This window comes from Solanum stenotomum, chromosome 4, assembly GCF_019186545.1.
Source record: "Solanum stenotomum isolate F172 chromosome 4, ASM1918654v1, whole genome shotgun sequence".
In the NCBI taxonomy this organism is placed as follows: domain Eukaryota; kingdom Viridiplantae; phylum Streptophyta; class Magnoliopsida; order Solanales; family Solanaceae; genus Solanum; species Solanum stenotomum.
The window spans coordinates 25583088-25655176 of NC_064285.1; the positions used below are offsets into that span (position 1 = coordinate 25583088).

The following is a 72089-nucleotide window of genomic DNA, read 5'->3' on the forward strand; positions in this document are numbered from 1 at the left end:
CTAAAGGCAAACTTCAACACTCCTCCTTTGCTTTAAATACTGCAATTTTAAAAAGTTGCTCCTCCTCGATTTTTGCTTCTACAACTTGTTCTTGAAGATTGTTCTTCAGCTTGCATACTTTTGTAACATGACCGGCTTTGCAATTTCCACATATTGCATCACGTCTCCACCAACAAAAATTTTCCAAGTGTGTTTTTGTTTTGCAGTATTTGCAAAGCGGATAATTACCTTTTTGTTTTTTGTTTTGTGCATAAAAGGCACCCTCAATAACATTATCTTGCCTAAAGGCTCTTCTCTGCTCATGTGCTTGAAGAACACTTATTAGTTCTTCAATAAAAATAGTAGAGATCTTTTGACTCTTCCAAAGATGAAATTTTAGATTTGAATCTCTCTAGAATTGTCACAAGAATTTTTTCTACTATTCCGTCATCTTTGAAATCCTCGCCAAGCAACCTGATTTTATTAACAATAAAAGAAATCTTGTCACAATACTTAACTATAGTTTCATCCTCTTGCATCCTAAGAGATTCAAAATGTCTTTCCAAATTCAAAACTTGCATTTGCCTAACTCGAACACTTCCTTGATATTTTTTTTGTAATTTTTCCCAAGCTTCTTTTGCCGTCTCACAAGCAATGATTTTAGAAAAGATCAAATCCACAACTGAATTTTGAATTATAGTTTTGGCTTTGGATTTTTTTATTTTGTCATCCGAATGAGATTTAATTTGAGCAAGGGTAGGATTTGCAGGTTGTAAGGGTACATCTTCCATTACAACTTCCCACAGATCATAGGCTTTAAGATATGATTTCATTTTCACTGACCAAATCTGATAGTTTTCCCCAGTGAAAATTTTTGAGGCATTCAAAGAGAGATTGTTGCTTGCCATTATTTTGGTTTAAAAAATGATTTAGAAAAGCATGTGCATTGAAAAAAGCACTGGTTGAAAAGGTAGCCTTGATAGGTTAAAATACGTAGCCCTGATGGGTTAAAAAGGTAGCCCTTACGGGTTAAAAATGTATGGTAGTTCTTTGGAAGATTTCACAGATCCCTTAAGATTAATGAAGATCTTGATACCACTGTTGGTGTTTTTTAAAAATGGGGCAGCACAAAAAGATTGAAAATTTCGCTCAATGGATTGAAATGACTTTCAATAGCATTCATGTCACGACTCGAGCCTACACCCTAGACTTGGCCGGCACTTGAAGACCATTGTTGGTCCCCAAGTGAACCCTCATCCTTGTTGACTACAAGCGGAAGACTAACTCAAGCATGCAAAAGCTTAAAAATTGAATAAAATTCATGAAACTGAAATACAAAACTTTAACTCAAATGAAAAACTCTGAATATAAAAATAATATTCAACTCGCCATAAAATAGGCAACTTAAGCCTTTAAAACATTTAATAAAATAAATGAATAATACAGACTTCTCAACTATACTGACTATCTATGAAGCCTCTAACTGATAAAGATGGAAGTCGGGACAAGACCCACGACATCCTGACTTAACTGAGAAGTAAATGAAATCCTCTAAAAACAAGGAGGCTCACCATAGCTAACTCGAACTTCCGGATGTATCAGCGAAGCTCCTGTTGATGATCCTGAGTACCTGTGTCTGCATCATGAGAAGATGCAGGCCAAATGGATTAGTACGTGGAATGTATGAGCATGTAAGAGGAATTCTAAAGCATAAACATAAGCTTGAAACTTGATAAAAAGGAAACATACTTACCTCTTCTCAAACTTACTCAACTCAAGGGATACTTAAGGATATTCAAAACTACTCAAACTTATTCAACTCAAAAGTACTCAAGGATAAGATACTCGACTTCAAAGATATGATCCTTGACTCAAAGATTAGATACTCAACTTCAAAGATATGATACTCGACTTGAAATACTCAACTCTGGATACTTAACTCATTTCATTATAAAGCAGTTTAAAACAAGTGCAATATAAAGAAAAGGAAAACTGTCCAAAACATGATGTTAACTCATAATCATAATATCATAAAAACATACCATGCTCCCTCTCAAAGTCTACTTGTGCAATGCATGAATGAAGTCCCATACCCCCATTCATACTAAGTAGAACCCCTTGAAGAACCATGCAATTACTATTGTGGGAGTTTCTCTAACCGACAACCATCACTTAAGAACTATAGTGATGATACAACGTTATTAGCCCCACGCTACTCGGGACATCCTATACCTTGTCGTGGTATAGGACCTGAACTACTAAGTGGATCCACTAGTCTATGTGAAAAGGATTCATCTAAAAAGTATGACCCTTTTCTACCCATTATGGCTACATGGTTTTCATGGAGACTTGAGTTAATATGAAACTCGCATCCCCACATCGGTGCTCAATAATACTCCCAAAATATACATTATATTAGCTCTTTATGTTTAAAAACATACTTCTTCTGTGATTTGAGATTAGTGTTCAAAAACTTAGCTCAAAGGCTATCTTGGAAAAATTAACGTTCCCTCTCTTGCTTAATTGTGAAAGCGTTTACTCTTTTCTAAAAACTAGCTCAAAGACTCTTTGGAAATCAAGGTTTCCTTTTCTTGTTAAAATGTGAAAACATTGTCTCTTTGGGAATACTTAGTTCCCATATAATCTTTTGAAGAAACTGAACTTCACTTTTACTCTTACTCAACTCATTGCTCAAGTCTTAAAACAAAGTTAAAACATTTGTAAGGGACTTCTTAAAGTATGGTTCATGTCAAATTATGGACATGAACGACTCAATGCAAGGTTTTCAATAACCATAGATAGAACTCAAATACTTGAAACTCAAGAACTTCAATGATACTACTCATTTCAAGAATGCTCAACTCAAAGTTCATGCGGAATTATGAGCATGAACTACTCAAACTCAAGGACTCAAAGATACTTCTCATCTCAAGATTGTTCGACTTATAATGTTCATGCGGAATTATGGGCATGAACAACTCAACTCATGGACTTCATGGGTAATAGGTAATAGTCCCATGATTAGGATTATAATCTCGGAAGGGTTAGGAACTTGATACTCAAGACTTAGAACTTGAAGATATAGTCCTTTCAAAGATACTAAACTGATGGAGTTCATGCGGAAGTTATGGGCATGAACGACTTGACTCAAGGGTCAAAATATCAATAAGGAACTCACGTATACGACTCTTCTCATTCTCATACTTACTTCTCAAAACTTAACTCAAATTGATGGTGGATCTCAAAGGATTCACAATTCAACTCAAAGACTTTCTTGAACTCTACTCTTAACCCTCTCTTGAATGTGAATTATGAATTCAAGTGTTATGGTTCATGATACGAAAGATCTCATGATGACAAAATAGACTCATGAATACATTCTCCATTGTTGCCGGCGGCCACACCCCTTGGCTAGAAAAATCTCCAAAAGTTTTACCATTTCTTCCTTTCACCCTCCTCTACACAAATCCGTAAACCATTCATCCTTATCCATATCCAAACTTCGTAGATCTAAGAAAAACCAAACACAAATCTTCACTTTTTTCTTTAGATTTATGAAGTTTCGGTCATCCCCATTCTATACCATTTACATAAATGTGTAGAGCTCTTCAAGGTCTATCCTTTGATATAAATTTTATGTCCAAAATCCGTCAAAATAAATTTCGGCGAAGTTTTTCGGCGACCCCCATTCACCCAAAAATTTATGTCAATCTTTCCCCCCCCCCCCTCTCATCCTCGATCCAAATCCGTCATTATCACATTTTTTTAACCATATTAGTTGTTTTGGTGCTGGATTTGTATTGTTTTGTTAGTGTTCTTTAAGTTATATCATGTTGAAAGTTTTGTTTGAATTTTATTTTTTGAATTTTGTTTTGTTTTTTTATTTTTATTTTCTGCCTTATTTGTTGTGTTTGATCTTCAAAATAGTTTAGATGTTTGGATTTTGTGTTAGTAAACTGATTTTCTTTTAACTTTTGGGTCTTGATCAAATGGGTCTACATTTTGGGCCTATTTTAAATTTTCAGATGACCCATTTAGCTATTATTCAATTAATGAATAAAAGAAATGGGTCATCTAAAAGGCTTTTTAATTAGTCTTAAAAAGAAAAAAGAAAAAAAAAATTTATTGGCCATCTTGGGTGGCACATTGAGAAGGCAAAGAGTCCAATGCATGCATTGACTCTTAAGTTTTCAAGAAGATTGAATGTTAATATTCACCATCTTTCATTTCAAAGGAAGGACAACCAAAAAAGAAAAAAAAGGGGGAAGAGAAGAGGGAAAATTAGAAGAAGAAAAAATCATAAGAATAGAGAGTAGAAAGTCTTCTTCTAAAAAAAAAATTATCATTGTGTAAGTTTGTAGTTCAACTAATTTGCTTCCACTATTTGCTTGTCATCACATTTAGGTATTTCTTTTTACATTTCACAATGTAATCTTAAATTAATGTTTCATGTTCTTTTTATATTTTGATTAAGTTGTTTATAGTAAGTTTGTTTTGATTTAGTTAAGTCTATTGTGAATTTTATACGATTATGTTTTATTATTATGTACATATATGTTTATTACTAATGTGGTGTTTAGTTTAATTTTACCTCATCGTAGGATTGATAAGTAAGTTCATGCTTTGCTAAAGAAAAAAATAACAATCTCAAAGTCATTTTTTTTTTAGTTTCTGGTCACTAAAGGAAAAAAAAATGCTGTTTTTGCAAAAACAAAACACAAAATTGGTCATTTTTGCAAAAAAAATATAAATTTGGTCATTTTGAAATCCTATTTTAAAAAAAGAATATATAGAAAATTTTTTCTCTCTTAAATAAATATATGAAATGAGTTATTGAAACAAAAAATGCAAAATCGGCTACTTTTGGTTAGTAATTTAACTATTATATAAAACTGGCTATAATTGCAATATGTGCCAATTTTGTGCAAAACTGAAAATTTCACTAAAATGGTTATTTCTGAAATTGTATCAATAGAAACAAAAATTAGTATATCACTACATGCTTTAAAGGGGGCATAGTCATTATTCTATTATTTTTTTTAAAATATACTTTTTTTCTTTTGTTGTTATTGTCAAGTAGTGATACTTAATATATATATTTGTTTTATTTATTTTTTAGAAAAAAATGTTAAGTAGCAATTTGCAAAAAATAAATAAAAATAAAGATGATTTTCATTTCTATATGTTGCAACAAGTTCATTTATTCATTAATTTTTTTATTATTAAATAAAATTTGAGTCATTAATTATCAATCTTTTCTTTAAAAAAATAAAAATAAAATATCACCATGTGTTCGATTACGATCCTTGGTGTGTATTTTTTCTAAAAAAGGAGGTCTTGTGTGCGGTTACGCTCCTAGGCCAATTATTTTTTTAAAAAAAAATTAGCAACTAACACGAATTTACTTTTTTATCCAAAAAATTATTTTTTGCCAAACATGAGTTAATAAAGCTACCGTGCTAGAACCACGGGACTCAGGGGGTGCCTCACACCTTCCCCCCGGTCAATAGAATTCCTTACCCTATCTTAGTTTCGTAGACTAAAAAATAAAGAGTTATTTCCTTTTAAATTAGGATTTACCAGGTGACTTGGAACACCTAAAAAACTCAATTCCAAGTAGCGACTCTATAAAAAAAAATCTTTTACTTTATTTTTAAAAAAAAACCCATCACATCCTTAACTATTGAAAAAAAATGAAGTGGTGTGACAACCTGAAAGGACTTCATAAGCCCGATGGGTACACAGAATACCTATTACTACTAAGAATAGGTCATGGTGAGTCCAGAGCCAAAGGGTGCATAGGCCGGACGTCAAACTGCAAATATATCTCCCAAAGAAACCATAGAGGACGTAGCTCAGACGTCGAACCACTGATACGCCTCCAAGTACCCAAGAGCAAGATGATAGATATCAACTCCATAGAGGATAATGAGCCCGAATCACGGACTGCGGCTGAAGATTAGATGTTCAGACCTTGAATTTATAACTAATAGTGGAGCACCATGAAGAGGAACCACGTCTCAAATATAGATACGAGCTAACCTCTTAGTATTGAACGAAGAGTGAACGGGAATGAAGTGTGCTAACTTTGTCAATTGATCCACGATTACCCATAAACTGTCAACACCTCTAGAAGTTCGAGAAAAACTCACAACAAGTTCATGGTGATCTGATCCCACTTCCACTCTGGAATGGTGATCTCTGAAACTTATCACCAGGCCACAAATGCTCGGTCTTCACCTAATAGCAACACATGCAACGGGACACATAGTTTGCAATATATCTATTCATACCGCTCCACCAATAAAGCTTCCTCAAATCACAATACATCTTTATGGTGCCCGAATAGATAGAATATCTGGAGTCATGGGCATCACGAAGGACCAACTAAATCGAATCCACAACTATCATAACACAGATACGACAACCAAATCTCGAAACCCCATTTGAATATAAGGTAGTATGTCTGGCATCACCTCCTAACACTCGATCTCGAAAGGCAACCAAGGCCTCATCCTCGAACTACCAACCCCGAATCCGCTCCAACAAGGAAGACTAAACTCCCACATAGGCTTACACTCTCCTAGAATTTGAAATATCCAACAAAATCATACTATTGGCTAAACACTGAATGTCTAAAGGCAAATATCTCTCCACAGTAGGAAGGCTAGACTACTCATACACACTGCCTTCCAGATTAAGATGTCCGCTATTAGATTTGTGTTGCTCGGATGGTAGAGAATTGAGAGGTTTTAGTCCTGCAAGAACTTAGTTCAATGATGTTGCCTCGAATTAAGGTTTCTCTGACTCATGATGAGTCTGAGATTTTAGCTCATTTGAGGCCTTTTAAATTTATCAATTAGTGTCCTTAATGCCTTTTTATGTCCATATATAATGATTTATTGTGTTTTGTAGATATAAGGGCTCAAGGTCAAGGCAAGGATGTAATCATGTAAAAAAGGCTATAAACATGGAAAAGGAGCAAAATCGTGATATTGATGCTTGCCAAAAGACACTCGATGACTCGCCAAATGTTCCATACCTCACCAAAACTGACAGAGTCTTTGACTAAAATGCTCAAGACATGTCAACGAGAAGAAAAGTCGATCACCGAACTTACTCAGTGGGATGACATATGTTCGCCGAAAGTGACAGAACATTAGTCTAAATTGAAGATCAAAAATTCGAGATTGGGTGACATCGGTGACTCATTGAATGTGAATGACGAGCTCCATTGAGCTCGCCAACTGTGGTTCAAACACTTGAAGCCAAGAAAATGCAAGAAGAAGAACAAGTCGATGACTCTCTAAATGAGTCGGTGAGCATGACTTACATCTCCGACTGAGAAATTTGATGAAGTTTTTACTAATTTTTGAAAAATTATAAATAGCCAAAAGGAGAAATAAAATGTATATTTTTGCTCAACAATCGGATCTGAATCTTTTTTTTAGCACAGTACAATATAAAACTTCTATTTTGTAGTATGACAAACAAGCTTGTAATCAATAATTTTTGGGGATTTGAAAGTGGGTCTCTTTAATTGTAGTTGCAAATCAATAATCCGATGACCGAGGATGGTTTTGGTATACTTTCTTGTAATTTTTATATGATTGGCTAAAACCCTTATTATAGAGGTGTCCAAATGAAGTTGGATTTTCAGTAAATTGGTGGGATAATGTGTATTGCTCTGCTTCGCTTTATTTTCTATGGATTCAATTTGATTATCATATATTTAATTTATGAATTGAGGTTGCAAGCTTAATTATAGCTTTAGATCTTTGTATATTGATTGAGAGAGAATATATGAAGTGGGTAACTGAGTTGATACTTGCATATTAGTTGGAAATTCTTTATTTGATTGAGAAAGAGATTTGGGGTTTCACCTCTAAATGCTAGTCTTTCTCAAGAGAGAAAAATTATGTTGAACTGTTGAGTTGTTTAGTTGATTACACAGGAGAATGTCTGAGAGGAATTCTTGTAATACACATATTGTAATTGAGAAACTTAATATGTGTTTGAGATTGACTCAACCAATCCATGGGTAATTAAGGTTATTGAGCAATCACATTGACCAACCTTTTGAAATTGATACCCACTTTCGCACACTCCTAGATTACCACTTTGTTTGCTTGTTTTAGTTTGATTGATCGGAATTGGTTACCAAACAATCTTAATTTGATAATCGAAATTATTTTAACCCTTGTTACCATTTACTTGCAATGAATTGGGATACAAATTGACTTTGTAATTGAACTCTTTTACATACCACTCCTTGTGGGATTGGACCCCGACCTCATAGGTTGGGTAATTAGATTGCTAATGACCGCTTACTTATTTAATGGTCTTACAAATAATTTGAGTGTGATCAACTCATAATTTACTGAAGACTCATGTGGTCAGTATAGATCTAACATCGAACTCCATACATGTAGTGCCTCTAGATCTTAGGTGCAAAACCTATTTTTTGCCAACTCCAAGTCATAAGTGGGGTAGTTGTGCTCATGCAACTTACATTGCCTTGATGCATAAGCTATAACCCGACCCCATTGCATCAATACATAACCCAAATCAATGTTGAATGCGTCACATTACACTGCGAAACCCTCAACCTCAACTGGGAGAGAGTCAATACAAGATCGGTGGTAAGTAACTCCTTGAGCCTCCGAAAGGTTAATTCACACTCCTCAAACAACTCAAATGGAACATCAAGGCGAGTAAATCGGGTCAATGGTGTTTTAATGGTAGAGAAACCCTCCATAAACCGTCTATAATAGTCCTCTAGTTCGGTGAAGCTCCAAATCTCAATAATTGAGGTGGGTCAAGACCAATAACGAATAGCCTTAATCTTTACCGAATATACCCTGATGCCATTCATGGACACCACGCTCACCAAATATACCTAGCATTTTTTTGTCTCTACTTGAAATTGAATCTGTGTATTGTATTATTCATCCATTCTATTGATTTCTAGGATGAACCTTAGGTTTAGAATGATGAAAGTGTAGCATTGCTTGAATTCATCTTATAGCTCTAAACTCGACCATTTAATATCATTTCATGTTTTACATTGTAGTGACTCAAAACATTATGCTCTTTACCCTTAAGGAGCAATAGAAGCTTTATTTTTTCCCGGTGTGATAAAGTATCATTAGAAACACTTAGTAAGATCACTTGATTAATAAAAAATTAACTTTTAGTCCTAAATTTCCACCAGTGAGATCATAAATGCACTAATCACAACTAACGATCATATGAATACCTTTATTTTCTTCTATTCCAAAACTGATACTAGTGTTATGTTTAAATGGATGTTATTTCTTATAGGATTTTGTAAAAAGAAATCAAAAAAGCGTGACAGGGAACTATGAGACATTAATGAAAATCTATCAGGAATTTAAACAATGTAGGTTCAACCTTTAAGGTTCGTCGTATTGAATCCATTGAATTTTTGAAATTATTGATCCATACAGACTAGTCATCAAAATTTTAGTAGATATTTACACATACATTCATATTTTGCATCAACTGCACCTGGTGCAAATGAACCCATTGCCACAACACTATACCTGCCTCTTATGGAAACCCACACTTTCTATTAAGACCAAGTCTTCAAACAACCTTGCACATCAACCACCCATCAGTGTTGTCAAAGACACACATGTTTTGCATCAACTGCACCTGGTGCAAATGAACCCATTGCCACAACACTATACCTGCCTCTTACGGAAACCCACACTTTCTATTAAGACCAAGTCTTCAAACAACCTTGCACATCAACCGCCCATCAGTGTTGTCAAAGACACACTTAAGCCCTGAAGCAAGGCTTAAAATGTGATGAGAGCTTCACTTCACTATATGTGCGCTTCAATGTTGTCATCAAGGTTCTAAGACATATTTTTTCTTGTCAATGAGCCTCTTCTAAAGAGGTGACAGTAAACAATTGATATTTCAGTTTATCTGTTAGGAATTTTCTTTTTCAACTGTAGTTAATTTTACTTTTGCTATTTTATATTAGTTAAGACTTAGTCAATTAGTTGTTAGGCATCTATTCTTATTATTTAGGAGTAAGTTAGTGAGTTAGGGATCTGCTAGTCATGGGTTTACTGCTTTCTGTTTTTCATTCCAGTCTTATAAAGTTAATTTGAAGACATAAATAAAAATGTTCTTCTACCGATATTCTTCTTGACTTCTCTGCTCTCTAATAACTCATACTTCTGAAATTTACCAACAATTGCTATCTAGAGCTTTTTTATCTTGCGGGATCGATGGGTATTTCTGTGAGTGATTGTGTCAAGTGACTCAAGCACCACAACCAGAAACAACAAAAGATTAAACATGGAAGAAAGCTCAAGTTTCTCGGCAATGGCACCTACTGTCTTCAATGGTGAAAATTTTCACATGTGGGCAATGAGGATGGAAGCTTATTTCGAAGCTTTAGATCTTTGGAAGTCAATCGAAGAAGACTATGAAATTCTTCCACCCCGGAAACCCAATAATGGCTCAACTCAAATATCACAAGGATAAGAAAACTAGAAAATCTAAGCAAAGGCATGTCTTTTTTCAGCAGTCTCTTCAACAATTTTCACTCGTATCATGTCTCTAAAACCAACAAAAGCCATCTGGGATTATCTCATGTTAGAATATGAAGGAGATGATCGTATCAAAGGTATGCAAGTGTTGAATCTCATTAGAGACTTTGAGTTACAGAAGATGAAAGAATCGAAAACCATCAAGAATACTCTGACAAGCTTATGAGCATAGCAAACAGAGTAAGATTACTTGGTTCTGAGTTTAAAGATTCGCGTACTGTTGAAAAGATTTTGCTTACTGTACCTGAAAGATTTGAAGCCACCATTACCACTTTGGAGAACACCAAGGATCTGTCAAAAATCACTTTGACGGAATTATTGAATTCCTTGCAGGCTCAAGAACAAAGAAGGTTTATGAGAGAAGATGGAATTAGAGAGGGAGTATTGACGGCCAAACATGAAGAGAGTGGAAGATACAAAAAGAAAAACAATAAGAAGAACCAACCAACAAATGGAGAAGGAGCAGCTCGCTACAACAACAAAAGGAAAGCAGGTAGTATCAAAGGAAACTATCCTCCTTGTAAGCATTGTGGAAAGAATGGGCACACGTTGTATAAGTGTTGGAAATAGCCGAATGCTAAATGCATTAAGTGCAACCAACTCGGGCATGAAGCAATTATTTGCAAGAATAAATTGCAGCAGCAAGACGCAGACGCCCATGTTGTTAATGAACAGGAAGAGGATTAACTCGTTGTGGCATCGTGTTTTGCAAGCAATGTTTCAACTGATGCTTGGCTGATTGATAGAGGACGCACAAACCATATGACTCATGAAAAAGAGATATTTAAAGACTTGAAGCCTACTGGAGTTACAAAAGTCAAAATAGGTCATGGCGGTTATATTCCAGCAAAAGGAATGGGAACTATTAAAGTTGAACACAATCAGGTACTAAAGCAATTTTCGATGTTCTTTATGTACCAGATTTGGATCAGAACTTGTTAAGTGTTGGTCAATTGTTGAAAAAAAGTTTAAAATTGTATTTCGAAGATAAACATTGCTTGATCAAGGAAGCCTCAGGACATGACTTGTTTAAAGTAAAAATGAGAGGCAGAAGTTTCTCATTAAATCCATTAGAGGAAGAAGAAGTGGTGTATTCGGCAAGAGAAAATGCTACCGAGTTATGGCATAAGAGACTCGGACACTATCATTGCTTCTCAAAATGCAAGAATTGGTGATAGTCGAGAACCTTTCTAAACTGGGAGCGAGTTCTAAAAATTGTCTGGCTTGTCAATTTGGAAAACAAAGTAGACTTCCATTCCCAAAGGCAACTTGGAGAGCAACAAGAAAGTTGCAGCTGGTTCACACCAATATTGGAAGACCCCAAAGGACTCCTTAACTTAAAGGTAGTCTTTATTATGTTATTTTTATTGATGATCTGACCTGAATGTGCTGGATTTATTTATTGAAGTACATATCGGAGGTCAAAAGCATTTTTTGGTAGTTGAAAGCAAAGTTGGAAAATGAAAGTTGCTGCAAAATTTAGATTTTACGATCTGACAATGGCAAGGAGTACACTTCTCATCAGTTTGGTCTATTTTGTGAAGAAACAGGGATTGAACGTCAACTTATTTCTCCTTATACTCCAGAACAAAATGGAGTTAGTGAGAGAAGAAATAGATTTATCATGGAGATGGCAAGATGTATGTTGCATGAAAAGAATTTGCCAAAGATGTTTTTGGCAGAGGCAGCAAATAGAGTTGTGTTCCTACAAAATCGACTTCCCTCAAAAGTTGTGAAAGATCAAACTCCTTTTTGAAGCATGGTATGGATACAAGCCTCCGCTGCATGTTCTTAAAGTGTTTGGTTGTCTTTGTTTTACCGATGTACCTCAGGTCAAATGAGATAAACTAGATAAGAAGGCTGCCCCGGGCATTTTTATTGGGTACAGTAATGTTTCAAAAGCGTACAAAATCTTTCAACCCGAAAGTGAGAAGATAGTTATCAGCAGAGATGTCCGATTAACGTTTCAAGGACACTTAATCCAGTTCTAAGTGTCAACGATCGTCAGTCAGTATAATAACCCAACTAAATGAGTTGGGGTCTAATCCCACAGGGAGCGGTACGTGTTTAAAATTCAATAGGAAAGTACGAATATGTTCAAGTCAATCATAGAAATAGACATTTTACGAATAAAAACATAATGTAAATCAGGGGGTGACACGAATGTCAAATAAATAGGGTTTTGGTTTTAACTATCAGTTACAACAACAGCAAATAACACGAAGATGATAGTAATAAGACGGGTTCTTGGGATGTGATTGGACTATAGGCTAAGGTAGATAAATGGGTAATTGCAACTGTTAGTAACTAGCTGTAAATTAGAGAATAAGCTAGACTTTAGAGGGGATAAACTTTCTCTCGAACAATTAACCCTAAATCAAGTCAGTTTCTCTCGAATACCAACAAGTATGTAAATAAGAACAGCATTCGCTTTAGTCCATTTACTCTCTCAAGTTGAACCCATGACAACCCAATACCCACATACCATCAATTCAGTATCTTGATTTTAAAACCTCTCTCTCGAGCAAGCCAAAAACACGAAGGTAGAACTGCATTTGCAACTACAATTCTTTAAATTGAACCATAATTATTGAATGAAATCACTTCTAAACAACATTTAAACTAACAATTAGCAATACCCACAAGTTAAATCAGCCCATAATCACACCCCAAGAATTGGGGTTTTAGCTTGACATCATAAAAAGATAAAAATCGTTACCAAATTGTGTCTCCATCAACTGGGTAAGATTAATTTCGTCTTTACAAAGGTCCAAATTGAAGAATCTCAAAGACCCACTTCCAATTTCTCAAAAATGGAAAACTTCAATTCTTCAAAGCTAAGGAAAACTTACTCTCAATACTCAGAGTTCAAACTCAAAAATTACTCTAATGAATGTTGAGAATAAAATTTGATACTAAACATAATGTTTGAAAATGTATTTATAGTCGCCAAAAATATGTTGCAAAGGGCCATTCGGCGTAGTAAGTCGGGCTTGGCGATCCGCCCTTTAGTCAGTTCTATCGCCTTTTTGCTTTGGCCTTCAGCTTCCTCAAGTTCTGTAACTTTGGGCGATCCAACACTACATCACGGAACCACTCGGCGACACGCCGACTACTCCTTTCTCTCGCCAACTTGATTTTCTCCTTCAGGGCTTGGCACACTGGAACTTTAGGCCAGATGGTGGCTATTCGGCGACTCGCCAAAGGGACTTGGCAATCACCAGGCCTTCAATTCTTTGCTCTTTCAGCTCAGTTCGTTCCTTTTGCAAGTTAGTGTCCATGCATTGTTCCTCAATCAAAATACCTGGAAATCAAGGATTTTACATCAGTTATTAGCACAAACAAAGCATTTTAGGACACATAATCTATCCAAATAAATCCCTAAATGAGTCCAAATCTTGGACTCAACAATGTCCACTTCATAGAGAATGAAGAATGGGACTGGAATGACTCAAGGAATTTCGTCGAGAAAACAAGATCCTGGTTAAATGAAAGGGATGATGATTCACCAGTTGGGGGAACTCGATTGCTCTCTGATATATATGAGAGATGCAATGTTGCGATTCGTGAACCTCTTAACCCTAAAGATGCTCTCAAAGACCCCAAGTGGAGAAATGCGATGGAGGAGGAGTTGTTTATGATCGGAAAAAATGATACGCGACAGCTTGTTGACAAACCAGAAAAGTAATTGGGGTAAAATGGGTGTTCCGAACTAAGCTAAATGATGATGGTTCAATCAACAAGCATAAAGCAAGGCTTGTAGTTAAGGGTTAGTGCATATTTTTGGTGTAGATTATTCAGACACTTTTCTCCAGTTTCTAGGCTCGACGCAATGAGATTGCTTATAACTGTTTATGTACAACGTGGCTGGAAAGTGCATCAGATGGATGTCAAATCAACATTTCTTAATGTCATTCTTGAAGAAGAAATTTATGTTGAGCAACCTGAAGGGTTTGTTATAAATGGAAAGAAAGATAAATTCTATCAACTACATAAAGCTCTTTATTGCTTAAAACAGGCACCAATAGCTTGGTATAGTCGAATAGATGATTATTTGCTTGGTCTCAATTTTGAAAAGAGTCTTTCAAAATTCACATTATATGTTAAACATAATAGTAGTGAGATTCTTGTTGTTTTTCTTTATGTGATTGACGTTTTGATTACAGGGAGCAGTGAAAAGGTAATTGATGAGTTCAAGCAGATATGATGCAAGCTTTTGAAATGTATGATCTTGGTCTTATGACATATTTCCTTGGAATGGACATTACAGAAGGAAAATATGAGTTTTTCGTTTGCTAGAAAAAGTACGCAAAGGAAATTTTCAACAAATTAAAAATGAAAAATTGCAAAGAGATTAGTACTCCTATGAAGCAAAAAGAGAAACTAAGTAAAGATGATGGAGCCGAAAAGGTGGATGAGACATACTTCAGAAGTTTCATTGATTGTTTAATGTATCTTACAACAACAAGACCCGATATATTGTATGATGTAAGTGTTTTATCAAGGTTCATGTATTGTCCTAGTGAAGTACATTTGCAGGTAGCCAAAAGATTTGTGCGATACATCAAAGGAACCATCACCTATGGAGTCGAGTTTTAGAAGAGTCAACCTGTGAAGCTTTGTGTGTATTCCGACAGTGATTGGGGTGGTTCCGAGGATGATGCAAAGAGTACTTCAGGGTACTGTTTTAGTCTTGGTTCTGGAATTTTCTCATGGAGTTGTAAGAAACAATATATTGTAGCTCAATCTACTGTCGAAGCTGAGTTTGTGGTAGTTGCAGCAGCAAATCAAACATTGTGGCTGAAGAAAATTCTGGTTGATTTGCATATGGAACCAATTGGAAGCATCAAAGTGTTCGTGGACAATGAAGCAGCAATAGCTATATCTCACAATCTGTGTTTCATGGAAGAACTAAGCACTTCAAAATCAAGTTCTTTTTCTTGAGAGAAATGCAAAAAGATGGAGATATAGCTCTTGTCTACTGCAAGACGAAAGAATAATTGGCTGATATATTCACTAAGCATTTACCAGTCAGCAAGTTTCAGCTTCTCAGACAGAAAATTGGAGTTTGCAATTTCCTAAGCAAGGAGGAGTGTTAGGAATTTGCTTTTTCAACTGTAGTTAATTTTACTTTTACTGTTTTATATTAGATAAGACTGAGTCAATTAGTTGTTAGCCATCTATTCCTTCTATTTATAAGGAGTAAGTTAGTGAGTTAGGAATCTTCTAGTCGTGGGTTTATTGCTTTCTGTTTTTCATTCCAGTCTTATAAAGTTAATTTGAAGACATCAATAAAAATGTTCTTCTACCGATATTCTTCTCAACTTCTCTTCTTTCTAATAATTCATACTTCTGAAATTTACCAACATTATCTTATTCTTTATTCAATTTCTTTGTTCATATATTTGTTATTAATTTTATAATAATTATTAGTCTTGGACTGAACATATATATAATTGTATTTTTCTCACTTTGCACCTTTTTTCATTAAATCCCATGCTTTAGTTGCGCTTAAAGCCCTTACCGACTTTAAAGCTTTTTTGTGCTTTCACCTTTGATAACATTGCCACCCATTCATCAGCAATTAAAATGTGAGTTTAGACTTCATTGGTTATGCATTTATGATGGCTTGCGGGGGATTGAAAAATGAAAAATAAAAGTTCCTATTTCATTATACATTTGTATTTTTAATTTTATCCTCTATCTTATGACGATTATTAGTAAAAGAGAAAGGAAGTCACAAATAAAGTATTTCTATTTTGTGTATAACATCCCGTAATACAACTTGTCAAGTTGTACCCCACTGGTAATAACTTGTATTAATGTAGAAGCGTTTTAGACTACTTACAAAGACAGAATAGTTTAGCATGTTATGATAGCAAAATTTGGACTCACTGTGTTGATAAAAGTCATTCGTTTCCCACTTAAAGGGATAAAGCAATCGAAGGGACGATTTGTTCCTCTTAGAGAGAAACCCAACAATCCAAGCGAGGGAAGCCATGCCCTTCAAATGAAGACGGAAATAATATATATATATAGTAAGCGTAACTTAATTATAGAATTAATTAATTAAATTCATACATGTTTTTTTAAATTTTCCATAGTTTGTGTGTTTTACTTCATTATGTACTTTATGTTCTATCATATGACAATTATTATTAGGAAAAGAAAAAGGAAGTCAGAAATAAAATATTTCTATCCAGTATTACTTGTACCATGTTTACGTTTGAAATCTCTAGTAATAACTTGCTTAAAATGGTATGACCTAGATAAAAGGGTTTTAGACTGCTTGCAAAAGAAAAGAATGATTTAAAATATGTTTATTTTATAGCAATTAGCTACTTGCCGAAGGGATAAAAGAAATTGTTGGGCATGTTATGATGGTAAGATCAACTAAGTTTCACAATGTTATTAAGGGTCAGTTTTTTTGCCACTTAAAGCGATTAAGCAAGCTAAGCGATGATTTATTTCTTCACGATTAAAGTGAGAAAGCTTTAGAGAAGTGTGTACGTACTTCATATGATGATGCGCAAAATAATTGTAATGATAAGCGCTCAAGTTTTCGCTGAACTATGAAGAGTTGGATTAATATTAGGTTTAGTATAGCGTAATATTCATACATGTTTGGTCTTTTTTTAGTTTTCCATAACTTGTGTAGTTTACTTCACAGGAGTGTATGCACTTTGGTTCTTGCTTTTTCCTTCAAGCCGATAGATCTTATTGCTTTTTTGTGCAATTAACATTAAAGAAGTGTGTGCTTTAGTTCTAGATTTTTGCTTCAATCCCATTGATCTTGTTGCCTTTTTGTACTTTTCACTTTTTAAAACATTGAAGCCTCATGGTTTAAGCTTGTTTGATAGTGTGATCACTACATAAAAAATTATCAATTTCTCTAATATTATTTGGAGTCTAAGTCGCAAAAGCTTAACTACCATCAGTATAATGTTACTTCAAGCATTGACAATCAAGGCTGCTAATATAATACAAGATATTTGCCTATGCTTACCTTGAATCACTAATGTATGAATAGGGATGGCAACGGCGGGGTGAATGCGGGGTGGGGTGGGTTTAAGGCTATGCGGGGCGGTGCGGGTTGAAGTGGGTTGCAAAAACTAATGCGGGGCGTGTTGCAAGTATATGAGGTTTTATGCGGGTTCAAACTTAATTTTAACTTTTTACATGTTAGAAGAGTGATAGAGCATTATCTACTAATATATTTCTTTAACGTTACTAAAATGTTCAAGATAGTAAATGAAAATGATACTATAAAAAATAATATAATTTCTTACATGCTTCCCAGTTGACCTCTATCTATTAAACTAATATAACTTGATGAAAAAGTAAATTTATTTTTATGAATTTTATTTTTAGTATCAAACTTACCTAGAAAAGGAAAATATTAAGCAATTCATGCAGGGTGGGTTGAAAATGAAAACAATTGTTATGCCGGGCGGAGCGGGGCGGCTTAAAATTTTTGCGGGTTAAACTCAACCGCCCCGCCTCCGCCCTGCACCACCCCCTTGCCATCCCTATGCGCATGAACTTGTCGACATTATATTCTCTTCAATGTTGAAACCTAAACCCCTATGCTGCATATAAAGGTGTTAGCAGCTTAAAATTCACCATCTAGGCACTGTACTTTAACTTATGCACTACAATACCGTCATCTTTCCTACTTCTAGGAAAGGTAAAGAGATATTCCTTGAAGAACTATTTCTCCTAAATATATGTATTGGTTTTTTTTCCATGTTTATTAATAAATATGTAGAAGCTATTAGTAAATTGGTAGCAAGCAAAAACATCTAATTTTATTCTACTCATTATTGTGTACTCATGAGCACAACCTGGATTAGAAAATGTTAAAAATTTATAAAATGATGAAGAAGTAACCAAATTCATCTATTTTCATCCATGGCTATAGCCTACATATATTGTATAACAACTATTGAATTGTGAGCTTTCTCAAGCTATCCCCTTCTTAATTCCATGCCAAGAGTTTGTTGATTAGATTAGGGAGTTTGTTGCGTCCCAGAGTCGAAGCCGATGGAACAGCCTGATAGGAAGATCAACAGATAATCTGATCATATGACTTTCTACTAAAATATAAAACGATTTAATTGATCTTCATGAGCTAATAATAGACAAATGGATCATCCATAACATTTTCACACGCTAAAAAATGTTGACATTAGTATTTTGGTTCAGAATGCGTTCTTTTATGAGTTAAAAAAAAGAATTTATTCACTTTTGTGATGACCAAATAATCTAGGCTAAAGAAACATTCAATTATGTTTCGAGATTTCTTGTATACTCCAAATTTAACCCCATCTTAGCGTAAATATTACATATCCTTAGAAATGGACATGAATGAGGATGAAACTTAATCCAAATACAATATTTGATGTTCATGATTAAGCTCATTTTGAATAGTATGCAACTAATTCCTCTAACAAGGAACTTTTCTTGCATAATTTGGATATCATCTTAATTCATGTTAAGTCAACATATATGAGTATACACTACTTAGGTGAGGTCACATGTGTAATGAAGATCAAAGACAACAGATTCTAAAACATAAAAGCAAAGTATTTGATACCAATACAACGAACCTGCTTCAGAAGGCTCAGGTACATGAAGAAGCTTAATCTTTTTAACGGTACCAGGATTTGGTTCCAATTGCATAGTTCGTCTAGAGCAAACCTCTTGCTCATCCTGGAAGGATAAAACCTTGTCAATTATGTCACAAATTTAAAAATAATTGTTGTCGTCTTGTAAATTTAAACATACTTTGTCGTTCAACTGTTGAGGCATATTTGAAATCTTCTCCAACTGTTGAGTCATATTTGGAATCATCTCCAACTGTTGAGGCATATTTGGAATCATCTCCAATTGTTGAGGCATATTTCGAATCTTCTCCAACTGTTGAGGCATATTTGGAATCTTCTCCAACTGTTGAGGCATATTTGGAATCTTCTCCAACTGTTGAGGCATATTTGGAATCATCTCCAACTGTTGAGGCATATTTGGAATCTTCTCCAACTGTTGAGGCATATTTGGAATCTTCTCCAACTGTTGAGGCATATTTGGAATCATCTCCAACTGTTGAGGCATATTTGGAATCTTCTCCAACTGTTGAGGCATATTTGGAATCTTCTCCAACTGTTGAGGCATATTTGGAATCATCTCCAACTGTTGAGGCCTATTTGGAATCTTCTCCAACTGTTGAGGCATATTTGGAATCTTCTCCAACTGTTGAGGCATAGTTGGAATCATCTCCAACTGTTGAGGCCTATTTGGAATCTTCTCCAACTGTTGAGGCATATTTCGAATCTTCTCCAACTGTTGAGCCATATTTGGAATCTTCTCCAAATGTTGAGGCATATTTGGAATCATCTCCAACTGTTGAGGCATATTTAGAATCTTCTCCAACTGTTGAGGCATATTTGGAATCATCTCCAATTGTTGAGGTATATTTGTAATCATCTCCAACTGTTGAGGCATATTTAGAATCTTCTCCAACTGTTGAGGTATATTTGGAATCATCTCTAACTGTTGAGGCATATTTAGAATCTTCTCCAACTGTTGAGCCATATTTGGAATCATCTCCAACTGTTGAGGCATATTTAGAATCTTCTCCAACTGTTGAGGCATATTTAGAATCATCTCCAACTGTTGAGGCATATTTAGAATCTTGTCCAACTTTTGAGGAATACTTGGAATCATCTCCAACTGTTGAGGCATATTTAGAATCTTCTCCAACTGTTGAGGCATATTTGGAATCATCTCCAACTGTTGAGGCATATTTAGAATCTTCTCCAACTGTAGAGGCATATTTGGAGCTTTCTCCATTGAGCAGCTGAATGATACATGAACATCAAAAAGAGTTAGAGATCTTCTTACTTAGCAACTTCAACAATCAAACTGATACTTTTATTATGTAATATCTATTATCTAAGCAATAACTAGTCATCAAGAAAAATAACAGAGAGAATTTGATAAATTCAAGAGACTTCATAGTCATAACTGCTTTACATAAAAGACCATGACACTTTACTTTATGCTTTTCCTCTCTCTCTGGCCCTCTTTCGTATTCACTCTCCCTTTTCAGCCCTCCGAGTACACACACACTCCCTCTCTCTCTCTCTCTCTGCTAGTGACCTAGCTCTCTTGTGACCTAAACCCTACGATGACAAGTAAGTGACATCTTTCTATCTTCTTCAATCCTTCTTCCATTCAACTATACCATTCATCCGTGCAGTTTTCTCTTTCCCTTCTGCCTTTCACCCTTCCAGCCAGACCCAACCAACACAACCACTATCCTGGGCGGAAAGTATGGGAAGCCATGTAAGTATCAGATCTCTCCAGAAAGGGCCAGAAATTTTTAGTGACTTCTAACAAGTTCTAGCCAACATTGAAAATATCCACAATTAAGTTTCTTCGTCACACTACCAGCTAGGTTCTATTGTTCCTCCTTTTCTCTTTATTTCTTAATTTTCAGTAGTTAATTCCATAAATATTTCTTGTGGATTATTTATTCTTTTATTCTATGTGGTTATTGTTATTTATAATTCATGTTGCCTATTTCTGCCTTGCTACCCTACAGGTAGGGTAATTCAGAATAGAGTTTTGCTCAATTTATGCTCTCTTTCTTATTAATTTGTGCATACCGTCAGGAATAGATTTTTGAGACATTTCTTGTTTCTTAACTCATTGATTCTTGCTTACTTTTTACAATTCCCGACCTTTAACCTTAGTTGCTCCCTGTTTAGTTTGTATCTACTTTAGTGTCTTTGGTAAACGATATCGGATTAGGGTCATATCTTTGGATAGGACCGAGGGTAAGGAAAAGGAGTGGTGAGTGGGGTAAGGTGTCTTCAAGGCTATAGGTGGGGTCTTGGAACATATGGTAGTCAATGGGGAAATCCATACAACTAGTGAAGATCCTAAAGAAAAGGAAGATTAATTTACCTTGTGTCTTGGAGACCAGATGGGAGGTACCAATGAATGGGATGTTGATGGATTTAAGTGTGATACTCAAGAATCTCCAGGTATAGGAATGAAGTAGGTATTTTTGTAGATGAGGACTTAAGGGATCAAGTGGTGCAGGTTATTAGGACTAATGAGATGCTGGTGACAATTAAGCTAGTCACTGAAAGGCATAATTTGAACATTATTAGTGCTTATGCACCTCAAGTTGTCTTGGACGAGGAGGTCAAAATATACTTTTCGAATGAGTTGGACAAGGTAGTAAGGGGTACACCACGCACCAAGAATATAGTCATTGGTGGAGAGTTTAATGCCCAAATTGGAGCAACGCTTAGTAGTTTTGGTGATATATGTGCATGGAGGCTTTGGTTTTGGCGATAGAAATTGAGGTGGAGCATCACTTTTGGATTTCCCTAAAGCTTTTGCATTGGTGATAGCTAACTCGTGCTTTCCAAAGGAGTAGAACTAATTGGTTACCTTCCATAGTGTGGTGGCTAAACCTTAGATAGATTATTTACTCTTTAGGAAGGGTGATAGACGCTTTTATAGGACTGCAAGATGATCTCGAGTTACAATCTTACTACCCAACATAAAATATTTTGTGATTGACCCAGAGATTAAGAGAAGAGGAGGAAGAAGACTTTGTATGATCGATTGAGGAATAAATTGGTAGTTTGACCCATGTCCTGTCAGGAGATGACAGAGAATTTAATGATGATTGGGGCTTGGAGGAGGAGTGGGAATGCAAACTATATGTGGGAAAACTCAACAAACTACATTACGAAAGCAGCTAAAGAGGTGCAAGGAGTTTCAAGGGGTAACTTTGGTGGTGACTGAGGGTATTGGTGATAAAAATGGAGAAGTCCAAGGCAAAGTAGAAACGAAGAAGGTTGCTTGTGTAAAATTGGTAGAGTGCAATGATAAGAGGGGGGGAGGGGTTAAATGTATGAATAAGAAAATATATAAGGCATCAAAGACAGGGGCTATGTTAATAGTTACAACATAAAATATAAAGCTTTCGAACTCTTGTATATTGAACTAGAGGATAAGGTAGATAGAAGAAATTGTACATGCTTGCAAAGGCAAGATAGAGAGGAACACCTGAGACCTTGATCAGGTGCATCAATGATGAGGAAGACAAAGTGTTGGTTTAAGAGATTCTCATTAGGTACAGACGACAAACATGCTTCCACAAACGTTTGAACGAAAGAAGGGATAGAGACATTATGTTGGGTGATTTGGACCACTCTAAAAATCATTGAGAATTTGGATACAATAGGTTTATTAAAGTAGAGGATTTTAAGTGTGCTATTAATAAGATGACTAGGGGAAGATCCATCTAACTAGATGAGATATCAATGGAATTTTGGAAGAGCATAGACGTAAAAGGTATAAAGTGGTTAACTGGGTTGTTTAGTGTCATTTTTAAGATGACAAAAATTCCCCAAGAATGGAGGTTGAGTACAATTGTCTCGTTATGTAAAAACAAGGTTAATATCCAATACTATAACAATTACACATGCATGAAGCTTCTAAGCTTCTACAAAAGTTTTGGAGAAGGTGGTGAAGATTAGGGTGAGAAGGGGTGTATCCATTTTTGTGAATAAATTCAGATTCATGATGGGATGATCGACTATAGAAGCCATCCATTTGGTGAGGAGACTGATGGGGAAACAAAGGAAAAGGAAGAAGGACTTACATATTGTGTCGCCTATTTATGTTATGCTGCCTTACAAGTAGGGTAATTCAGAATAGTGTTTTGCTGAATTTATGCTCTATGTCTTATTAATTTGTGCTTACAAGCAAGAATAGATTTTTGATCAAAACCTTCTTTATTAACTTATTGATTTTTGCTTACTTTATACAATTCCTGACTCTTATCTTTAGTTGTTCCCTATTTAGTTTGAATCTACTTTAGTGTCTTTGGTAAACGGTATTGGATTAGGGTCATCTCTTTGGACGGGGCTGAGGATAAGGGAAATAAGTGGTAAGTGGAGTAAGGTTTCTTCAAGGCTATATATAGGGTCTTGGAACATATGGTAATTGATGGGGAAATACCATACAACTACTAAATATCCTAAAGAAAAGGAAGATTAATATACCTTGTGTCCAGGAGACTAGGGGATCGAGAAATGCTTTTGGGAGGAGTTGGAAAAGGTAGTAAGGAGTATACCACGCAACAAGAAGATAGTCATTGGTACAGATTTTGATGGCCACATTAGGGAAACACCTAGTAATTTTGGTAATATATGTGCATAGAGGCTTTGGGTTTGGGGATAGAAATTGAGGTGGAGCATCACTTTTGGATTTCCCTAAAGCTTTTGCATTGGTGATAGATAAATCGTGTTTTCCAAAGGAGGAGAATCAATTGTTTACCTTCTATAGTGTGGTGGCTTAAACTTAGATAGATTAGTTACTCTTTAGGAAGGTGATAGAGGCCTTCATAGGACTGCAAGATCATCCCAAATGAGAATCTTTTTATCCAACATAAGTTTTTGGTGAATGACCCGAAGATTAAGAGAAAGAGGAGGACGAAGACTTTGTATGATTGACCGAGAATTAAATTTGGTAGTTTGACTAGTACCCTCTCTCAAGAGATGATAGAGACGTCAATGATGATTGGGGCTTCGAGGAGGAGTGGGAATGCAAACTACATGTGGGAAAACTCAACTAATTACATTACGAAAGAAGCTAGAGAGGTTCTAGGAGTTTCAAGGGGTAACTTTGGTGGTCATCAAGGGGATTGGTGATAAAATTGAGAAGTCCAAGGAAAAGTTTAAACGAAGAAGGTTTCTTATGTAAAATTGGTAGACTTCAATGTTGGGGAGGGGGGGAGTATGAATAAGGAAATATATAAGGCATCAAAGACAGTGGCTATGTTAACAGTTAACACATAAAAAATGGGAGCTTTAGAACGTTTGTATGTCGAACTAGGGGATAAGGTAGATAGAAGAAATCGCACATGCTTTTAAAGTAAAGAGAGAGAAAGGACCAAGACATTGATAAAGCGAAGTGAATCAACAATGAGGAATACAATTTGTTGGTGGAAAAGACCCTCACTAAGCAAATATTGCAAGCATACTTTCACAAACTCTTGAACAAAGAAAGGTACAGAGACATTATGTTGGGTAATTTGTAGCAATCTAGAAAACATTGAGAATTAGTATATGTAGGTGTATTAAAGTAGGGGAGTTTAAGTGTGCTATTAATAGGATGACTAGGGGAAGATCCATTTGACCATGTGAGATTTCGGTGGAATTTTGGAAAAGCACAGTCATAAAAGGTATACAGTGGTTAATTGGGTTGTTTAATGTCATTTTTAAGATGACAAAAGTTCCCTAAGAATGGAGGTTTAGTACAACGGTCCCATTGTTTAAAAACAAGGGTAATATCCAAAACTATAGCAATTATAGAGGCATCACGTTGCTAAGGCACACTGTAAAATTTTGGGAGAGGGTGGTGAAGATGAGGGCTAGAAGGGGTGTGTCCATTTTTGTGAATAAATACGGATTCATGTTGGGGGGATCAACTATAAAAGGCAACCATTTGACAAGGAGACTGATGGAGAAATATAGGCAAAGGAAAAAGACTTACATATGTTGTTCATTGACCTTATAAAGTCATACGACAAATTCCTATTGGAAGTTCTTTTGAGATGTATGGAAGCTAAAATCATACCGATGGTTTACACTAGGCCAATAGAGGACATGAATGACGGATCCAACATTCGCAACACTTTCCAATTGAGATGGGGTTGCACTAGGATTAGTTCTTATCCTATTTTGGTTTGCCTTGGTGATGGATGAATTGATGTGATGTACTCATGATGATGTTCAATGGTTTGTGCTATTTAGGGATGCCACAATATTGATTGGTTAGAAACGCAATGGACTTAATGTTAAGATGAAGGTGTGGAGTAAAACTGTGGAGTCTAAAGAATTCATGTTGAGATGGACCAAAATGGAATATTTGGAATCCAAATTCAACAATATAGTGCACGAGGTCGGTGGGAACTGAGGTTTGACACCTAGTCTATCCTCAAGAGGGTTAACTTAAAATATCTAGGGTCAGTAATCAAGGGAAATGGAGACATAGACAACGATGTCACAAATCGTAGTGGTGCAACATGTACGAAAAAAGAGGCTTGCCTCTGTTCTCATATATTATAAGAAGGTATCATGTAAACTGAAAAGTAAGTTCTTCTAAGTAGCAGTTAGATCGATGTTGTTGTATAGGGTGGAGTTTAACAAGTCAAGAAATCTTATGTTTAGAAGATGCAAGTTGCTGAAATGAGGATGTTGAGATAGATGTGTGGGCACACTAAGAAAGATAAGATTAGGAATGAGGATATCTAAGGTAAGAGGGAAGTTACCTCTATGGTGGGAACATGAGGAAAGCAATACTAAGATAGTTTGGACATGTGATGAAGTGATGCAAAGATGCCCTAGTGATGAGGTACAATACATTGGATATAGTGGATATAAGGAGAGGCAGAGGTAGAACAAAAAAGTATTAAGGAGAGGTGATTAAAAAGGACATGGATTAGGTCTAGATTATCAAGGCCATGACATTAGATAAGAGGGTGTGGAGGTCACATATTAGGATAGCAGATTCATAGGTATGGAATGTTGTCTTAATTTACAAGTGTTTGATAGTATTCTTATAATGTCTTGCTTTTGATTCCACCATCACCGGTTGTTAATTGTATTTTGGTTATTACAATATTTTGTGGTTGTCTCTGTTTCCTTATTAGTTACTTTGTTTCTCCACTACTGTTTTTTATTCTTCATTCCTATTTTTATATGTTGTACTTGAACTGAGGGTCCTCCAAAAATTAGACTATTTACCTCTACGAGGTAGGGGTATATAATCTTCTTACACTCTTCCCTCCCCATACCCTACTTGTGAGATTTCATTGAGTATATTTTTGTTGTTTGTTCTACTTGCATTGCATAAAACCCAGTGAAAACATGAATTTGTTCAAGAAAATAATGCAGAATTGTTATAACATTAAGTTAAGTGAACAAAACTCTATAAAATTCATCAAGTGCAGAATTGTTGGTCCACTTCATCAAAAAACCATAACATGTTACAACCTCTAACATGGACAATCCATTTAAAAACTAACCTTAAATCAAACATCAGTTCACCTTCAGGTGTCGCCGGGTGGAAGGCCAGTGCCACAGGAGAAGAGGTTGATATATCAGAAGGGAGATGATATACCTCATTGTGAGTAGCCTCTGCAGCCTGAGAATTTAAAAAAATGATGCATTAAGATTAGCATAATCTCTGGAAAAGATGAATTTAGCTTTGAAAGGTTTACGTAACACCTCAGCAAAGGATCCTTGGGCCTTCTCAGCTTGATAAATGTTGTACATATCATACAAACCATCCCACCATTCCATTAGAAATCCCTCTGGAGATTCGATAACTAAAACAAATAATTACATTAGCACATTACCACAAATGATCAGTCAATTTCATAAAATTTCAGAAACACAAAAAGCACATTAGAGAAAAAACAATTGACTTGAAATATATAGGTGCACTAAAAATTTCAAAGAATGGCATTAGTTACCATTCCATCCAATCTATTTTATATGGTAGTCTTTAGTTTTTAGACCATCTTTTAAAATTTTCTTAACTAAATTATATATATGTATATCATAAAAGAATTGTTTTTAATAGGTGAAACCTACTATAAATCTCTTTGGTATTACACTACCTTTATCTCAGTTTATGTAACACACTTTCTTTAGTGTCTGCCAAAAAAATGACTTATTTAATATTAGTCGAACTTTAAACTTTTCTCATTATACTATAGTAATGTATATTCATGCATATCTAAAGCTTATTTTAGACCAGATATTTCAATAGACTTCCTTCGCGTCTTAAAATCACTCCCCAATGACCCATAAATTTGAATTGCGAAGGTATAAATTAAATTTGTGTCAAAAGACTTGTCTATTTTCTTAAACTATGTATCCAGTTAAATACCATAATAATTAAAAGAGTTAATGGTGAAACATACACCAAAATTATCGCTTTCTTATAAACTTCATACTCTGATTATCAGTTGTGCCTTTACCTACACAAACTATATATCACCATATATGTGTTAAAATAGACCTCAAACTATAGTTATTCCCTTTTTCTACCTTATTAACAACTGGTAATTGGGTTTTGTTTAATACATCAATAGTGATAGTTCATGTAGGAAAAGAAAACAATCAATAGTCGGTGTGAAACTCGCAAAAAAGTGATAACTCGGATGTGTTTACTATTATATCTCAAACAAAACTAAAAGGCATAATGCATAACAGACAAACAAACTTGGCTTTAGCTGACAAAAAAACACTTCAACTTTCAATATGCACATCTAGACATCTCAACTCATCTCTATTGCGTCAATGGAAAACTCAAATTTACAAAATGATTATTCAGACACCTTGAAAATTCGTGTGTCACATTTCTATCGCTTGCTTATGAGACACAATGAGAATGAGTGACACTGTTTAATTGTCAGTCGAGATCAAATTTTGGTGTCCAGATAGGCACTCCAAAAGTTGGATTGTTACTTGCTAGCTGAGAAGTGTCTATTTATGTATTATTATGCCAAAATGAAATAAAAGGAATAACAAACCACGAGGCATCCTAATGTAACAACCCGTATATTTTAAAGTTACTAAATAGCTAAGTTGAAGACATACAAGCCAAATTATTATTTTTGTCACTTTACGTTGTCGTATGTGAGTTGTCGGGAGAATAAAAATCCCAAATGGGTAATCATATCATGAAATGGATATATAGAGGTGATTAAATAATTCAATTAAAGGTTTAGCCTAAAGGGAGTTTGGAAACAAAAATTCTATTTGAAGGTTTTATTTCGAGGAAGTATTTCAAATAATTTCGGATGTAGTTTGACTTAGGATGATCATATATCCCAATATATAAAGAGTTAGAGGGCCTACAACCTATAAAATTGAATTTGTATGAGTCTAGTTTCTAACGCATTAAACCATTCTCCAATACAACTTCAAAGTAGAATGATATACGTATTTTTGTGAAACCGCACAAGCAGGCATGTGAAGTGGACCCTAGGTTGGTGGAGATGTATATATTCTGGTTTCTCTTTTGGGAATTTTATTTATTTGTTTTTCAAACGTTTTACCAAGATAAAAAATAGAGAATAACCTAAAAAATTCCCCTATATGTTCATGATCTTGGATTAAGTCCTTCATGGAAGTTGTTCTACACGTTGAGCTCATCGTTTTGTCCATAGTTGGTTTGGTGTTTCACTTCCAAGGTGTGTAAAACGGGGTTTTGAAGGGAAAAAAAGGTATATGGATGTATCTACAAGTTCTTTTAACAAGGTAAGCATTCTTAACCTCTCTCCATAATTAATTTGAAGTTATACGCTATTATTGAAGGTATGTCTACTGATTTTGGAAATTCTTCCATTTTGATTAGATTGTGGAAGATTTTAGATGGCTATGGGATGTAGGATTTTTTTTACATGTATCTATGAGGTATGTAAAGGCGCCCCTTTCCTCAATTTTCAATCACGAATCTACATCGTTGATAGGGGTAGTATTCCTACGTTATAATGTCATAATGAGGCATGGTATGGTTTTGTTAAAAGGGTGGAAATACATGGTGAAAGTCTATAGTTATTGATTTATTAAATACATATGAATGTGATGTGAATGACAATATATATATTTGTCGTCATAGTTGTAAACTGAGTTTGGAGACCCCTTATCATGGGAAATTTGAAGTTCCATATTTTCATGTGAGTAAGGGAAGAAAATTAAGAACTATTTGTGTTCATCGATATGATGAGTTGATAACGGAAATCCAATTGTATATTTTTCAATATTTGTAAAGAAAACACTTTATGGGCAAGATATATATGTATATATGCATGTTCAAAATGCTATTGAATTGTATATAAATCGAAATATTTTTGCTCTTGTTCAATCTACACGTTAAGGTGACAAAAATATCTTTAAAACATCGTTTATAAGCCTACTAGAATCCTCGTGTCATTTAAACCTTCTGAAGGTCGTTTAAGTTACTGAGTAGGCGTGATTATATGATGTTTGGAAGCAATATATGTTTTATGTACATATTTGCAGTTGATGAGTCTTGAAAAGTCCTATTTAGGTCACAATCTCAGAGTCATCTTTTATATGTGCCATATGTATATTAGATAGACTCAATATAATCCGGGGCAGTTCTATTTGTGATAATGGACTAATGGTTATGGATTTATGTTACACCATCAATGCAGTAATATAAGTGGGAAGATAGAGTAACAACTACAACTATAGTTCAATACATCACAAGAATGGATATGTTAGGCAACCAGATGCCTATTCAATAAATACATATCCAGGATGGCCATCACAACAAGGTATGAGCATCATTATTGCTAGATTATCGTTTAGTGTACCATTAAGGCAATATGATTTATTTATGTTCTTACTTGGTTGTATTCACATGGAAATGTTAAGATATCATATTTCAGTTTTTGGAGACTTAGGTTGTGTCTATCCCTAGCTCTAGTTTTGTGTCTTTGATGTACTTACGTTTACAACTTTCAGCCTTATATACCAGTACATTTCATTCATTCTGATGTCCCTTTTCCTAAGGACATTGTATTCATGTTGCTCCGATCCCCAATTGAAGTAGGGGTCCTGATTTAGCTAAGTTGGTATGCACTATTCTTCAAGGAGCCATATTCTAGTTTGATAATATTGAATTTTGATGTACGGTATGGGTTGGCCAAGGCTTTTTCCTATGCACACAGTTTTTTATTCTTTAGAGGCTTTTGTGGATGTGTTTGTGTTGTTTAGTTCAATTTAGATTTATTCCCTTGGCGGTTTTTTGTTGCTCGACTTAGTTGTATTATGTCCTAGTTGGCCTTATGTTTTCAAACTTTATTATGTTGCGACCTTATCATTTCAGATTGTTGTGACAAGTGGCTTTGTTGGATTTCAGTATTAGATAATCGACTTCTCGATTCATTTACTATCAAGGACAATTGTGTCTTCTCAGTTTTGGGGCGTGACGAACTTGGTATCTTAGTAAAGTTGTATCCCAAGAAGTCCATAAAGCCATGTCTATTAAAGTATTGCTTATTGGTATATGGTGAACCATACTTATAATTAGGATTTAGGATTTGTTTCACATCTTTCATTGATAGTTCGTGCTAAAAGTAAGTCATAAGGTTATATGATATCTAAAGCAAGCTATTATTTTAGAATATGTATGTGATGAGGTTGATGGCTACTCACTTGATCGTCATGACTAGAGGAGTGGGTATGTTTCTCCCTTCTAATGAATGGGGAGATAGGTTCGAGGCTCATAATGAGTCTATTAGTCCAGGTATTATAGCCTCTATAGCTCTAACTAACTAGACTTAATTGCACATGAGGGTGACAGAGTTGCCGACCCTCCAGTACGTATTACACCTTTTGCAGCTCCAGAGGGATAACTCATTAAGAGAGCTATCCATCTGATGGCCCATATAGCTGCTAGCAAAGTAGGACAATTGAAAGCAGTAGAAAGGGCTAGAGGTCATGCATTCAAGAGCTCCAAAGCCTATGATTTTTTAGCTTGATTTCTCCTATTTTCTCTGGATCTGATCTAAATAAAGACCCCTACAATTTTGTTGATCAAACTTATAGAGTTTGAAGGTGATGTGGGATACAGCTACAAAGGGAGAGGAATTAGTAGAATTCAGGCTATGTAATGTAGGTATATTATGGTATGAGGCATGTGCTATTTCTGGGGGAACTAGATCACCTCCAACTAAATAGGAGCAATTCTCAGGGGGCCTTCTAGATTAGTGCCTACCATGGGACCTTTCACAGGCTTGAGCTCTGCAATTCTCACATTTGCGAAAGGGCACATTCTAGACCATGTCTTCAGGGGCAGATGTACGTTACAATTGTAGATGTTAAAGAATGACAAAAGTCCCACATCGGTGGTTAATGAGATGGGACTCTTTATAAGGCTTGGGCAATCCTCCTCCCTTTGAGCTAGCTTTTGGGCTGTGAGTTAGGCCTAAGACCTAATTTAACATGGCATCAGAGCATTAGTGAGAAACTTCAAGTTACCGTGTCAAATTCCGGGGACGACGGTTGGGATTGATTTGTGTCATCTTTCATTCTGAAGGTGTTGTGCGAAAGACAACACCATCATGAGGCTAGGGAAGCTCAGGCGACCAAACCCCAAGAATTTCCACCGGAAAACAAGCCCCCACGCGCCGTTCGGAGGTGGAAGTTTTTCGGCAAGATCTGTTCACGCGCCGACACGTGAGTACTGCTCCGGTCATCTTTTTCGAGTTGTTTTCTTCTGTTGGGATCGCCCAGTATTTCCGACCAGAACCCATTCAGTTTTCTCTAGATCCGATCACCATAATTAGGGTTCCGGTGATTTTCAGGCAGTTTCCGGTGAAATCACAAGTTTTAGGCCACTGTGGGTAGATTTCGGCAGTTTCTAGCGAGTTTTTTACTCTTTTCAAGTCAAACTTCAAAAAAATGTCTTTAGGGTGTGAGGTTTTTGGCTCCAAAAATACGGGGATTGGAAGTTCAAGCCTTCAATCACTTCAGAACCATTAATGGAAAGTTCAAACTATCTAGCTTGGGCTTCTTCAGTTGAGTTGTGGTGCAAGGGTCAAGGTGTTCAAGATCACTTAACAAACAATGCTTGCGTTGTAGATGAAAAGACAAAGTCTAATGACGAAGGTGCAAAAGCCAAAGAACAATGGGAGAAAGTGGATGCCCAATTATGTAGTCTTATTTGGCGCTCTATTGATTCTTAGTTGATGCCCTTGTTTCGCCCATTCCAGACATGTTATTTAGTTTGGGAAAAGGCACGTGCTTTATACGTTAATGACATAACTCGATTCTATGATGTGATATCTCGGATGACCAACTTAAAGAAACAAGAATCCACTTACTTGGGACAAGTACAGGCAGTCATGGAGGAATTTGAAACGTTGATGCCTATTACTACAAATGTGGAAAAGCAACAAGAGCAAAGGCAGACATTGTTTCTAGTTCTTACACTTGTTGGACTTCCTACTGACCATAACTCTATGCGTGACCAGATTCTAGCCAGTCCTACAGTTCCCTCAATTGATGAATTATTCTCTCGTCTGCTTTGTCTTGTTGCACCTCCCAGTCACAAAGAAATTTCATCATCCATTGTTGACTCATCTATTCTCGCATCTCAAACAACAGAAAAGCGTACATACCAGTCTATGGAGAATCGGCGAGGGGGAGGGCATTTTGGGAAACCTCGATCCAAGTGTAGTCATTGTAATAAACGTGGACACACTCGTGATATATGTTATATTTTACATGGTCCACCACCCAGTTATGATCTTATTGTTCTTAAGGAATGTAATGAGTTCCTTCGAAATCGCGCAAGTAAACAGACATCTCCACCAGTAGCATATGGTGCTCAACCTAATCAACCATCCAATAATGCTCATATTGCTCAAACAGAATATGATGAGTTCCTTCGGTATTATGCAAATAAACAAACGTCTCCACAAGTAGTTTTGGTTGCAAAACCTGATGTTTCTATTGCGGGTAATTCTTTTGCTTGTGTGTCACAGTCTAGTACTCTTGGATCATGGGTCATGGACTCAGGGGCTTCTGATCATATCTCTGGTAATAAATCACTTTTGTCTGATATTGTTTATTCACAATCTCTTCCTACTATTACTTTAGCCAATGGGATTCAAACAAAACCAAAAGGGGTTGGAAAAGTCAAACCTCTATCTTCTGTCACCTTAGACTCTGTTCTTTATGTCTCTGGTTCTCCTTTTAATTTAGCATTTGTTAGTCGTTTGACGAAGGCTCTACATTGTAGCATAACTTTTTTTAATGACTTTTTTCTCATGCAGGACCGCAGTACGGGACAGATGATTGGAACAGGACATGAATCACAAGGCCTTTACTACCTTGCCTCTTCAAATTCCTTAAAAGCATGCTCCGTTATAGATTCCCCAGATCTAATTCACAAACGTTTGGGACATCCGAGTCTATCCAAGCTGCAAAAGATGGTGCCTAGTTTGTCTAGTTTATCCAAATTAGATTGTGAGTCGTGTCAACTTGGGAAACACACTCGTGTTACATTTTCACGTAGTACTGAGGGTCGTTCAGAGTCTATTTTTTCATTAGTTCATTCTGATATTTGGGGTCCTAGTAGAGTCAATTCCACCTTAGGATTTCGTTATTTTGTTAATTTCATTGATGACTATTCAAGATGTACTTGGGTTTTCTTTATGAAAGATCGTTCTGAGTTATTTTCTATATTCAAAAGTTTCTTTGCTAAAATACAAAATCAATTTGGTGTTTCTATTCGTACTTTTCGTAGTGATAATGCCTTAGAATACTTATCCTCCCAATTTCAGGAGTTTATGACTTACCAAGGCATTATTCACCAGACTACTTGTCCATACACCCCTCAACAGAACGGTGTAGCCGAAAGGAAAAATAGGCATCTTATTGAGACTGCTCATACTCTTCTCCTTGAATCCCATGTTCCACTGCGTTTTTGGGGAGATGCAGTTCTTACATCTTGTTATTTAATAAATAGAATGCTCTCATCTTCTATTCAGAATCAGGTTCCACATTCCATATTGTTTCCTGAGTCACATCTCTATCATATCCCCCCTCGTGTCTTTGGAAGCACATGTTTTGTTCATAGCTTAGCCCCAGGGAAAGATAAATTAGTCCCGCGTGCCCTCAAATGTGTCTTTCTTGGTTACTCTCGAGTTCAAAAAGGGTATCGTTGTTATTCACATAATCTTCATCGTTACCGTATGTCCACTGATGTTACATTCTTTGAGTCTCAGCCTTACTATACGTCTTTTGATCATCGTGATGTATCTATGGTCTTACCCATACCTCAGGATTTACTTGTACCAACTTTTGAGGAATCTATGGTTACTTCTACATCTCCAGTTATAGTGCCACCACTCCTAACTTATCATAGCCGTCCGCGTCCAGCGCTAGTCCCAGACGATTCATGTCATGCACCAGACCCTGCTCGTACTGCGGACTTGCCTCCTCCTAGACAACCGCTTGCACTTCAAAAAGGTTTACGATCCACTCGAAAATACTAACCCTCACTATACCTTGTTGAGTTATCATCGTCTATCATCACCCCATTATGACTTTGTATTGTCTTTGTCCTCTATCTCCATTCCTAAGACTACAGGTGAAGCACTTTCTCATTCTGGATGGAGGCAGGCTATGGTTGATGAGATGTCTGCTTTGCATAAGAGTGGTACTTGGGAGCTTGTCTCTCTTCCTGCAGGTAAATCTACTGTTGGTTGTCGTTGGATTTATGCAGTCAAAATTGGTCCAGACAGTCAGGTTGATCGGCTTAAGGCACATCTTATTGCCAAAGGATATACTCAGATATTTGGGCTAGATTATAGTGACACTTTTGCCCTTGTGGCTAAAATAGCATATGTCCGTCTTTTTCTATCTATGGTTGTCGTTCGTCATTGGCCTCTTCATCAGTTGGACATTAAGAATGCTTTTTTGCATGGTGATCTTGAGGAGGAAGTCTATATGGAGCAACCACCTGGTTTTGTTGCTCAAGATGAGTCTAGTAGCCTTGTATGTTGATTGCGTAGGTCACTCTATGGTCTGAAGCAGTCTCCTAGAGCTTGGTTTGGGAAGTTCAGCACAGTTATTCAACAATTTGGCATGACTCATAGTGGAGCTAATCACTTTGTGTTTTATCGGCACTCTGCATCAAATCAGTGTATTTATTTGGTTGTGTACGTTGATGATATTGTTATCATTGGTAATGATCAAGATGGTATCAGAGCAGGGCCCGTCTCACCCAATGTTGGGGGCCCCAAAATCAAAAATTGCCCACGCACCAAATGCTAAGCACTGGGGATGAGGTGGGGTGTTAAAGAATGACAAAAGTCCCACATCGGTGGTTAATGAGATGGGTGGACTCCTTATAAGACTTGGACAATCCTCCTCCCTTTGAGCTAGCTTTTGGGGTGTGAGTTAGGCCTAAGATCTAATTTAACAGTAGACAATTAGGGAATATTAGGTAGTAGTATTCGAACATACAAAGAGGTCATAAAATTTAGAGAATAGGATTATTAGTGTCTTCGTCACCTCTAATTCACCCTTGGAGACTCGATCCTCAGTCTACTTTAGGTTTTGGTAGGGATAGAGGCATCTGGTTCAGGAGATGTGTAGAACCGATTTTCTACATTAGGTTGTCTCAAAGACATAGAGGCATCACATCACGTTATCATAGGTACATTGATTATTCATTCTCATACCGTATATGATTTGCTTGATCTCTGCTCTACCCTCACTAGTGTTACTCCATTGGTTGCAAGCTAGTTTGAAATAGTTCCTAAATTATTATTTAAACTATTTGTTGGTTCTATGATAATTGGTGAGTCTGTGTTAGCAATTGGAAGGGTTTATCAGAACTGTGGAGTGTTGGTAAGTGATAGATCTACCCTAGATGATCTAGTAGATCTGGAAAAGGTTATTTTTGATGCTTTATCGGCATGGATTATCTAGAAGCATGTTATGCTAATGTCGATTATCAATCCAAGATTATGGGATTTCACTTTCTAAACGAGCCAGTCTTAAAATGGAAGGGTAATGCTGTTATGCCTAATGGTGCATGCATTTGTTTCATACCTTAAGTCTAGAAGCTGATATCCAAAGGTTGTATTTATCATTTTGTTGGGGTTAAACACATGGAAAACAAACTTGTGATGCTTTCATCGGTTCCAGTGGTAAATAAGTTTCTACCAGTTTTTCGAGAAAATCTACCTAGAGTCCCTCCTGAAAGGAAAATAGATTTTTCTGTTGATTTACTCCCATGTACTCAATATATATTGATACGTCCTTACTGAATGGCTCCTCTAGAGCTAAAAAAGTTGAAGGAGTAGTTGAAAGATCTGCTCGACAAAGGTTTTATACGGCCTAACATATGGTTGTGGGGTGCGTCAATATTATTTGTGCGAAAGAAGGATGATTTTTATGAATGTTCATAGATTATAGATAGCTTAACAAAGTGACAATTAAGAATACATATCTGCTACTCAAAATTGATGATTGGTTTGACTAGTTACTAAGAGCTAGATGCTTTAATAAAATTGATTTGAGGTTTAGATACCACCAGTTATGAGTTAGGTAAGTTGATATCCCTAAGACTACTCTTAGGACCTGATATATAGTCATTATGAGTTTCTAGTGATCTCGTTTTGAAATATTCATGCCCCAACAACCTTTATGGATTTGATGAACATGGTGTTTGGGCCCTTTCTTGATGTGTTTCTTATCCTCTTCGTTGACAACATCTTGATTTACTTTTCAATTAGAAGTTGAACATGCATGTCACCTAAAAGTTGTGATATAACTCTCAAAAGGCATAAGTTGTATGTTAAAGTGAAGCTTATTAAAGTAGGCTTCAGACTACATAGAGCCAATAGAAGTTGTAATGACCCTCAAGGTCATTTATCTGTTTATACCTTTTGTTCAACGTTTAGAGATTTCCTATAGTGACCCTGGGACTGACAGTTCAGTCACCTAGTCGTTCGTTTGGGTTTAATGTGAATTTATGTGTTTTAGATCTTTTGAACCTAGAACGGTTGTTCTTGATCAAAAGTTCAAAAAGATTTCCTTAGAAACTAATTCCATCAGCTCTTGAAGGGTCAGTTTAGGCTAGTAGCATGGTCAGTACGACTCCCGAGACTTTCGATGCGAGTTTGTAAGATTAGGCGTTTTAACTTTCAAGTTAAGGCGTAAGTTTGACCTTGGTCAATATTCATGGTAAACATACTCGAATGAGAATTACATCAATGCGGTTAGCTCTAGAATGTCATGTTTGATCTAGAATGACCCTTCGTGTAGATCCCGAGCCCCCTTGTAGACTTTGACTTAAAATAGAGTTTGGGTGTAGGACCCACTTTTTATTGAGACGAACTCGTATGGAAATTTTGATGTCTCCGTTGAGTCTGGAATATCAAATTTTGTAGTGTAGCATATCTCTTTGCATGCACGTAGTAGTAAACGAATTCGAAACACCCTATCAAAGATTTGAAGCATGCCAAAACCAGTTGATGTGCATCAGCTGGTGTATGGTGATTCACCCTTCACATTCGTGGGCCCCTTGGTCGCGTTCATGAGGGTCTGCCACTTGTTCATCGCAAGTGCATGGCCCTTGGCCACAATTGCGATGAATCATTGGCTAAGTTGACCTTCCTTGGTCGTCCCCACTTCGAGGTCTGACCTCTGGGATCACAATGGTCAGCTTTTAAGTGAGCTGCGATCATGACCCTTGTTTTCACGATCGCGATAAGGAGCTTCTTATGTCTTCTATATAAAGACTACAACCCGATCAACATTGAGTTCATATCTTCAAGTGGATTTTTTTTTTCTCATTTTATCTTCATTTTAGGTGATTCAAAGTATGGTGTGTTCGTGGAGTTTGGGCCTACACTATGGACTGATCGGAAGTGTTGAGGGCCTTTATTCGAGGTAATTTTTTGGACTACTTAATCTTGGTCCTTGTTATTAATTTGTAGAATTTATTGCATGTTGATGTTCTTGCTACTCTGAGCCCTGAATTGTGTTCCATTTTGGAACACAAATTTGGGGTACTATTTAGGACCTTTTGATGGAGTCAATTTCAGAAATTCTAGCTTAGGTCTCATGATTCTCATTTGACTCCAAAATTGGTCTATTGCTAGTTTATGTGATTTTGGTGTTTGAAATGACTGTATTGACATTTTGATCCTATTTTTGATAGCAAGACAACGTTATGAGGCTATTTGGATGGGAAAAGCTCTAGAATAGTGATTTGGGAGCACATGCAGTCATCCTAAAGGTAGGCTACAACTTTCCTTCTCTTAGATTGAGCTTGAATGTGTAAATTCATGTTAATTAGATTGAATTGGGGGTGGATACCTAGTTGTTTCTATTTCCGTTCTTGGATACCATGTTTTAGACTTGATCGACATTATTTCATGTGTAGTACCATGTTAGTTGGGGTTACATGCTTACTGCAATCTTGTGAATTGACTTGTATGTTTTCGTATGATATATTTGAGCATAATTAGCATTAGTCTAAGATTAAGCTAGTGTTTGCTTTAGACTTACGATACTTGTGGCATGTAGGCCTTATTTCATCTCCTACATCGATTCAGATGGATTAGCTCCCTATAGACTAGAGTAGCAGACTTTAGTTTGATAGAGTGAGCCTTAGTTTAGGTGGTGACACAACTTCGCCGATCATCTATTCACTCTCCCTATTTTTGTTATCTCATTGTGATATTAGAGGTTTCGTGCTTCTCTAGGCGCTTAGGATTAGAGTGGTTCAGGCTTGTAGTCTGGTCTTGATTTGTTGTGAGTGGACCTCGCTCCACAGTGGGCATTTTATTTGATTGTGATGCAATCATTTTCGTAGTCGATATACCCCCGATTATACTCTTAGTAGTTGGGTGGCTGATGCCCCTAGGAGTTTACTAGTTGGCTGGGTGGAGCTATTATTTCTTACTTCTGATTTGAGGCAGATGATTATGATAAGAGGTTTTTACTTCTAATTCGAGGCCGATGCTTATGGTTCGAGGTCGCTACCTCTGGTTAGAGGCCATCACTTGGGGTTCGGTGCCTAGCTTACACTAATTGGATCTGGACTAGTGGCATTTCACTCTTGTAGTTTTAACCATTCTGAGTACCTATCGGGCATATGGGGATCCATGCGTGTTTTACTTAAACTTGCACATGCGTGCACCTTCTAGGCTTATGGGGATCAAATTAGGTTTAGTATAGTTGTACTTAGTTTTAATTTTGGTATGCTTGTGTGGTTCTTTTAAATACCGCTTGGACCTTTGTTTGTGTCTAGATTCTATCTTTCCATATTGTGTTTACCTTTCTTGCTCAATCGGCATATGATGCCAATTGAGTACCTTTGTTTTGGTACTCATGCTACGCTATGCATCTATTTCGTGATGCAGGTCCAGTACTAGCTACCAGTGGTGATCATTCGTACTAGCAACAACTTTTAGATCAGAGGCGAGGGTGAGCACTTGGCGTCTTGGACTTGACTTCTCCTTCTATTTATTGTATAGTTAGTCCTTTGTATTTTGAGCTAACTTTCTTTTTGGTCCAATTTTGGGACTTGTAAGTTAGAATAACTCTGTACTTGTGACTTCTAGGTTCTAGGAGGGATCTTTATGTATATAGTTTTGGTTTACTTCCACTCTTTTCTTGTTCTGTTGTATAAATTATTGCTCCCACTTAATTCTACCCTTATACTCATTACTTGTCATTCTTGGTTACAGGTTGGCTTACATTCAAGTGGGTTATAGTAGTTGCCATCATGACTCAAGGGATCGGGTCATGACAGAAGTCTTATGTTGATGTGTGCTATCAAGCCCAGGAGCTTGTGGTTGATGATTGGGTCTTCCTGAAGGTATCACCAATGAAGGGTGTTACGTTTTTAGCAGGAAGGCCAAGTTTATCCCTAGATAAGTTGGACCTAACAAAGTTGTTGCCAGGATAGGCAGGGTGGCCTATGAGTTAGAGTTACTAGTTTTTCATCATGTGTTTCAAGTATCGGTGTTAGGTAAGTACATAGCATATTTGAGACGTATTATGTCGCCTGAGGATGTTCAGTTTTCTTAAGAAATGACTTATAAGAGGTCCCTCTTACTATTCTTGATTGTCATGTCAGGAAGCTCAGAACTAAAGAAGTTTCCTCAACTAAAGCATTATGGCAAAGTAATAATGTCGATGAAATGACTTGGGAAGTCAAAGAAGTAATAAGGGAGAAGTATCTTCACCTTTTTATAACACTGATATGATATCGACGTATGTGCTTAATTAATCATCCTCTTAAGTTAATTTAATGAATTTTGGAAATGTGTTAGGGTAAAGTAAACCCTCGTTCAAGGATGAATATTTCTAATTAGGGGAGGATGTAACAACCTGTATATTTGATAGTGACTAAATCGCTAAGTTGAAGAAGTACGCACCAAATAATTATTTTCCCCGCTTTACACTGTTCGGTGATGACTTGTTGGGAGAATAAAACTCCCAAATGGGTGATCATATCATGAAATGGATATATAGAGGTGATTAAAGAATTAAATTAAAGTTGAAGGCCAAAGGAAGCTTGGTAACGAAAATTCTATCGGAAGGTTTTATTTTGGGAAAGTATTACAAATAATCTTGTATGTCATCTGGATTGGAATAACCATATATCCTAATCTATAAAGAGTTAGAGATTCTGCAATTTATCAAATTAAAGGTCTATGATTCTAGTTTTCGATTCACTAAACCATTCGCCAAAGCCTCTTTAGAATAGAAAGAGATTTTTTTTTACATGAGACTACACAAGTAGACATGTGAAGTAGGCCCTAGGTTGGTGGGCATGTATATATTCTTGTTTATCTTTTGGTAATATCTTTTGTACGTGTTATATCTATTAGATAGACTAGATATGATTTTTGTTGGCTCCGTATGTGATAATTTTTATGACTTTATCTTAAATCATCAATGCAGTTATATTGGTGGGAAGATACAATAGCAACTGCAACTATAGTTCAGTATACCACCACAATGTATATGTTAGTTGAGCATAAATCTATTCAGTTATTACACCTTCGGGACGACCATGTCAACATGGCAGGGTAATTAATCATTATGGCTAGATTATCATACAATTTACCATTAGGACAATATGATTCGTATATGTGCTTACTTCACATGAAAATGCTAAATTGTTATCAGATTTCAGCTTCCAGAGTCTCAGGTTGTTTCTATCCCTAACTTTTGTTCAGTAACTCTAATATACTTATGTTTACAACTTTTAGCGTTGTAGACCAGTATATGTTATTCGTACTGATATCCATTTACCTGTGAATCCTGCATTCATGCTGCAGGTGCAGGTAGAGGCATCGATTGCCATTGAAGTAGGAGCCCAAATTTAGTTGAGAGTTTGTATGCTCCTTTTTCGAGGAACGATGTTCTAGTTTGATAGTATTGAGTTTTTATGTAAGATATCGTAACGCTAGGGCCTATCATGTGCACTCAGCTTGTTCTTCTTTAGAGGCTTTTGTAGATATGTATGTGCAGTCTCGTTCAATTTGGTTTTATAATCTTGCCGACTTTTTGTTTCAAATTTTATTGTATTCGACCTTGTCGTTCGAGATGGTTCTTACAAGTAGCCTTGTCGGCCTAAGTTTTACAGTTTCAGATGGTATATAAATGTTAAGTATTTAGACCAATCGCACCCTCCCACAATCTTGGGGTGTGACAACTACATTCACCCTCCCAAAGTTCGCTAAAGGCACGTAGCCAAAGAAATATGACCTAAGCAACAACCTATCCCAACCCGAGTATCAATAACTAATATCACGTCTACAAATCAATTATGTCACACTGAAACAACTTTTAAAATTTTTATAATGAGTTCAAATCAGCCATAAGTTAATTTTTTTAAAAAATAACTTACCAACATATATGGGATTTACAACATGAGCGTCAACGGCAAATATCTCAGCAGTCCTATGCAACCCCTTCGTAATCAAGTAATTATAGATGTACTTGTCCAACCTGAAAATTTTAAATAGATAGTTATAAAATAAGTTGGTTTCTTGTATGTAATCTGCATTTGATAAATAAGTTTTAAAATAATATTATGTCTAGTGCATCTTTATATGTAATCTAGAAGAAAACAAAACCTATTGAGGTTAGTGGAATGGTTAAGACGTAGGGGTTGGAGGTGTTGGGTGGCAATATACAATAAATATAAAATGTCATTTTATGAAGAAGATAATATTTTTGAAAACTTTTATCCAACTAAATATGGAAGAAAAAAATATATTTTCTACTAAATCCACTTTAAAAGGTAAATAGTCTGAATTTACAGAATTTTCCCATCTACTATTTTAAATTTGTTAATTATATCATGCATTATACTTTTGTATCTATTCACGGCCTTGAAATTAACGAATCGTGGCATATTTACTCCTATCATTCATTGAGCTCTTATGTGAATAAGTGGACTTCATGTATCAAAATTATTTGGGAAAAAAGAGTTTCTCTTTCAAATTTTGAGTTTTGACTCAAACTCTAATATTTTCTTTGATTTGATTTATTTGTTTTATTTTGAATTGACATGAGTTTTTTTAAAAAAAAATATTTTTTAAATCTTATGGTCTTAAATAAAAATATGTATAGGATACACAAAATAATATTTGATTTAGTGATTTAAAATTGTTATATGGAGAATTGAAATTAAAGAGTTACCTATAAAAATGTTTTTATAAAACTGATTTTAAAAATTAATTAATACACATGGAGTAAGAGGCAAAGTTCCTCACTTCAGGAGTGTATAGGAGTGTCTTTTTTGTTTCACTTCATTAATATTAAAATTAATCTAACCTGTTCAGATTTAAACATATTGAATTTGATTTATATTCATTTATAGATCATTTTTGGCGTGATCCAAGTTGTATATCTAGAATTTTGGCCAAACTTGAATCAGATCTATAACCTAAATTAACTAACAAGAATATATACATAAAAATAAAATACAATATAAATATTTTAGTTTTTATTTTATTAGTCATGATAAATAAAAGAAAAGGAATTTAATAGTTTGATATCATATGAACAAAGTAAACTAAAAAAATAATCAGATGAAGAACAATTTTGAGTTGGCCAGCTTGATTTATGACCTATTATTATTTTTAATAAATTTGACCACTATTTTTTTTTCCATCGGATGACCCTAAGCAAAAATTTGAGGAATTAAATAGAATAAAATAATTTTATTCAAAAAAATAAAGATCCTTATGTCTAATATAAAGATCTGTAAAAAATATATAAAACTACGCAGAACATATAAGTGATCTGAAAAATCAATTCATCTATAAAAAAAATGACAAGTTCTAATCAAATTCATTTGTTGATCAGATTTATTTAATTTGTTTAAATGTACTGTCTTCATTCCCTTAAAAATAACTAGTGAAAAATCATTTTTTGTTTTTATCATTTCTTAAGAGCACTCATCATTTTTTTTTTCCCTTAATGACCCGAACTCATAACCTAAGACTTGAAATGTGGGATGCTTAACTTCCGAGCAACTCCCTCTTGTCTCTATTCTTATTACTTGATCAATCAAAACTTATATGTGTTCCATACTTATTTCAAGCATGTTTCACATAAATTACTTTGATTAGGAAAAAATATTCAAATTTAAAATTATGAGAACACTAAAGGGGAAAGAATACATATCATAAAAGAGTCATAAAACTAGAGTTAAGAAAACTAAAATTATGAAAACATAAAAAGAGAAAACAACATCAAAAAAACTAATTAGGAATATAGTTTTCATTGAGAAACTCACATCATTTGAGCATTCCATGACTCCATTATTATTTTTTTCTAGAATAAGTCTCACTTGAACAAGAAAAGAAAAAAAAGACAAAACTTAATAAGAAGAGACTAGAAAATGAGAGTGAAAATAATTTGTGCAAAACTTAAATACAAGAGAAAACACAAAAAATAAATAAATAAAGTTGACTTGAAAATAATGATAGCAAAGAGACAAGATTACAACAAAGATTTTCTTTAAAATCAAAGAATTTCATTTATTAGTCAATTAATTCAAATTACACTTCTTTTCCTTTATAAATTTCCATTTGTTTATTTTGTTTTTATGTCTTTAATTCATAAAGCCGTTGGAGAATTTTAATCAACAAAAGGATCTTGCATGGTAGTACTACAATTTTATTTCTACAAATTTCATTTATTTCTGAACTCAAAAGAGGAGAAGTTTTTTTTAAAAGTTGACTCAAAGCAATTTTTTTAACTTAAAAGACCAGAATTAATTTTAAAAAGCTGAATTGAAATAATTATTAACTCAAAAAAGGAGAATTAATTGTTAAGAAGTTGAATTAAAACAAAATCAAAAGTGAAATAAAAAAGTATTTTTTTTAACCAAAAGATCCACTGGATCTTAAATTTTATTAGGAATATGGACAACCAGCTCACTTCATAAAACAAAATATTTACAACACAAAAGAAATAGGAAAGTGGAAGGGCAAAATAGTAGCAAAAAGTAGAGTGGAACTTGTCTCAAATTCAGGCTTACTCCTTCCATTCTTGTTCATCTCTCAAATGCCATTTTGATTCATCTTCAAGGGATAGGTATGCTCCTGATCTTGATTAATGGTTATTTTGAATTGGTGATTAGATTTGAACTCATCGAGTAGTAGATCGATAGATCTAATCTCCCATTTTAATTCATCTGGTACCTTCTCAACCTAAAATCAGTTAATCCTTACCCAAATATAGGTTTAAGTGGGTTGAATCCAACCAAGGGATTAATACCACCACCTATTTCTGAACTCGGGTAAATTTCACTGATTTTGTTGGTTGTTGCAATGTCTGTTGTAGAGCTTGTGAAATTTTTTCGACTTCATCTTCAATTATCTCTTTAGGCAGCATAACCAGGTATGTTTACCCAGTAGCACTCTTTCAGATTTTCTTCATTATTGGACTGAGATTGCATATATATCGCCATTAACAAAGAGTGATCTTGCAATTCCTATAAGACTTGAATGCCATTACCTTCTTAGTCCTAGTTTTATACCACATGATACACCTCAGAGCTCTCACTTGGTGCATGGTATATTGACCAAACAAAGTTACTTCAGACTCTAGAGGCATTGAGATATAGTTTTAATCTAGTTTGCTTAAAATTTCACCATGAAACTTAGAGATTAACTCACAGTTTTAGTAACTTGTAACATTTTACTGTCTAATTCTCATATTTGGAATCTTCTACCTCTGATTTGACCTCCTGGAAATTTGTAAATTCATAGTTACGTGCAAAACAAAATACCAGGTTAGCAAAAAAATCAGCAAGAATATTTCCCTCCCTTAAGGAGTGTTGTACTCTTACTGATAGTATATCCTTTAGCCAGTTAATGGAGTTGACTTTCAAAGCCACACTCCATGGTATATCCCAAACACCAATTTACATATGTACCAATGCCAAAGAATCAGTTTCTACAATAATGTTGTTATATCCTTTCTCCCAAGAGTATTGCAAAACCTCTCTAATAGCCACAACCTCAGCAACTAGATTAGTAGTGTCTGATAATTTCGACCTTCTTGCAACAACTAGGTTTCCATTGTTATCTCTAATACAAAATGTTGCAGCACTAAGACCTGGATTTCCTTTTGAAGCTCCATTAGTGTTCACCTTCCACCAACCTTCATTAAGAGGATTCCACCTTACTCATCTGGATATAAAACATGGTTTGAAACCATCTAGAAATGCCACCATAAAAGGCCAAGTATTAGGGACATCCTTGTACCCAAATCTACATGTCATAAACTTTTGCACCATGCTATTTGTATCATAGATAACCTTGTTGATCGAATAAGAACCAGTATGAACCAGTGTATTCCTTCTCTTCCATAAGAACCATAATATTATAATAGGAAGTGCTTCAAAAACTATTTTTTGCCTAGCATTCCCAGTAGCATCCCACCATAACCACAACTTTACTGTTTGCTTAATCTGAATCAAAGGGTCAATGATAGCAGCTGCAGATGTGAAGTATTTCCAGACTCTGTTGACAATCTCCCTTTTTATAGATAAGTTATCTAAGGTTTCTCTACTAGGATCACTACAACGGTGCATAATTGAGAAATATTGGAATTCCAATTAGCCATTACAATAGCTATAGGAACTATATTTGACCATACCCTCCACCCAAAGAATGCAACCTTAAAAGGAAGACCCTTGCCCCCAAATTTGCTTAAAGTTCACATTTACATCCTCTCTTTTTTCTTAACAAATCCCAGGCAACTTTTCGGTGCTTGTTTTTGTCCACCAAGGCTTGTTCCCTTGATCAGCCATCAAAATATGACTCATATTCAATCTAACCTGGTTAACCACATTCTCTGGTAAACGATGTTCCATATTAACATAATCCCAACTAGCTTCCTTCAAGAATTTATCAACATCTACCATTGGGTGACATGTGTGCACTTTTGCATGTTGAAGATATAAAGGACCTAGCATAGTCCAATTATCATACCAAACTGAAGAAGTACCCCTTTAGGTTCCCACCATAAGAATTGTTCAATACATTCTCTATTTTGCAGCATATTCTTCCACACCTAAGAGTCCCCTTTACATTGAACAAGTGTAGGACTCTGCTTCTTACAATACTTGTTCCACATGAAATTTGCCCATAAGGTGTTTTCCATTTTGAATCTCCACCGGAGCTTTGCATATATGGCTTTTGAGATATCAAACATGGACCTAAATCCTAAACAACCTTCTTGTTTAGGCAAGAAAACCTTCTCTTAAGTAGCTCAGTGCTTACTCCTTCCTGAGACTTTATTACTCCAAAAGAATTTAGCAAAAATTCTATGAAGATCCTTTAAGACAGAGTTAGGAGGAACTAAAGCAGAAAGAACATGAATGAGAATACTTTGTAACACATTTGTAATCAATGCGTCTTTACCTCCATATATTAGCATATTTCCTTTCCAAGCTTGCAACTTGGCCTTCACTTTTTGAATTAGCTCTGCATAGTGCTTTTTTCTTTTTCTTGAATGAGTAATAGGACAGTCTAGGTATTTAAAAGAAAAAAAATATATATATATCTTTTGGTTTGTTTCCGTTTATTCTTATGTTTCTGCATTTTAGTTGTCGCTTCCGCTTTCTTTCTACTCTTATACTCATTACTGACATTCTTGGTTACGAGTTGACTTACCTACTGGTGGGTTATAGTAGGTATCATCATGACTCGAGAAATCGGGTTGTGACAAGTCATGCCCTAGATGACCTACCACCATTAAATCAGTCTAGAGGCTGCTAAAGCAGTCACACCAACATCTTTGGAATCAGCCAAAGGCTAAGGTGAAAACTTCTCCAAATAGGTCCTCAGGATTCATTCGGAACCCCGTGAACGCAAACAGACAATGCTATCCTACTAAAAACGACATTCCAAACTCAACAGAATTGGTGAAATAGCCAATGGAGGTCCTCTTGATAAAATATTGACCCAAGTCAACACTTGCAAAAAAAAAAAAAGACTAAAACCAACAAAACGCAAACTCTACAAAATCATCCCGATCACCTTGGGATCTAAACCAAAGGTCATTCTAGAACAAACTCGGCATTCCGAAGTTAACTATGCTGACACAATTCTCATTCAAACACGTTTACAAAAAATGTTGACAGACGTCAAATATTTATCAAACTTCCAAAAAAAAATTGACTAAAGGCTTAAACTTACATTGAAGGCCTCAATACCTAAACCAATCATGCCACTAGACCAAAATGGACCTTCCGGAGCTGATGAATTTCATGGAAATCACATACGACACCAGATTCTCTGGATGCTGGCAAAGTTAATTCTTCCAACTTAAGGGCTTCCAAAATGAAAAAATTCACACAAAATTTTCATGACTATCTCGAGAAGCGTGTCACTCATCCCAATATCACACAAACATTACATAAAAGCTACAGAAATAGACAAAACAGTAAAATTCACACAAAAACAAGCAAATGACCACAAAGGTCATTACAACTTTATACATGTCAAAGCCAAAAAAAATAAATCAAAACATTCTTCAAAATAGTCATAAGTGAAGCAAAAATACCAATACAAGTAAAATTATACAATAACACAACTTTCTTTCCGACATTAACATTATGCCTCAAAAAAATTATGTTTTGTATGGAATACGTCTAGTTTTAAATACAGAAATTCCCTCATTTAATGTAGAATTAGTAGTTAATAGTGCGAATGATTTGGGTTCAAAAACTGTGTGTTTTAAATTGTATAAATAAATTCAAATTCCTAAATTTCAGTATTTGTAATTATCTTCAAGAGTATTTTGAGGAAATATAGTTCCACAAAAATAGGCTAGATTGATTTGTCTATTCTCTTTGTTCATTTTGAACGTTTTTGTTTGACTTTAGTTTAAAAAATGTTCAAGAATAGTGTGTTTTGATATAGATATATTTTTGAATATTTTTTATTTTGCTTTATCTAAATTTCACCTCTATCAAAAAATGGGGAACGTGTGTGAGGGTTTGGGGTGGTGATTAGCTTACATATTAGAAGGTCTCTTTTAATAAAAATTAAAACTGAATGTTACAACTTACAACTATACAAATTTTGAAACTGGTTTTTCTTTTTATCACGATAATTATTTATTTTTACTGTCACAATTATGGATATTCAAATTGAAAAGTTGTAAAATTGTTTTTCCTTAAAAAGTAACTGCAAAATTTAATTTTTAAAAGTAACTAATAAGCAATTAAATTTATTTTAAAAATTGAATTTTAAAACTGAAAAATTAAAAAAAAAAAAACTAGTGCTGACATGTGGTACTCGTTGCCTCTCCTATTATATATATATACTAATATACGTGCTCGCGTGTTGCATGAATATTTTAAAATGAATTAATTTTATAATTTAAAAATAACTAATATGAATTATTATTGAGTAATAGAAATGCATAGGTTATTGTATATAATATTTTGATTTTATATAAACACTTGATGCTAGTAAAATTAATTTTACCCTAATTCTTTTAACGTGTTCTTTGAGATAAGATAAAGTAATTGTGTGTCAATAAAATAAAACAAACATATATGTTTATTAGTGAATATATCATAGTATGATTTATTTTAGTATATTAATTGCTTTCGTTATCATTTTTTTATTTTTTCTATTAATAATTTGCTTACGTACATAATATTATCCATAGTGTTTCATTTCTTATGACATTTCAAAATTTTCTTATCTCAAATTCAAATAAAAATAGATAAGCTATTATAAGTAACACTTTATCCACTCTTTAGAATTGATCAAATCTGATTTGTACATTTAGATGGGATAAATGAATTTATTTTTTTAACAAAAAAAAACCAGAGAATCTATCATATAATGTTGGCTTAAATTCTGTACATTTATTAAAAAATTCACTATATAATGTAAATAAATAAATCTAAATCTAATAAATTGAATGGGTGATATAGAATTTTGAACTTGAACCCATAATATTCAAATTTTGAATTTATATGTGTTCAATAGTCTAAAAGATGTAGTAAATAATTAAATTTTTGTACATATGATAAACAATCTCTCTCTCTCTCTCTCTCTCTCTATATATATATATATATATAAAGGCAAATATGAAAATGTTGATGTGGCACCTCCCAATGGCCTCTATTAATATTTATCTATTTTGTTAATTTTTTTAGCTTTAATCTTATTTTTAATTACAAATTTAAAAAGTATTCATGATATAAGAAAGACATGTAACTCCTATAATTAAGAAATTGTGTAACAATTAAATAAATAATGGTACAATTAGGATACATCATGAACATAATTTCTTCAATTAAATTATTATTAAATAATATTGAAATTAAGTCATTGATTAATTAACTCAATGAAAATGGCAGTAACTAGAGTATGAATGTTAATTTTGCTGTTTCAACATAATTGATTGACTAAAAATTTGTACTAATTATGGAAGTTTAATATTTTTTTTCCTAATTGCAAAATTAATGAAAAACTAACCACTTAATTCTTTTAATTACACATTTTCTTCTCCCTTAATTGTAACTTATATCTCATTTAAACCCATTAAACCCCTTTAATTATTCCCCAAACATTCAACTTAACCATCAATATATTCTGCTATCTTTTTCCACAAATTCAAAACATGGGAGAAGGTAATCATAATGATATGTATTCTTTTTTCTTTTTTTTCTGATTATGATTTGAACGAAGCAAATATAGTTTTATGTCATTTATTCCAAGGTCACCAATTAAAAATGTCTAGATTTGCAACATAAAGGTTATGAAGAAGGACATCAATACTCAAAATGAGAACAATATTTGGCTTTATTTTATTTTTATTGTTGTTGTTTATTTTGATCATAAATATGTAAATGATATTTCTTTTTGTCAAAATATTACTATCTTACAAAGTTATTTATTTTTGAAGGTTGTTTCTTCTTCTACAACATGTTTGTTCGCTTCATGGGTTCCTACAGAGAGGAAGATGAAATTCATAAACAAAGCAGGATCTACCTAGAGATAAAAATTTGGTATTTGTCTGTAAGTTTCTTGTTTAATTTTATTTTGATACATTGTCTTATTAAAGTTTATACAAATAAAATTTCAATAGTTCTCTATTATATATCCACCAAAAATGAAATACTTGACTTGCTAATTTTACAAACTCTTATTTGAATATAATTTTCGTAATATATCCATTTAATTTTTGGAAGACATGACTGAAATTAGATGAAAAGGATAAATAAAACTCTAATTAATGTAAAAATAAGAAGTAGTTAACCTTTATATATATATATATATATATATATATATAATCTCTATATAATTAAATAATACATACATAACGAATACCCGCATAACTAAACCATGAATAATTAATATATGCATAACTAAACCCTGCATAACTAATACCTACATACAAATACATGCATAACTAATACCTACATAACTAATATCTGCATAACTAATACCTGCATAACTCTAAGCAGTAACCAAACGGCCCCTAAGGTGTTTATTTTACTCCTGCAATATATAGTAAGGCTTTTCTTTTATTTTTATTTTGTATTTTTATATTTTGGGTTGTTTGTCTTTGTTTGTTTTTTTTTTAATTGGCCCAAATGACCCAATGTTGATTAAATTGGCTGATTTAGACCCAATTCTGATAGCCCAATCAATTTTAGACCCAGTCCAATAGCAATGGTCAAGATTGAATTTCAACCATTTATAACATTTTGATCCAAGGACCCTTATGTGACCCTACCCAAAAAAAAACTCCAAAAATCAAAACTTTGGCCTTATTTTAATTTTATTTTTTCTTTTTCCCTTGTTGCCACCTACCACCATCACCGCCGGCTGGCTGCCGACGGCGGCCACCACCCCTTGGTTGGAAAAATCTCCAAAAGATTTACCATTTCTTCCTCTCACCCTCCTCTACACAAATCCGCAAACCATTCATCCTTATCCGTAGCTAAACTCCGTAGATCTAAGAAAAACCAAATACAAATCTTCACTTTTTTTTTAGATTTATGAAGTTCCAGTCATCTCCATTCTATACCATTTACATAAATGTGTAGAACTCTTTAAGGGCTATCTTTCGATATAAATTTTATGTCAAAATTTCATCAAAAAATTTTCCGGTGAAGTTTTTCGATGACCCCCATTCACCCAAAAATTTATGTCAATCTTTTCCCCCTCTCCTCCTCTATCCAAATTCGTCACTATCACATTCTTTTTTAACCATATAAGTTATTTTGGTGCCGAATTTTGTATTATTTTGTTAGTGTTCTTTTAAGTTTTATCATGTTAAAGTTTTTGCTTGAATTTTATTTTCTGCCTTATTTGTTGTGTTTGATCTTTAAGATAGGTTAGAAGTTTGAATTTTGTGTTAGTGGGTTGGTTCTCCTTTTGAATTTTGGGTCTTGATCTTTATTTTGGGCTTATTTTAAATTTTCAGATGACCCATTAAGCTATTATTCAATTAATGAATAAAAGAAATGGGTCATCTAAAAGGGCAATGCAGTCTTTTTAATTAATCTTATCTTGATAAAAAAAAAAAAGAAATTACATTGGCCATCTTGGGTGGCACATTGGAAAGGTAAAGAGTCCAACGCGTGCATTGGCTCTTAAGTTTTCAAGAAGAGTAGGGGGTTTAATACTCAACGCCTATTTAAACTCCATTCTTCTTTCATTTTTAGGGAGAACAACAAAAACAAAAGAAGAAAAAAGAAGCGAAGAGGGAAAATTAGAAGAAGAAAAATCATAAGAATAGAGAGTAGAAAGTCTTCTTCTAAAAAAGAAAAAAAATAATTCATTTTTTAGTGAGTTCATGGTTCAACTAATTTTCTTCCACTATTTGCTTGTTATCACTTTTAGGTATTTCTTTTTACATTTCACAATGTAATCTTAAATTAATGTTTCATGCTCTTTTTATATTTTGATTAAGTTGATTATATTAAGTTTGTTTTGATTTAGTTAAGTCTATTGTGATTTTTATATGATTATGTTTTATTATTATGTACATATATGTTTATTATTAATGTGGTGTTTAGTTTAATTTTACCTCATCGTAGTATTGATAAGTAAGCTCATGTTTTGCTAAAGAAAAAAAATAACAATATCAAAGTCTTCTTTTTTCTTTTCTTTTTTTAGTTTATGATCATTTTAAGAAAAGAAAAAAGAGGTTGTTTTTGCAAAAACAAAACACAAAATTAGTCATTTTTGCAAAAAATATAAATCTGGTTATTTTGTAAATCCTTTAAAAAAAAAATAAATATATATATATATATATATAGAGAGAGAGAGAGAGAGAGAGATTTTTTTCTCTTTCTTTAATAAATATATGAAGTGAGTTATTGAAACAAAAAATGCAAAATCGGCTACTTTTGGTTAGTAATTTAACTATTAGATAAAATTGGTTATAATTGCAATTTTCTTCCAAAAGAGAATAATGTGCCTGTTTTGCACAAAAATGAAAATTTCACTAAAATGATCATTTTCGAAATTGTATCAATATGAAAAAAAAATTAGTATATCACTACTTGTTTTAAAAGGGGATTAGTCATTACTTTATTTTTTTAAAAAAATACTTTTTTTTCCTTTTGTTGTTATTGTCAAGTAGTGATGCTTACATGTGTGTGTATATATATATTAGTTTCTTTTTTTAGAAAAAAAAAACATTAATTAGTAATTTGCAAAAAAAAAAAGATCATTTTCATGTCTGTTTGTTGCAACAAGTTCATTTACTCATTAATTTTTTTCATTATTAAATAAAATTTGAGTCATTAATTATCAATCTTTTTTAATTATTTTTTTTAAAACCACTAAGTGTTCGGTTACGATCCTTGGTGTGTATTTTTTCTAAAAAAGAGGTCTTGTGTGCGGTTACGCTCCTAGTCCAATCATTTTTTTTAAAAATAAATAAATTAGTACGTAACACAAATTTATATTTTTATCCAAAGAATTATTTTTAGCCAAACATAAGTTATTAAAGCGACCGTGCTAGAACCACGAGACTCAAGGATGCCTCACACCTCCCCCACGGTCAATAGAATTCCTTCCCCTATCTTAGTTTCATAGACTAAAAAATGAAGAGTTATTTCCTTTTAAATTAGGAATTACCAGGTGACTTGGAACACTGTAAAAATTCAATTTCAAGTGGCGACTCAAAAAATTAATAATTTTTTCTTTTACTTGTATTTTCAAAAAAAACCCGTCACATTCCTTAACAATTCCAGAATGCAAGAGCTGTGACAGGCGATGTCTGGGCTGATGCGCCAACACCACGCCAGGGGTAGCTGGCGCGCCATGCCAGTCAGTACGCCAAGAATTATTCTCTATAGTTTAGGGGCTGGCACCCCATGCCACTCAGTACACTTGGGTCGCTTGCCTCCACTTGTTCTTTGTCGTTTCGTCCGTTTGAGTTCTTTCAAAGGGTACATTTACTCCCCTTTGATTCTAAACACTCTAAACTACTTCTAAACACCTAGTAATCATTCATAACATGAATCATAACCTTGAATTGACAATTCAAATTCAAGGTAGAGTAAGAATTAAGTCTTGAGAGTTTATTCGAACTTTTCGAGAGAGTCCCTTTGAATCTTTTTGAGGAGTCTTCTACAATTTCTAATAACTTGTTTCAAGACTCAAGTAAGTGAGAATGAAAGTATGGAGAATGTATTCATGAGTCTACACTATCACCTAGATCCTTCATATCATGAACCATAACTCTTGAATTCATAATTCACATTCAAGAGAGAATTAAGGGTAGAATCCAAAAAAATATTTGAGTTCAATTGTGAATCCTTTGAGATCAACTATCGATTTAAGCTAAGTTTTGAGGAAGTAAATATGAGAATCAAAAAAGTCATATACATGAGTTCTTTATTGTTATGTAGACCCTTGAGTCGAGTCGTTCATGCCCATAAATTACGCATGAACTCCATAAATTAAGTATCATTGAGAGGAGTAGTATCTTCAAGTTCTAAGTCTTGAGTATCGAGTCCCTAACATATTCGAGATTATATTCCTAATCATGGGACTATTACATGTTACCCATGAAGTCCTTGAGTTGAGTAGTTCATGCCAATAATTCCACATAAACCCTATAAGTCGAGTAGTTTTGAGATGAGAAGTATCTTGAGTCCTTGAGTTGAGCAGCCCATGCCCATAATTCCGCATGAAACCTTATGAGTTGAGCATTCTTCAAATGATTAGTATCATTGAAGTTCTTGAGTTCTGAGTTGTTGAGTTTCGAGTATCGAGTTTTTTGTATGGTTATTGAAAACCTTGAATTGAGTTGTTCATGTCCATCATTCGGCACCCTATTTTGAGAAGTCTTTTACAAATTTTTCTAAATTTGTTTTAAGACTTGAGCACTTGAGTTGAGAAAGATTAGAGTCGAGTTTATTTTTTCTAAAATGATATATGAGAACTAAATATTCCCAAGAACATATGTTTTCACATTTAAAAGAGGAGGAAACTGAAATTTTCAAAAGAGTTTTGAGCAGTTTAGTGACATCTCTTTTTAGAGAGATTTTGAGTAATAATCTCAAACCACAGAAAGAGTTATGTTTTTAAACATATGAGCTGAATATATTTTGGGAGTAGTATTGAACATCGATATGGGTACAAGTTCAGATAACTCAAGTCTCCATAAACCATATAGCCTACGTGGGTAGAAAGGGTCATACTTTTTAGATGATTCCTTAATGTTTTTTAGCATATACTAGTGGATCCACTTAGTTGAGAGGTCTTACATCGTGGCAAAGTATATGATAGTTCTGGAAGCGTAGGCAAGACGTTGTATCATCACATAGCTTATAGTGATGATTGTCGGTTAGAAAAACTCCCACAGAATTATATTTTATTTTATATAAATTGAATTGTTACTATATTCTTCAATACATTCCTTAACAATTGCAGAATGTAAGAGGTGTGACAGATCTAACGACTCTGCTGAGGATTTTTTTTTAAATTTGAGTTTTGCAATTGACTATTTTGATTATTTGGATAAATTTTGTGTTTGTTGGCTAATTGTGCTATTTTGATGATTTATTATTTTGATGTTGTGTGATTATATATAAATTGTCTTCTCTCGCACACCCCTGAGTCTTTGGAATTTTTGTTATATATTGTGTGCGGATACGCTCCACAAAATTTATGTCTAGGATGAGTCAATGTGTGGTTACGCTCCTGGTTAAAGGTTTGTCACACATGCTATGCGGGATTGGACCACCAACTATGCCAGAATAGCTCTGCTATCGGTACTCTGACCCTCCCCGGCTCGAGTTGTCTACTCCAGTAAAGTCAGTCTAGACACCTTCTATATAAAGTGCAAAACTAGCAAAACTATTCCTGATAGGCTACGGTTGTTTGCATCATGTGCATTTGACTTAGCAAATCTAAGATAGGTACCCACTCTAGACAAAAATGTTCATTTTATGTGCTACCTGAAAATAATTTGTTCAAAAGGCCTTTACATTGTTAACCAGCTTTAAAATAGCTTTGTCAATTTTATTTTTATTTTTTAAAAAAAGAAAAAAAAAGGTTGAAATAAAAAGGATGGTCTTTCAAGTGAGTCATTTTTTTATGAACTACACACCTGATCTCACTAAAATGAGATACGTAGGCATCACTTCTCGGGTTCAGTGTTTGTGAAAAATGGGTATTTTATTTTCTTTTTTTTTTACTTTCTTTCTTCCCTCGATTAGAGTTTGTGATAAAATTTTAATTAGATTCTATTCAAAGGTACAAATGGTACCTCCGACCAAAGGACAGGGTTCCAAAAGACCTAAAAGTGAAGAAATTCCAAAATTCATGATCGTTGACACAATACCCAAGGATGTATGGCGATGGTGGATAGACATGGGAAATTATGAGCAAAGGAGAGTAAAAGAACATTTGGAACATCTAGTGCATCTGATGGAGATTGACAGAGATGTGACTGAGGCATTGATTCTTTTCTGGGATCCAAATAATAACATGTTTCGATTTTCTGACTTCGAGATGACACCAACTCTGGAGGAAATCACTAGCTTCATAGGGAAAGGGTTCAACATTCGGGGTGCTGATCTCCGCAACAAAAGACCCATAGTCCCAAAGAACGTCGATGCCAAAAAGTTCTTGGACCTTCTCAAGATCAACCAAATAGAGAAGGAGAGTTTGAAAAATGGGTGGGTTTCACTGGACTTACTATACGAGAGGTAAAACCAAAAGGAAGGATTTGAAAGCTACCAGAACCAACTTAGAAATCAAGGAGGTGTAGAGGCTTAGAAGGTGAGTGGATGTTTTGCCTTCATGGTCGCATTTTTGGGGCTCATTGTTTTCCCCAAAAGGGACAAGCATATTGACATTCGTTTGGCTGGGGTGGTGAAGGCGCTGACCACAATGGAAAGTCCTACTATTCTTCTTATGATCCTGGTAGATATGTTTCGTGCATTGACTAAATGCATAAATGGGGAAATGTACTTTGAAGGCTGTAACATCTTGCTGCAAATATGGTTTTTGGAACATCTTTATCACCATGATCGTGCGCCCAGGTTCACTCTAGACTGGTGTAATTATGTTTTCTCCCATAAGGAAAGGGAATCAAGAATCAATTTTCCAAAATAAATTTTAGCATGTGAAGAGAAACTCTCGGTGATCACGTCTGATGAAATAGTATGGAATTATTACTCGTTCCCAGCTAAGGATGTCATTTGCATGTCTACTGGTATCTCATTTCTTGTGTCGATTGGGCTTAGAGGTGTTCAACCCAATGCCCCACTTCGAGTCATGCGTCAGCTCGCTAGACTTCAAGAAGTCCCACCAAATGATGATATGAGTAGATTTGTATTTGAGACCCCATCAGGTTTTGCCTTTAATAGCGAAGATATTCTGAAGATCTTGTACGAGAGTATAATTTCTGAGCAAAGTGAAATGGTTGTGGAGCAAGATAAAGGAAAAGTGGTTCGTGGGTACCTATCATGGTTTCATGATCCAGTGACATTTGGTGACACTCTCGAAGGATCCAGCAGAAAAAGAAAAGACCAACACACCATAAGACATTTGAAAAGAGAGTTGGAGAAGGCCAAAGCCATCATAGCCCGACAAGAAGTGCAAGTTCAAATAAGAAGAAATCACCAGTTGGAGTTACAAGATATGAAGGGGGAATTGAAGCATATAGAGGGGAAATTAGCTCAATTAGAGAAGGAGCTGGATAGTAGAATTCATTTGGCCCGACAGATAAAAAAGGAGCATAGCTTTGAGATTTCTTGATTGAAGAAAGACTTAATGGCATTTGAAGAGGTTGTGCACTACCAAAAGGGAGAGCTTAAGCGGCAAAAGGAGAAATTTGGGAAAGAAAGGTCATCTTGGATGCATTTACATGATCAGCTTAAAGCATAGTTAGAAGAACATAAAAGAAAAATCAGTCATTGTATCGATATCGAAATGAGGCAAAAACAAATGATCATTGAGATAGCAACACTTCGCCATCAACTTGAAGCATCAAAGGAGCGAGAGGCCCTCTTATGGAACAATCTTGGTGATCATCAGGTTTGGTTGAATAACTGCCATGAAAATATGGGAAGGGCTAGGCGTCAAGTTCATCAGCTGGCGGAACAAGCCTCCTATGTTATTAAAAATCATCGTCGTATGAATGACACAGAAGTGGTTGAGCAAGCACGGGCCATTGTTCCCCATCTGCCAAAGGTGTTGTTGAATCTGTTTGAGACCTTGGGAGGACAATGAAAGCCCTAGGAAGATGATGAAGATTGAAGAAGAGTTCAACTGTTTTTGTTTGTTTGTTTCATCTTGTTTTGTTTAAGACTCAATGTTTTAGTTTAAAGTTTGGTGTTAAAAGAGATCATATTGATCATAGCTGTGTTTAAACCCCTTGGTTTTGTCGTTTTGTTTAAAGTCTTTGGAAATGAATGAAAGGGTTTTCTTTTGCTTTTCTAAACTAATGTTGTTGAGTTGTCTAAATTTCTGAACTACGTAATGATTTGATTTATGTGGTAACATGATACGTAGGCAACTCTTAAAGGGTTCGATCAACAAAATTTTCTTTAAAAAAAAAGGGAAAAAAGAAAGAAAGGGAAGACAATGAACAAAGCTAAGCTGAGATGAGACAATGGCCTTCTGAATTCATTTATTAAGTGATTAACAAATGTGTGATTGATGTTTAAATTGTCTAATCCCTAGCAAGTTTGTTCATTTCTCCTTAGTTTAATAAGCTTTCGGTGGTTGGTTTGTGGTAAACTGGCAGACCACCCGTACTTTACAAGGTCTAAGGCAAGAATGTCAATGGCAACCAATACTGAAACTGCAGTGAATCAGGTGGATACTCCAATTGATTTAACGACATGAGACTTAGCCAGTGTCGAAGAAAATCGGACATTGAGACATGTTATGACATAGTTGTGGCAAGCCTGGGCCAATGGTCAAGAACCACCAACATCTATTCCTGGTTTTCTGAGATCACAAGTATCCGATCCTCATCATCTCAAGTCCCGGTATCAGATTCTTTCTTCCCTCCAGGGTATGGTCCATTTGATAATTGTGGGGGCAGACCATCAACAACACGCTCTCAAGGCATGCCATTGAGGAATAATCTCACTATCACGACAACTTCACCGATCTATACTTTCCCACAACCAACTGTAACGCAAAGAGCAGCTCAAGAGGGATAGTTCACCACCCAGCCAGAGCAGTACTATACTTCTGGGATAGCATTAGGGGCCCTAACTTTGTACAATTTGGCTCCCCTATTGATGTTGAAAGGCCCACTCAAGGCTTAGATCAAGAGGAAATTTTTTTAAAAAAATGAAAAGCATCGAGCAACGCATGAAAAGTATGCAAGGGCTAGGTGGGCACAAAAGTGTTGCGTTCAAAGACTTGTGTATGTTCCCAAATGTGCACCTTCCACCTGGATTCAAAACCCCTAAGTTTGATAAGTATGACGGGCACGGTGATCCCATAGCTCACCTCAAGAGGTACTACAATCAACTTAGGGGCGTGGGGGTTAAAGAAGAACTACTCATGGATTTTTTGTGAGAGTCTAATTGGTGTTGCCTTAGAATAGTTCACAGACAAAGAGATCTCCCACTGACACATCTGGGATGATATGGCTCAAGATTTTGTTAGACAATTTTAGTACAATGTCCACATTATACCAGATCTCAATACACTCTCCAATATGAGAAAGAAGCCAAATGAAAGCTTCAAAGAATGTGTTATCAAATGGAGGGAACAAGCAGCTCGGGTCAAACCACCATTAGATGAAGAAGAATTGGTTGACATCTTCATAGAGGCTCAAGATCCTGATTACTTCCACTACCTGACAGCCGCAATAGGAAGACAATTTCACACAACAATCAAAATTGGAGAAATGGTCGAAAGTGGTCTCAAAACAGGAAGGATCTTGAGCCATACAACAATCAAAGCTACCACATAGGCCATTCAAGGTGGTTCAGGCAGTTTTGGAAATCGTAAAAGGAAAGATGAAGTTTCTTCGCTAGCATCAGGGTCAAGGGGTGCTCAAAGGAAGTCAGATTGTCCTTACCCACAAATTCAGGGACAATCTAGTTATACTCAACATTACTACCCTTATGTTCCTCAATAGAGTCTTCAATGCTTAGCCATATGTGGATCCTCCCAATTGCCCACATTTTTGAACCCCAACTCAAGGAAACTTTCAGCCACAATGACCACCCTATTAGGTCCCTTACAACCCCTCTCCTACGCAAAATTATGCTCAAGAGCAGGGACAGAAAAGGAAAATTCACTCCCTTGGGAGAGTCATACTCCAGCTTGTTTCAAAAGTTAAGGAAGATAAGAGTGATTGAGTCTATCCCACCACATCGTCTGTATCCAACTGCTCCAGGTTTCCAAGCCAATGAAAGATGTGAGTATCATTCAGGGGCCCCAAGACATAACACTGATAATTATTAGACCTTGAAGGGGGTGATATAAAAGCTAATCGATCATAGAGTGGTCGTTATGACGGATGATCAAAACACTCCCAATGTAACTAATAACCCACTTCCAGCTCAAAACAATTTAGTGGGTATGATCTCCGATGATCAGGAGTACAAACTCCTTGGCAAAATAGGAAAGTCGTTTAGAAAGATCAGAGAGGACATGCCGTTAAAGAGTTCAGATCCAGTCACATCTTTGAGTGTGGAAGGTGTCAATCTTGATACCAAAGTTTTGTGTGTCCTGGAGGTTTCGAAGGGGATTGAAGTTCGAGCGGGCATGCTGAAGTTGTATGTATCAAAAGGCTTTTCATTAACACAATGGGACCAAAGTTGCTTGGTAAAATTGAAAGAACCTATCTTTGTTAAGCCCGTCCAGCAGCTTCCGGTAACTGATTCAAAGGTTGTCCCTTTGAACTATAACAAAATCGTTGTGGTTTACCGAGGAAAAGAGATTGTTGAAGAGGTTGATAAAGCAGAAAGGCTGACACGCTCCGGAAGATGTTATTCTCCAGAAGAATTGAGAAAAGGGAAGATGGCTCAAAATACCAAGTACCACTAAAGAAAGCAATTACAGAGGAATAAACAGAAGAGTTTCTAAAAAAGATTTAGGTTTACTCTATTGTGGAACAATTAAAGAAAACCCTTGCACAGATTTCACTGTTGTCTCTACTCTTGCACTCAGAAGAACATCGTCGTGTGTTGACCAAGATTTTGAATGAAGCACATGTATCGAAGGAGACCACAGTGAATCAGTTAGAGGAAATTGCCAAGCGCATCTTTGAGTCGAACACCATCACTTTCACTGATGATGAGTTGCCCACGGAGGGAGCTGGATACAACAGAGCTTTGCTTCTTACAGTGAAATGTGAAGGGTACTATGTAAAGAGGGTCATGATAAATGGAGGATCAGGGGTAGACATATGTCCTCTTTCTATGCTGCAAAGCTTGAAAATTAACCCTAACAGAATTCGCCCCAACAATGTAGTTGTTCGAGCTTATGACGACTCAAGGCGGGATACCATTGGTGAAATCAAGTTAAACATGACAATTGGACCGATGGACTTTATGATTGTGTTCCAAGTAATGGACATGGACACATCTTATAATTTTCTATTTGGAAGGCCATGGATCCAAGCCATTCGTTACACTACTTGGTTGGAAAATGTTGTTCTTGTGTCGAAAAATGATGGAAACACAAGAGTTTGTGTTGACTATTGGGATTTGAACAAAGCTAGTCCAAAAGACAACTTTCCCTTGCCCAATATCCACATTCTAGTTGATAATTGTGCTAAACAATAAATCCAATCTTTTGTGGATTGTTATGCGAGTACCATCAAATCTTGATGGATGAGGAGGACGCTGAGAAAACTACTTTCACCACTCCATGGGGGACCTATTGCTACAGGGTCATTCCATTCGATCTTAAAAATGTTGGGGCAACTTACATGAGGGCTATGATCACCATGTTTCATGATATGATGCATAAAGAAATTGAAGTATATGTCGATGACGTAATCATCAAGTCTAAAACGCAAGTTGACCATATGCAAGATCTGGGAAAATTCTTTGAAAGAGTGCGAAGATATGATCTCAAGCTTAATCCAGCAAAATGTGCATTTGGAGTTCCATCTAGAAAAATTCTGGGTTTTGCTGTCAGTAGAAGGGGAATCGAATTTGATCCTTCCAAAATAAAAGCCATTTGAGATTTGCCACCCCCAAAAAATAAGACCGAAGTCATGAGTCTACTTGGGAGGTTGAACTTCATCAACAGGTTTATTGCTCAACTCACAACCACGTGTGAGCCCATTTTTCAGATTTTTGAAAAAGGATGCTGCTGTTAGATGGACGGAGGATTGTCAATAAACTTTTGAAAAAATCAAGGAGTATTTTTCCAACCCTCCCATATTGGTCCCGCATGAAACTGATAGGCCCCTCTTTTTATATCTTTTAGTAACAGATAATTCCTTTGGGTGTGTTCTAGATCAACAAGCTATCTACTACTTGAGCAAGAAATTCACTATTTATGAGGTCAAGCACACACTCTTGGAAAGGACATGTTGCGCCCTAACTTGGGTAGCTCAAAAGTTAAGGCATTACCTTTTGTCCTACACAACTTACCTCATATCTATGATGGATCCTTTGAAGTACATCTTTCAGAAGCCAATGCCAACTGGCAGACTCGCGAAATACCAAATCTTGCTCACTGAATTTGGCATTATATGTCACTCGATCTGCAATGAAATCTCAAGCTTTGGCAGACCACTTGGCAGAAAATCCAGTCGATGGCGACTATGGACCATTGGATACATATTGTGCAGATGGAGAGATTAACTCAGTTGAAGAAGTGGATCCATATGAAAATTAGGTTTGGCAATTATAATTTGATGTAGCAATTAATGCAAAAGGCATATGGATTGGGCAATTCTCATATCACCCACATGGCAACATTACCCGACAATAGCTCGACTTTGTTTCTTCTGTACAAATAACACAACAAAGTATGAAGCTTGCATCATAGGTCTAAATATGACAATAGATTTGGGTGTGCAAGAATTGATTGTGTTGGGAGATTCTGATTTGCTTATTCGGCAATCTCAAGGCGAATGGAAAACTCGAGACCTCAAGCTTCTTCCATACAGACATTGGCCTCAATGCTTCCATATCCTGGATACACTTATATCACTCCCTTAGAGATTCAAGTTCGGGACCAACATGGCTATTGTAACACAGTGGAAGCAGAACCAGATAGTGAGACATGGTACCTAGACATCAAGCAATTTTTGATGACATGGAGATGTCCCGAGCATGCCAATAGAAGCCAAAAAAGAACTATTAGACGTATGGCTAGTGGTTTCTTTATAGCGGGGAAATTTTATATAAACGAACCCCGGATCTGAACTTGTTGAAATGTGTGGATGCTGAAGAAGCCGAGAAGATCATGAATGAAGTACATGATGGGGTATGTGAACCACACATGAATGGATATGTCCTTGCGAAAAAGATACTCCGAGCAGGATATTACTGGCTTACCATGGAACGGGATTGCTTCGCTTTGTGAAAAAATATCATCAGTGTCAAATTCATGATGATCTTATTCATTCTCCTCCTTCAGAGTTGCATCCCATGGCTGCTCCTTGGCCCTTTGTTGCATGGGGAATTGATGTCATCGGACCAATTAAGCCAAAAGCTTCTAATGGACATCGATTCATTTTGGTCGCAATTGATTACTTTACCAAATGGGTGGAGGCTATCACTAAGAAGGTGGTCGTAGATTTTGTCCATTCAAACATCATTTGTCATTTTGGTATCCTAAGAACTATCATCACAGATAATGTTGCAAACCATAATAGCAATTTGATGAAGGAGGTATGTGAGCAGTTCAAAATTGTGCATCATAATTCTACTCCATACCGACCAAAAGCCAACGGAGCTGTGGATGCTGCCAACAAAAATATCAAAAATATTCTCAAAAGGATGGGTCAAGGCACTAGACAATGGCATGAGAAGCTGCCTTTTGCACTTTTGGGATATCACACAACAGTGCGCACCTCGATTGGTGAAACTCCTTATTTGCTGGTGTATGGGATTGAAGCTGTGATACCATCGGAAGTCAAAATTTCATCTCTTCGAATTATTGTCGAGGCTGAAATTGAAGATACTGAATGGGTCAAAACCCACTAGAGCAACTCATATTAATAGATGAGAAAAGATTGACGACCGTCTGTTTTGGTTAGCTTTATCAGCAAATGATGGCTCGTGCATACAACAAAAAGGTGCACCCAAGACACTTTGAAGTAGGTCAATTGGTCTTAAAACGTATACTCCCGCACCAAGAAGAAGCCAAGGGAAAGTTTACCCCAAATTGGCAAGGTTCATATCTTATCAAGGAAGTGTTGTCCAAAGGAGCCTTGCACCTTACTGATGGGGATGGAAAATCACAGGCATAATTGTTAATGCGGATGCAGTCAAAAGATACTACATCTAATGTGTTCTAAGATACTGTGACAAGTTTATGGTTTGGAGAACAAAAGCACCTCTTTTTTTAAAAAAAATAAAATAAAATCCTTTCTTTCAAATTTGAACTACGTTTGACCTGATTCTGAAAGGATACGTAGGCAACTCTTTGGGGTTCGGTCATACCATAAAAAAATCAATATTCCAGTATTCATATGAAACTGGGTCATTTTAAAAAAAAAATAAAATTGATAGAATAGTGTCAAATTGTATTTCAGTTTATGATTCTATTCTAGCAATCGACATTTTGACCAATTATAAGATGATAGATTCAATGTGTCCTGCATGGACAATTGATCATCAAAGACAACATTGTTGAGTAAAAAAAAATACTTATTAGTGAAACCCTTGTGGGCAACATAAGTAAGTAAAAAAAAAGAAGAGAGAGTCTCATCGGTGAAATTCTTTATAGGCACCATAAGATGACAAGAGAGAAAATCTTATCGGTGAAAACCTTTGCGGGCTCCTTAAGATAAAAGGAGAGAACATCCTGAAAATGACTAATTGGAAGAAATCTGAAAAGATCACCATTTCTCAACACCTCTGCATGAAGGATACATAGATCAGTTTTAAATTGATAATGGTTTAGATCTTGAGAACTAGACAACACAAAAGGATCAGGGGTCAAGTCCAAAGTGCATGTCATGGTTCACTCAAAGTCGACATATGCCTCCAGATAAGTTATCTTTCGCATTTTCTTCAATTCACACTTTTAACTCTGATATTTTTCTAGTATTTTCGGTATAATCCCTTGACAAAATAAATATTGTGTCAATGGTTTTAAGTTTCAAACTGAAGAAGTTTCTAGGAACAAGAAAACAAATAATAGTGGTGTCTACATACAAGGTGATGTTGATGGTATTGGTCAAACTATTGAATATTATGGTGTCATTCAAGAGATTATTGAAGTAAGGTATTTAGGTTGGCCTAAGAAAAAGATTGTATTGTTTCAGTGTGAGTGGTTTGACCCATCACATAGAGGCACAAAGGTGGACCATCAACATAATATAATTGAAGTTAAGCACACCAGAAAATACAGAAGTTATGATCCTTTTATTATTGCACAAAATGCTAAACAAGTGATTATGCTTCATATCCATTGCGTAGAGACAAAGTTGATTGGTGGGTTGTTATAAAAAGTAAGCCTGCGGGAAGAATTGAAATTGACAATGTCTTAGATGTGGCGTATCAAAATGATGTTGCAATTGTTCAACAATAAGCTGATGTTGAATTGGAAACCACACTACAACATCCTCAACATATATTAGAAGAAGTATATGATTATGAGATACTGAATATTGAGGAAGAAATATCCGAGAATGAGGAAAATGAATCATTTGATGACGAAGAATGGGACAATAATGAAAATGAAACAACTGAGGAAGAAAAATGGGAGAATGATGGAATTGAAACAAGCGAAGAGGAATAGTGTAGAATGAAAGCTAGCTAGTATATATATATATATATATATATATATATATATGTAAGTGTATTTTGATAATTTTATTTAATTTATGATTTATATATATATTATACATGTAAATTTCCATACATATGTCATCAGGCGGTAACAGTGATAGATATCGCGAGCATCTTGGAGTTAGACAGACTAAACAGGCTAAGAAGAAGAAGTCTAGGAGACCCATAGATTCTGAGGATATTACAGGATCTATTTCTTCTGCGCCAGAGTGCATTAGCCATGATACTCATTTATTTGCTGTTCTATTTGGTACGACGGATTCTTGGCAATATTATCCTAATTACCATTGACCAGTCGGTGCTTCATCTACTTCACAGGCATTGCCTTCAGGATGCTACAAGGACCTACCTTTACAGGCTATTCGTCGAGCACGACCCTTATCGTCATGTACTCCATCTCCCATAGGTACATCTCCTCAGTTATCTGCCATGAGGATTGGAGATTTTAGTAGCGAGCAGTTAGATTCTATGGCCGGTACGCCTCTATTGACTCAGCGTTTTGTGCATCTTGATGTATCACCCTCGTCTACAGCTACACCTAGTGCTACACCAGATGATACGATGCCTGCTCTAGCTCCTGGCCAGAAGGACAGACTTGGTAGAGTCACGATTGAGCCGGATGGATCATCGTAAGTTTGTTTTGTTATCTATTTGTTAGTTTATTTTATTTATTTCTTATACTTTAATATATTATTCATGAACTAACATATTTATTTTGTCTTTTGCAGGTGGCATCCTGCAAAGGATGTTGCCCGGGCTTTAAAAGACTGTGTTAGAAGACTCTATACACGGGCTTATCACTCTTGGAGCGAGATCCCAAATAGTATACGCCAGGCGATGTTTAATAACTTTAAGGTATATATTTTTTAGTTAAGTTTAGTATACTTTACTTTTTTTTACTATCGATCTAATTAACGTTATTCAAATTTTTTTCCAGACTATGTGTACTTGAGAGTCGAGGTACAATTTGGTCATTTGGACCACATTTGAGAGGAAGGCATCCGCCAGACTGTCTAGCTGGCTAAAGAAAGTTCGGGATAGTGGTAAATGTCCCGGTTTGATGTTGCCTCATGTTTTTGATGAATTGAGTTAGTATTGTAACACAGACAAGTTTAAGGCAATATCAGATCAAGAAAAAAAGGCTAGAGGCAATCTTAAAGGTGGCTCGTTGCACACCGAAGGTGCAAAGACGGTTGGAACAATTGCACGAGAGATGGTAAGTTCTAATTCAAACTTTTAAATAAATAATTAGTTAATTCATATATATCGTTATAAATTTCAGTTTTTATTTATAGGAAAAATAATTGGGACGCACTCCCATTGAACCGAAAGTTTTCAAGAAGACTCATGTCAGGAAGAAAGAAAATGAGTCGGATCCGGATGTGTGGGTGGAGGAAAAGGCCGAACGAACTGTTGTAAGTTATTTAATATGAATAATATATATTAATAGTGAATATATTTATGATATGTATATATATTGATGTCAATTTTTATATTTAATATGCAGAATGACTTTCATCAGTACGTTGCTGAGAATCTAGATAGTTCGGTCCAATTGACAACTGAACTTTCCACCCAGATTTGAAAGAAAAAAGTGGTAGGGGGGACATACAAGGGTAGAGTATATGGTCTAGGCTCTCAAAATGATGTAAGATGACTCTAGTTAGGCTTAGAAGGTATTGGATCGTCACGTCAAGCCAAGGCACGTAACGATGTTCAGATTGCTGCTATATCAGATCAAATAGCTAAACTTACAACGACACTAGCAGAGTCGGAGCGGAGAAGAGTAGCTGAACAAGAAAGCATGAGTGAGACCGTTCAGCAAATCAAAGAACAAGTGATGAACCTCGCTCGTCGACCTACTACTTTGGCTCCCGAAGACTGATGCTTATCGTGACCAACAATACCACTTCCGATTCAAGTGTCTACAATGGTCGATAATATAGTAACCCAACCGAGGGTTGGGATCGTCCCAAGGGAGTGATTTTGAGAATTTATAGAAAAATAAAATTTAGTTTTAACTAGTAGTAGCTAAATATATTAACTTAAAAACATTTTAAATTAAAGGGGGAGACACAAAAGTGTCAAATATCAATTTTGGAACCTGGCAAAGTCATTATCAATGAATTCCTGAGCAATTCTCAACCAACATATGCGATTCATTCCGTTTTGTCACAAGTAAGCTAAAATTAGCAAAATCAACAAGAAAATCTAACAATGAAAGGGGGATTCTTGGGATGTGACCGGAATACGGTTAATCTAAATTCTTGGGCACATGCTTTCGATAGAGAATTTATAGAGTAATAGTGACTAGGCTAAGCTATATGTGGGGATAAATTCTCTCTCGAGCAACTTACCTTGTTTCAAATGGGTTCCTCTTGGACACCCACTTGCCGCATGAAGACTAACCTACGCCTTACCCCACTCACTCTCTCGAGCTGAGTGTTAGGATATGGGACTAGGGCTCACCCTCTCAGGCTGAACCTTATGTCTACCCACTCCTTAGGCCATTAGTCTAGCAGTCTTGGTTTCACGACCTCTCTCTCGAGCAAGCTGAAAACACATGGGTGAACTTGTATTTGAAACTACAAACCCATTAAATTCAACCACAACTACTAGGTGAAATCACCATTAAACTACATTTAATCTATCAACAAGTAAGACCCAACAATAATATTAACCCATATTCGCTAAATCACACCCCAAGAATGAGGGTTTTTAGTCACACATCAAGAGATATAAATTTATACCTAAATGAGCTTGCATTCAAATGGGTATGAAGATTTAAGTCTTGTTACAAGCTAAGAATGAAGAAATCAAAAGACCCAAGTCCAAATCCTTGGAGATGAAACCCTTTTCTTCTTCAAGTTTCCAAAACCCTCTCAAACTCAGAGCAAAAAAAAAAGTACTAAAATTATATTAAACTTATAATAATTGTTCGACTTCCTCTAAAAAACTAGTAAAGAGCTAGTATTTATAGATTCAGAAAATAGTGTTGGCGGATCGTTCGGCGAGGTTAGTCACGATCGCCAAATGACTCGGCGATTCACCCTTCTTCTAGTTCATAGCCTTTTGTGATTTGCCTTTAGCGTGTTTGTGTCCTGGATCATTGGGCGGTATATCTCTGCTTCGCGGAACTGTTCGGCGACACGCCGACTACTCCTTTCATTGCCTTTTGATCCACTTCCTTCAGGGCTTCGCGTACTGGAACAAAGGGCGGAGTGCATCCCTTCGGCGATTCGCTAAGTGTGATTGGCGAAGTTTAGGCTTTCGCTTTTACGTTCTTTTCAGCCTTTTTGTTCCTTTTTACGCCTAAGTGTCCATGCTTCCACTAAAGCTTCAAATACCTGAAACTTACGAGTTTTCATCAGATATTAAGATCAAATGAGCATTTGAGGACACTATTTCTATTAAAATAAAGCCCTAAATGAGTTCAATTTGTGGACTCATCAATGACACCGACGACGAGAGTGATGAGGATGATTATGGAGATCTCACTCCCTAGTTTAAATCTCTGGACATTTATGAACTTTTTGAAATTTTGAAACGAATTTTGAAAGATTTTATAAGTATTTAATTTGTGATTTAGATATTTTTGAATGTTATTTTAAGTTTGTTGTTTTATGTTTTGTTTAGATTGTTTATAATTGTGTGTGTTTGATTGACTGAATAGTGTAGAATTGAATTGAATTGAATTGCATTTGCAGGTGGGCAGCAGAAAATGCCAGTTTGTGCTGTAAAAAATAGTGCAGGAAAAGCGACGAACAGCGTAGTTTTGTCTGCTACTTTTCTAGGTTTTATTTTTTTTAAATCCCAGAAAAGTGACGTACAGCGTGGTTTTGTCCGTCGCTTTTCAGGGATTTTCAAAAATAAAATTTCCAGAAAAGTGACGGACAGGGTCCATTTGTCCGTCGCTTTTCTGGGATTTTCAAAAAAAACATTCAGAAAAACGACGGAAAGCGTCCTTTTGTCCGTCGCTTTTCGAGGATTTTCAAAAATAAAATTTCCAGAAAAGCGACGGATTGCGTCGCCTTTTAGAAATAAAAAAAATTAAAATTAAAATAAAGCATCGGAGTCCGTCGCTTTTGTTAAAAAAATTCTAAAAAAAAATAATCAAAAAGCGACGCAGTCCGTCGTTTTTTGAAAAGTGTCGAGCTAAAAAGCGACGGAGGTGACTGCATCCCTTTTCCGTCGATTTTGACCTAAAAAAGCGACGCAGTCCGTCGCTTTTGGCCGTCGTTTTTTGACAATTTTTTAGTAGTGCACCACCATCACCGCTGGCTGGCCGCCTCCACCGCCGCCACTGTCGGCGGCGGCCAGCACTCCTTGGCCAGAAAAATCTCCTAAAATTTTACCATTTCTTTCTTTCACCCTGCTCTACACAAATCCGCAAACCATTCATCCTTATTCATAGCCAAAATTCGTAGATCTAAGAAAAATGAAACACAAATATTCACTTTTCTCTTTAGATTTATGAAGTTCTGGTCATCCTCATTCTATACCATTTACATAAATGTGTAGAGCTCTTTAAGGGCTGTCTTTTGATATAAATTTTATGTCAAAATTTCGTCAAAAAATTTTCCGACGAAGTTTTTTGGTGACCCCCATTCACACGAAAATTTATATCAATCTTTTCCCCCTCTCCTCCTCTACCCAAATCTATCATTATCACATTCTTTTTTAACCATATAAGTAATTTTGGTGCCGAATTTTGTATTATTTTGTTAGTGTTCTTTTAAGTTTTATCATGTTAAAAAAAAAAATTGAATTTTATTTATTATTTTTTGCTTTTTATTTTCTGCCTTATTTGTTGTGTTTGATCTTTAAGATAGGTTAGAAATTTGAATTTTGTGTTAGCGGGCTGGTTCTCCTTTTGAATTTTGGATCTTGGTCAAATTTGTCTACCTTTTGGGCCTATTGGGACTATTTTAAATTTTCAGATGACCCATTTAGCTATTATTCAATTAATGAATAAAAGAAATTGGTCATCTAAAAGGGAAATCTAGTCAATTTAATTAATCTTATCTTGAAAAAAAAAAAGAAGAAATTTCATTGGCCATCTTGGTTGGCACATTGGGAAGGTAAAGAGTCCAATGCATGCATTGACTCTTAAGTTTTCAAGAAGAGTGAGGGGTTTAATAATCAACACCTATTTAAACCCCATTCTTCTTTCATTTTTAGGGAGAACAACAAAAAAAAACGAGAAGAGGGAAAATTAGAAGAAGAAAAATAATAAGAATAGAGAGTAGAAAGTCTTCTTCTAAAAAAGAAAAAAAAAATTTCATCTACAAACAACTAATTTTCTTCCACTATTTGTTTGTCATCACCTTTAGGTATTTCTTTTTACATTTCATAATGTAATCTTAAATTAATGTTTCATGTTCTTTTTATATTTTGATTAAGTTGTTTATATTAAGTTTGTTTTGATTTAGTTAAGTTTATTGTAATTTTTATATGATTATGTTTTATTATTATGTACATATTTGTTTATTATTAATGTGGTGTTTAGTTTAAATTTACCTCATCGTAGGATTGATAAGTAAGCTCATGCTTTGCTAAAGAAAAAATATAACAATTTCAACGTCTTTTTTTTTTTAGTTTCTGATCATTTTAAGAAAAGGAAAAAGAGGTTGTTTTTTGCAGAAACAAAACACAAAATTGGACATTTTTGCAAAAAATATAAATCCGGTCATTTTGTAAATCCTTTTAAAAAAAGAATATATAATTTTTTTCTCTCTTAAATAAATATATGAAATGAGTTATTGAAACAAAAAATGCAAAATCAGCTACTTTTGGTTAGTAATCTAACTATTAGAAAAAATTGGCTATAATTGCAATTTGCTTCCAAAAGAGAACAATGTGCCCATTTGCGCAAAACTAAAAATTTCACTAAAATGGTCATTTCTGAAAATGTATCAACGTGAAAAAAAA

At 35.3% G+C, this 72089-nt stretch overlaps 1 protein-coding gene across 1 annotated transcript; it reads right to left on the reverse strand.

The window, feature by feature from the left end:
• Positions 1-18577: 18577 nt before the first annotated feature.
• On the reverse strand, positions 18578-26959 carry LOC125861382 (uncharacterized). The gene is made up of 5 exons (XM_049541296.1): positions 26885-26959; positions 26683-26801; positions 19356-20424; positions 19178-19280; positions 18578-18621 (listed from the first exon to the last, which is right to left on the reverse strand). Exons 1-5 carry the CDS (start codon positions 26957-26959, stop codon positions 18578-18580), a joined length of 1410 nt encoding a protein of 469 aa, XP_049397253.1.
• Positions 26960-72089: the final 45130 nt, after the last annotated feature.

Excerpts from the sequence above, each read along its gene's own strand:
- LOC125861382 (XM_049541296.1), bottom strand. The coding sequence starts at position 26,959 with ATGGAATGGTGGGATGGTTTGTATGATATGTACAACATTTATCAAGCT. Across the intron at positions 26,802-26,884 it reads CCCAAGGATCCTTTGCTGAG|GCTGCAGAGGCTACTCACAA; the intron begins GTGTTACGTAAA and ends TTAAATTCTCAG. Across the intron at positions 20,425-26,682 it reads GAACTGATGTTTGATTTAAG|CTGCTCAATGGAGAAAGCTC; the intron begins GTTAGTTTTTAA and ends TGTATCATTCAG.